At 32.3% G+C, this 72,089-nt stretch overlaps 2 protein-coding genes across 3 annotated transcripts; both read right to left on the bottom strand.

The window, feature by feature from the left end:
* Nucleotides 1-53,253: 53,253 nt before the first annotated feature.
* Nucleotides 53,254-61,554, bottom strand: LOC132748312 (capsular polysaccharide phosphotransferase SacB-like). The gene is made up of 8 exons (XM_060737885.1): nucleotides 61,540-61,554; nucleotides 60,976-61,046; nucleotides 60,203-60,322; nucleotides 58,810-58,981; nucleotides 56,453-56,623; nucleotides 55,521-55,822; nucleotides 53,996-54,106; nucleotides 53,254-53,359 (listed from the first exon to the last, which is right to left on the bottom strand). Exons 1-8 carry the CDS (start codon nucleotides 61,552-61,554, stop codon nucleotides 53,254-53,256), a joined length of 1,068 nt encoding a protein of 355 aa, XP_060593868.1.
* Nucleotides 61,555-66,228: 4,674 nt separating this feature from the next.
* On the bottom strand, nucleotides 66,229-69,948 carry LOC132748303 (uncharacterized). Of its 2 annotated transcripts, XM_060737876.1 has the most exons (4): nucleotides 69,849-69,948; nucleotides 68,819-69,480; nucleotides 67,775-67,912; nucleotides 66,229-66,991 (listed from the first exon to the last, which is right to left on the bottom strand). In XM_060737876.1, the coding sequence occupies exons 2-4, from the start codon at nucleotides 69,297-69,299 to the stop codon at nucleotides 66,771-66,773; spliced, it is 840 nt and encodes a 279-aa protein (XP_060593859.1). In that variant the 5' UTR covers nucleotides 69,300-69,480; nucleotides 69,849-69,948; the 3' UTR covers nucleotides 66,229-66,770. The 2 variants fall into 2 exon arrangements, with proteins under 2 accessions (XP_060593859.1, XP_060593858.1); XM_060737875.1 differs by lacking the exon at nucleotides 69,849-69,948 and having other exon boundaries at nucleotides 68,819-69,787.
* Between the last annotated feature and the right edge of the window lie 2,141 nt (nucleotides 69,949-72,089).

The raw sequence follows: 72,089 nt of genomic DNA, 5'->3' as shown, positions 1-72,089 counted from the left end.
CCCAAATAAAGAAAAACGTATATACTCATTAGACTAAGATAAACTTGATTAAATATTAGTCTAATATCATTTTTGTCTTGCAAACATAACTTCAACGGACCTTATTCTGAATCAGCTTCAACCAATTGCAAACATAACTTCAACGGACCTTATTCTGAATCAGCTTCAACCAAATTTTATATTTACCTCGAAAAGACCATCCTAATAAACTTACAAAGTTGTATTATCAAACTTCCCTCATCCAATCCTCGTTTAAGATAAAAATAAAAAATACCTTCATACTTTGAAGTTACCTGAATCTATCCAGTTCAATATTTTACAGACTTGATTTATCGGACTTTCGTTTCAAACAACAAACTTCTTATATACTTCTGAAATGTCCCTTAAAATCCCTCCAACACATTACTTACTAATGATACTAGTACTTTCTTTTTCTTTTGTTTTCCTAACTCTGTGCTTTTTATCAGTCTCTTATCCACATTTCTTTTTAGTTGTCCATCGCTCTGCATACATAATGCTTTTCTGTCACTTGTACATACATGTTGGCTTTGCAAAAGTCTTTACTCGCTATAATAGCTAATTCATAAGTCTTATATGAAACGAAACATTTGCGAAGCCTTCATGAAATCATACAAAATATATAGGTCACTTCATTTTCCAATCACTTCTCATGTTTTGCTTTTGGTATTTGTCTGTAGTATCCCATTGTTTGTGTTTTCAATGCATTATTGGCTATCCTCAAATAAACTGTTAACCGTCAGATTCTCTTCAAAAAAGTAATGACATTCACCACTAGAGTTTATAAACATACAATCTGCAAGTAATACTTTAGCTATTGGTGTAATATTCCTGGCTAGCAGTACTCTTGCATGAATCTGGAGACATTCATCAGAATCCTTGTCAAATCTCAGCTACTTCTTCAATTTCATCCATGACCTCTACTCCATCAGAAATTAGTCATGTTCAAAATCATCTTTCTTTCGTACATTTAAATGTTAAGAGTTTTGAACATAAACTCGATATCTTTTTTTCAGAACTCTGCGATTTTGTTATTCTTGCTTTCTCCGAAACTTGGGACAAAAGTTTTGTATCAACAGAGGGCTTATTACTGTCATCGTATCATTCCCATGAACGCAAATATCGCATTTGGGATTCTCATGGTGGTGTTATTTTGTACATTAAGACAATATACACTACAAAGGTAAAACAGATCAAAAATTTAACAGGTTAGAATGTATTTGGATCAAGTTGATTCTTTGTAACAATCGACATATTCTTTTTAGTATCTTCTATCGCCCGCCCAACTCAGATGTCATATTGAAGATTCTATTGGTCTAGCCATTGACACTAATATACCTGACATCATCATTACGGGTAATATCAATCTGAAAGTAAACTGTTATTCATCAAACCGCAAAATTACATCCATCACTCAACAATTCAATCTAGATTAACTAATTGATGAACCATCACATTACACTGAATATTCAAATTCTCCTAACTAGCTAATTAACTAACTAATTAACTTACTAACTAACTAACTAACTTACTTACTAACTAACTAACTAACTAACTAATAATCATACTTTGAATTATTTTACATGCCGTAAAATAAATATTTTATTACGGTGGAAAAGGTAGAAATTATTGAAGAGTAGATTGATTTCGTAAGCATGAGGTATATTAGAAAGTATCATAAATTAATGCATATTTTAAATGAACAAAAACGTTTTACTCTTTCTTAGTTACTGTACTGCAGTAGCACAAAGGCGCTGAAAATTGTTTCCTTGAACGGCTTTCAGCGTTATACAATCTTGCTTTCGATGCTGTCATTAAAAAGAGGCGAACGGCTGATTACGTTACTACAATTTTGATTACACTCAAATTTTAACAGAAAAACATTTTTGAAGGTATGGTTTGGAATATTTAACGACTAAATTTTGACGTTTATGAATCGAATGCTAAAAGGATTTATTATCATGAGAAAATATAGTTTTTGTGACTTTAAAAAAATGACGCATCTCATCGGTTATTTTCAGTCAAAATTCACGTGAAGTAAAACTTGCACAGGGCCAGAAATTAATTTGTTAGCAGGCTCCTTTGGATGTTGACATTGATTTTACGCGAACACAGTTAGTATAAGTTAAAAATATGTGAATACTTACCGTCCGTCAAGTGTGTTTTCTACGCCGTAATGTATATACTGGTACAGCTGTCGACGATTGAACTGCTGTCTGTCCATTTGATTGTACAGTGTGAAGCTAGATTGAACTGATTTACACAGGTATTATATACACTACCATTTATGTATAACATGTACATAGTTCGTTCAAAACGCGGTTAAATGCGAGATATTGGCCTAGTTGCATTAATATTTGAACACAATACAAAAAAATGAACAAGTAAAATTTCTGTCTTTTACAGGCATTTTGCTATGTAAAATGGAAAACAAATATCGATACATTAAGAGGAAAAAAGTGTTCATATATAGAATATATTAACATTTTATTTTAAATTTATTTTTAGCTTTTAAACTGGACAGACCTCGGGCAGCCTATAAAAAGTGACAATTATTAAATTTTAAGTACACTAGACATACACATTAAGTGTGGAAATACTTCAACTCTGGTTGAACTCCGCGTCTTAAAATGCAAGCATGATCTATCACAAGGTTTGAACGGACAAACATATATTAAACGATTTCTTCAGGCACTGAAATAACACTAGTGCATGGGGTATTAAATTGTCATGTTTCCAATACATATAGCTAATTTCCATGAAATATGATTCTCTATATCTTAATAACTTTAAGAGAATCAATTTATTGGAAAAGTAATAGTTCAATTTATTAATATTTTTTGTATATGTAAATGGATGAATGATGTTGAAGACGAATACCAAGTTTATTCTAGTCTTTGGAATATCAATATGTTTGCTGTCAATGATAACCTTAATGAAGGTAAGAGAATCATTCTTTATTATTTATAAACTATCGAAATAGAAATAATTTGAATAATAGTTTGAAAGATTTTATACAAATTGTTGACAAACGCGCTAATCGCGAGTGAAAATTATAAAAAAAAAACCTTTAATTAAAAAAAAGTGAAAGTTATCATGGGTACTTTGTACGGTTTAAAGTGAATTAACAACCTCAGAAACAGTTTGTTGGTTATTTGTTGCTTTCTGTTTTTATTCTTACTTTTGATAAAACTAGATGAGTGAGTTTAAGAGCTCCACTAAGGTTAAAAAGCCGAATAACATAGAATCTGAAATTTTTATACAGATCAAAAGAAGCACTTGATATAGTAATTAAATTTATAAAGACATATATTCATACTTCTTGACATATTTGAAAATCGATTTTTGTCTAATTTTTTAAACCGAATTGAGTAAAAGATGTTGCAATGTATTTCATTTTTGGGTCATTTTGCACAATAAAATGAATTTTTCTGGTAAAAGGGGGTGAGCGAATGATCTGTAAATCTAAGCACAAGTTATTGATCCAGACCAACATCAAATGATACAAGTACAAAAAACTCGGAAAGATATTTCCAGTTTCATTATATCGAAATATTTCAATGGAGTCCTGTTAAAGAATATTTTTTCAGAGCTTTAAGTTCTTTCAAATGTTCCGTATATATTGAAAAAAGTTAAAAATTCTACAAAACAACAATTTTTCTACAAATGTATATGTCAGGCCATGTTTAAACATAGAAAAACGCGATTTTAGTTAATTTCAGGTATTTTCATCATTTTCTGTTAACCAATTACTAGTACACGATATACACGCACTTTAATGCCTTTTTCACCCCCTTATTTGTTTCTCAAATGGTGGAAAAATGCCTTATTTAGGCCGCCAACACTTGTTTTTGTTTGAGAAATGTTGTTCAAAAAAGTGAGCACTTTTACAGCGATTCCCTATCCAAAAGATACATCAGGGGGTTGCCAGAAGGGGGATGTGCCCCCTTCTGTTTTGGGGGTTTGAAGGGACGGTTGTCCCCCTCATCGCCAAGAAAATGTTGGACTTGTGAGAGGCTTAACATGACCCAAGATCGATCATAAGGTAACGTGTAACCAACGCTGAAAAGCCTTTGACTCTATATCAATCCATTGAGAAGTTGCAGCACTTTGAAATCAATTTTGATGAAAAAAAATCAACACAAAATAGTGATTTTTTGCAAATTTGAGATGTCCCCTCGTTGCCATGGTAACAGGAAATCAAGGACTGAACACGTTGTTAAAAAGTCCATGATCCAGTCAACAATTTGGCAAGTTTGATTAGTATTGAAGCAGTTTTTATAGTTTTATAGCAATTTGAACTTGTAACGGAAGACATTTTAATGAAAACAGCCATTTTTCACAAAATGCTCATGAAGTAATGGGTCAAATATACATCTGATAAATTTTGAATTTTCCATCACTACCCTTTCCAAGGTAAGTAAAACGCAATATATCATTTTAACCTGATTTTATACTTTCAGCATTGTATTTCTTCTTCACAAGTAGATCAGCTTAGAGTTAGTGAGACCATGCCAGGTTGGCAGTACAAGTAACTGTTTATTAACTTTTCAAATATTTTGTTCTTGAAGGAAAAAAAACTATTTAGTTTGAATATCATATATGACTTTTCAAAAGTTGATGAAGGGATAATTTAACGAAGATAGACCTGGTCACATGTTACTGGCTAGAAATTAATTAACAGAAATAGCCTGATGTGATATTAGCATTATTCGAGGTGATACCTGATTTTATGGTGTATGATTATTTATAATTCGAAACGCAAGGTCATCTAACATTAGTAATTCTGCCAGTCCCTTCTGTCGCTCTTGTATGACATGCTATATAACTGATTTGATTGGTGGTTTTGGTGTTGGTAGTTTTAATTCCTCTTCAAGGCAGTAAGCCACATTTTTACCAGAGCACAATTCAGGCACCACATCGTTCTTGGGCAGCTGCCATGCAGTTTACCAGTACTAGTTGCCTTCACTTCATACCAGAGCAAAGTTACAGTGCATTGAGCGTAGAAAGGATTTTATGATCAATCACAATGAAAATGACCTTCACCTTACAGGACGGTTATTGATTTGTCTTGTATTTATAATGTTATATTGAGACGAGGAGGGAAGAGCTTAAGTCTACAAATGAAGATCTTGTCTATTCTTTGTTATACAAGAACATATGATCAATGTCAAACAGTTATGAATTTATCATAAAAGGTTAATAATAAAATTTAAGGTCAGTTTTAGCATTATAATGTTTTTCTTGTTTGCCAGTTCAACTTTCCCTGTCGATGTAGTTTATACATGGGTGAACGGTTCCGACCCGGACCACAGGGACACGCTAGCACGATTGAGGGCAGAACTCTCACGATTAAACTTACTCACAGCAGCCAGGTTTGTATACGTATTTGTATAATGTGCATGGCAAGGAATCACACCTGAATCCATCATTTTGTAAACCAAAGCGGTCATCTTTAAGCAAATAGTATACTCATTTTCAATACATTATGAAGACACTCCTCATTTTTCAGCCTTAGTTGGTATAATTAATGAGAAATTTGGAAAGGCCCATTAATGAATACATGGTCAAGTTTTGAAGAAGTCCAGCAGGCCATGTAAAAATATTCAGGTATTTAAATACTAGGCCTTTTTGATTGTAATATTACGAACATTAAAGGTTTTCCTTTGCAAGTCTATACATTAGCAAGTTATAGCCAGTTCGTTTCCAAGTAACACGCTGTACTAAAGTCACATTATGCCTCAGAATTCAATTGTTATTCTTCTTTAGAAATGTCAAAATGTGCTTTATAATGTTTACTAATGGATTTTGAGCTTTAAGATGTTTAACAACTGGATAAAATAGCGCTGAACATGCAGTTATATGTCATTAAGGTAGCAAAATGAAAGCAAAGTAGTATTTTAACGTCGTTCAAAATACTTTTTCAATATAATTATACCAAATGTCAACAGAGTAACAGAAACAAACATAGTTCATCTATATGGCAAATGATTACATGTAAGTGTTTGGAAACTTTTACAAGATACAAAAAATAGTTTTGAGAAATAAAAATGATTGCATTTGTGATGCATAATGGGCCTTTAGATTACAATTCGGAAAAATATGGTCAACATGCCAAGGTCCAATATAGGCAGTGCTCCACAAATTGCCTTTTTTCTCCGATACATTTGGATACAACATGTGTCTTTTGTCTTGTTTGATGTACACTTTTTATAGAAACATTAAATATAACTTTTTATTACCAGAATGGCAATATTTCTTTCAATTTTCGTTTTATTTTCTTTAATAAACATTTCATCCGGACAATATCTTTTTTCCACGTTATACTCGTATATTACGTATATTGATGTAATTGGATCAATTTTTCGCTCTTATTACACATTTCGTCTATTTTAATGAAGTGTTATTTTGATTTGCATCCAGTACTATCTAATGTATAGGCTTAAGGTAGTTTATATACTTAACATCATTTTTTACGGTGACCATGATAAATGCTTTAAAATATTTGTCTTAAGATCTATATTCAAATTTATGTAGCTAAGAAACAATCTTTCAAAATCATCTGTATTGTGCAAATGATTAAATATATACTATACCGAAGAAAAACTTGTTTTAACAACAACAACAACAACAACAGCAACAGCAGCAACAACAACATCATCACCATCAAACTGGTTTTACAACAACAATACATGTAACAACAACAGCAGCAGCAACATCAACAACAGCATCACCATCATCATCATCAACAACAACAACATTAACAAAAACAACAAGAAATTCTCAAGAATTATGTTGCGTTTTATTTTACACTTTCTAGTGGCAGACAATAAAAATTTCATTTTACAGGGCTGAAAACATTAAATATCAACGCTTTGCTGATAATGGCGGCTTGAGATATTCACTTCGGTCTTTGGAAAAGTACGCAAATTGGATACGTCACGTGTTTATAGTAACTAACGGTCAGGTACCATATTGGTTGGATTTAAGGAACCCGAGAGTAACTATAGTAACACATAAAGTAAGTGACTTCAATATGAAAGACTAGTGGTGACATTTAACTTTTTAAATCTGGCGTTCGTCATTACGAATTCACAATTTCGACTTCATGACTTCCCGATTTCAATCAACAAAATTCACGAATTTACGATTTCAGCTTCGTGAATTAACGTTTTCAGCTTCATGAATTCAAGATTTCAACTTCGTGGAGATAAAATCTTGAATTCGTGCAGTTAAAATTGTGAAAAACGTGAAACATGAAAACATGAATTAATGAAACTGTAATCGTGATGTTGAAATCTTGAATTCGTGTTGTTGCAATATTGAGTTCGTGAAGTTGAAATTGTGAGAACACGAAGCTGAAATTGTAAAATTTACCAAGCTGAAATAGTGATCTAAAAACTTTGAATTCGTAAAGTTGAATTTCTGACGTTGAAATTGTGAATTCATGAAGTTGAAATCGTGAATTCGAGAATTCTGAATGTTTAAATTGTGAATTCACGAAGAAGAAATCGGGAATTCATGAAGTTGAAATGTCCCCACCGGTATTTCGTACTTTAATCACACACGTTGCTTACACTCATCAGTATGGAACAAACCAATTCTTAAAAATCATTACATAGTCGTTTTCTAGCCGGAGGCATTTAAAAACCAGTTTCAGGTCTTGTAAAATTGCATAGAAAAGCTGAATATAAGAAGTATTTTCATCGGTTATTTTAAAATTACAAACTGAAATCTGAGAATCTCATTGACCATTCTGAAATAAAATTCAAAGGATGGTTTTAGAATAAAATGTATAGGGTAGTTCTTTACAATTCTTATTAATTTGCACAGACATTTAGGTTCTGTTTTACCATACTTTGTAAGCTGCCTTAAGATCTAAATACATTTTCTAGTGAACAGTTTATTTTATAGAAGAAATGGAGTGTCAAGGTTACAGAAAATGCTAACCGTTTAAAATGTTATAACCGTATTAAACGTTTAACAGTACATACTAATAAAATCCTAAGATTATCCACATTTTCTTTGTTTCTTTATGATAAGATTTGCCATTTTGTTCATTTTTTCTTGTTCGCTAAATGATTACAATACAGATCCGAATATGCAGTAACTTTTTCCACTAGGGTCGTACCGTATTCGATCAGATCGAAAAAAATTACATTGTGGAGTACAACTAAAATGCAAACAATTGTAATATTATAAAAAAAAACTATATACATATTTAGAATCAATTTTAAACTTTTTCGCCCTTTTGTAAAATATTAACATCGATTATCGGATATTGAATTTTCTAACCGGTTTTTAGCAAAAAACCGACCGTACCCGTTTAACACCCCACCCCTATCAATAAATGTGAAATATTTAATATGATCATTGATGTGTTCAAGTGATATAATGTATCTTGTTTACATATTAATTAAATATTTATAAATACATTTGTTTACCGACTGCGTAGATGTTGGTATTGGAAATTGTTTTCAAACCGAAACACGACAGATTTTTTTGGAACACATACAAATTGCAGTGTTTCATTTTCAAGTTTAATAACCCTACAAGAAATTATCATGTCATTGTTATGCAAGTACTGCTAACATTTCTAACATGTATGGAAAACAGAAATAACATATACTCGTACGGTTGAGTGTTTTGTTTTGTTTTAAAAAAGATATTCTTGTTTTAACTAGTATTGTTTCAGTTGAAATTAGGATGAGAACGATTGTTTCATCATGACATTTGATAAACACCCACATAAGGAAAATGTCACAATGTGAACACAATAAAGTTTCTTTATAGTCATTTTGCAAAACATTATTATCAACTTTTATGTGACACTTTGATATATACATAACACATAGGTTTGTGTATAACAGTAACAATATCATCACGAGGAAAATACTGTTACCCCAGGCGTACTAGAGGGTAACAGTATTTTTACGAGGGGTGTTATTCTTACTGTTACTCACAAACCCATGTGTTATTTATCTTATTACCCCGAACAAAAATACTGCGATGATCTGAAATTGTCAGGTAAATCTAAACGTAACAAAAATAAACCAAGAGTAACAATAACTAAACTGTTCATTACCTTAAAGTTTTAAGTGTACTTTAGGCATACTTAGTTTTCTTTTTCTTTTATTCTTTAAACAAGTGATGATATCTACTAGCCATAAACATACAATAAACTGTGTTTCATTTAGAAGACAAAACACTTACCCATTTATATGGTTATGGTCTGTGAAATCTGATCCTTCTGTTGCGCATGGTTTTTGATATCCTATGTCTGTCCATCATGTTGATTAAATGTGTTAAATAATCCTTTGTTGCATGCTAAGAATATCTTTCAGAGGCCTATGGAAAATGAAATTAATAATTACGAAAAAAAGTGAGGGGTAATAATATGAACTATTATATACCGGTTATTAATATTTCAGTTGCACATTTTCCATAAGGATTGATAAAAAGGAGAAATGTATCATTTCTGTATTCCTATTAAATATTGTTTTCTTTAAAAATGTTGATAAAGTTCTAAGTGATTTACTCGTAGTATGATCATTTATATGATGAATGATCATATTTGTTTCAGAACATTGTATTATCTACCAAATAGATATAGTAATATTGGACCATGGACTTGCGACCAACATCAAAAATACATACAATATAAATAGTTCGTTATTTGTTGTATTTTTATTATGCCTGATACTGTACTTATTTGTTGTATATTACAGACAATTGCACTTTGAATTTCAGGAAATTTTTGATAATATCGATTACCTTCCAACGTTTTCCTCCACCGCTATAGAGCATAATTTACATAAAATCCCGGGACTTTCCGAGAAGTTTATTTACTTGAATGATGACATTTTCTTTGGGCTTCACACCTCTCTTGATGACTTTTATACAGAAGAGAAAGGAACAAAGGTAACTTTGGCGCCAAAAATAGAAAATATAATTCAGTCTTCAGTACATTTTTTTTTTATTTCGAAACACAATTGTCTGATATGGGTCTTCTCCTTCAATATTATAATTACTTTTTCATTATGTAATGCATTGTTGTTGAACGCATATTTTCTTTCTTATTAACGTCTTAATATGAATAAAGGGTTTGAAATTATTTTTGTTCAATAGGATTTCAGTATTTTAAATAAATTGTAACATATTTACTTGAGTTAATCGGTAAACTGCTAATCAGTCTAGCAAATAATTAATAGTTATTAGTGTTTGAAATGGCGGAGCTACAGGGATACTGGTTTTTTGTTTAAATTCGTGCGATGCACAAAAGAACAATAAGTTTAGACACTCGTCTTATAATATCTTGGACATTTTTTCATAAAAATACATATGGTTAAAGAGAAGGTAGTCGTGAAAACAAACATATTTATTGACTCACATTTTCTCTCCAGTAACAAACAATATATGTTATAGATGGTGAAAAGTTTTTTTAATCCGAGTTTTGAATCTGAACGTTTTAACTGAAAACATTACTGGTTTCCTAGAAGTCTTCCGGCCCTTCATCGTTTCGTCCAGTACAGTCTATTTTACCTGAAGGGCATCTATATTACTTCATCAAATCAGAGAGACATTTGTTTTCTATGCAATACAGCACTTAAAATAGTACAGCGATTTATATTCAATTCAATTCAATATCTTATTTGGCATTAAACTACATATAGCATATAGTCATTATTACATAATATAGGTAAAGTGTAAGACATTTTACAATAAATTGTTCATAAATCAGTACAAAATGTTTTCAAAGAAGTTATTAACAATATATCTTCATGAGATTTAGCAATTAACAATATGAGATATATACTTAACATTGAAATAAATTGTTATTGTTGTCCATATGAATATATATGTATACAAATACAGTAATATAATATGTTTTCAGATATGTTATTTACGGTATGTCTTTATTTAGATCTAACAATATACAAGTTAATCAGATTTTCTTACTTTAAGTGAAAAATATAAATATCTTGACAAATTATTAAGTTCTTTTTCATTTTTAGATGACATTAAAGTTTCCATTTTTTGAAGTGTAGGCCAACGGCAAAAATATGGTTTTAAAATTTTCTTACGAAGGTTATAATATTTTGGACAAACGAGTAAAAAATGGAATTCGTTTTCAATGACATGCATATTGTATTGTTGACATAGTCTATTTTCTCTTGCAACTCCGTTGTGCCTATCAATTTCAATTTCTACATTATGTGATGATAGCCGAAATTGCGTCAGTTATTTATATTTACACAATTTAAGTATTTTTCAAATTCGAAGTCGTACTTATACATACTGTATGTTTGTAATTTACTTGAATTATTTATTTCTGAATACCAAGTTTGTTTATATATATCTAATATTCTATTCTTTATAATTTGAAATGATATATTAATTTCGTTTTGCTGTAGCCATAGAAAAGAAAAACCTATTTCGTCAAGTATTCTTTTTATTTGATATGCCTAATTATTTCCGTTCCATGATAATTATGTTATTATTGACATCTTCTTTCATTACATTATACATTTTTCTCATTAATGAATTATTTTCTGAGCTCAAAATTTTTAACCAATATTTAATCATAATAATTTTGCGGTGTATTCTCATCGGATACTGTCCCAGTTCTCCGTAAAGACCAGCTAGATTCGTTGATTTTTAACGCTAAGTGTCTTTCGTAAAACTTTACAATGCATACGCTCAATATCTTTACCCTCGTAATTTCCTATTATTTCGGCGCCATAATTTAGGATTGATCCCACCAAAAATCAAATAGTTTACATTTTTCTTGTGTAGATAGGTCTATTTGATTAAAAACAATAAATAAATTATGTAAAGCAAATAAAAAATGTAGAGCAAGCTTCTTTTGTGTACGATGCATGTGACCGTTTATGAATAAAGTAATTCCTAGATATTTGAATGATGTCACTGCTTCGAGTGGGATACTATTAAAAAGAAAAGTGTATGCAGTATGACGACCTTGTTCGGAAATAATGGCTTTTGTTTTGTTAGTGTTAACATTTAAATTCCAACTAATGCAATAATTTTGAAGATCATTAAGTAATGACTGTAGCGCTTCCGGCGAATATGCAAAAAGTACGGCATCATCGGCAAAAAGAAGTATGAACAGCTTTCATTCATCGAAAGTAAAAATGTCGCCAATATTATCGTCGATACTGTTTAATATATCATTTACAAAGAATAAAAATGATAGACTGGAGCTCGGATCTCCCGGTTTTGCGCCGATGTTTGATTCAAAAAAGGGTGAAACGCATTTATTATATCTTACAGCTGCTTTAACAGTACTATACATACATTGGATAGCTTTAATGAATTTAGAACCCGCCCTTTCGTTAACAAGTTTTTGAAATATAAATGACCTTTCTCATTTGTCAAAGCATTTTTCAAAATCTATGAATGCACAGTATAGCTTTTTACGAGAGCTTAATGATTTATTAATACTAGCTTGTAGAAGAAAAATACAGTCGACTGTTGATTTTCCCTTCTGGAATCCATATTGATTATCGATGATTTTGCTATATTTGGTAGACCATTTTGTAAGACGATTTAGTAAGACTTGAGAATATATTTTTGCAATGATATTTATAAGTGTTATCCCTCTGTAATTTTTTGCTTCATTAATGCCCCCTTCCTTAAAAATTGATACTATGATTCCTGACCCCCAGGATTTTGGGTATTCTCCAGATTCAAAAATTCTGTTAAATAATTCTAGAATTATCTGTGAAATAAATGGAAATGAGTGTTTGTATATTTCCGCGATAAGTGTATCAGGACCACTACTTTTATTATCATTTTGTGAATAGATCGCTTCTTTTTTTCTGACATAGTTATTTTACAATCAAGGTCTTCATCATAATTACCACTGAGTTCCTCATCGATCAAATGTGTATTATCTGAACAATATAAACTTTTGAAAAAATTATATAAGTCGTCAATGTCAAGATTTTCTGCTGTTGGCTGAGATTTAGAGTATTGTTCTTTAATTTTTTCCAAAATTGACGAGGCTGAGATTTGCTTAAAATATTAAGATTGTTTTTTTCTTTTAAATTATACTTATACTTTTGTACAAGTTTGATCTTGTTATAATTGTTTTTTGCATTCACAAACTCTTGTCTATAGTTTATATTAGATTTGTTTTTAACAAAAACATTCCTTGCTTTTTTAAATTCTTTTCTTGCGGTGAAACAGTCCGAGTTGAACCATGGTTTTTTATTATAATTGTTTGTTTTAGTTTTATATGTACTTCCAAAAACTTTGTGAGAACAGTCATTCAATACCTGAGTGAAAGAATTTACAAGTGAATTAATATTATCGGATTTACATCTATTTAAAATATCAAGAAAATCACATTGCTTTGTGTTAAGAATTGAGTGAAATTCGTTTATTTTGGTTGCATCCCATCGGATAAATGTGTGATTATCTGACAAATGATTATGACTTTCTCTATTTTGCGTTTTCTGTAAAATATTTATTGATAAACCTGAGTGATCCGAAAATTCATCAGGCTGAAGCATACAAAAATCAGATATTACACAAAAATCCACAGACGCTTGGGGTTATGTGCGTGGCTCCCCTTCTTGATCCGCACTTGTATACACCATGCCTATTTTTATCGTGCAAACCGTACGTCAAAATATTTTTGCATATTATTACGACCTGGTCACATGTCTTGAACATAAAACATGTTTTCCGCTATTTTAACCACGTTTAAAAAAGTCCCTAGAATATCATAATTTCATGAAGATAACAACGTACGCTTTCCTTTGATGTGAGATGACTGGAATGAGTTTCGGCACTGTTTTGCGCTTTCATTTTCATGCCGAGAACCAAAACCCCGCAGCGGTTACTTCCCCTAATCAGTACAGAAACCAAATCAAGAAGACTGACGGACAGAGCCGAGTAGTTGCGATTGAATTTCTTTTTTCCAGCGATTTTTCCGCTGTAATTTACGGAAACTTTCCAGTCGTCATGAATTCGTAAAGAAGCATGTGACTCAGTTATGAAAATATTATTAAATGTGCAAAGCCTGGAAGAAAGGTACGATCTGATAATAACATGCAGTTATTCATTAAAGGAATATATGCATCGACTGATTTACACCAGAAATAAATGGCATGCAAAAACATAAATACCTGAAATATATGTAGGTCAGTTGTGTTTACATTTCGAAGCTTGGTATCTTCAGGAAATTGAAGCGTTGGAAAAAAATTGACTTTTTAAAAACGTTATGAAATTCTATTCAAACTTGTTCATGTGTTAGACACTTAACCGTCTCATACTAATATAAGCACAAATTTAAAACTTATTCTTGTAATAAACAATACTTTTAGTTTTTAATATTCAGGGGCGGAGAAGGGCGGGGTCCATACTCCAAGTGTCTGTGCAAAAATCTTCAATATTCAGTAAAAAATAATCTACCACACTTGATCCGTGAAATGAATGGTATGTATACTATCACCGTGTAAACGACCGTTACCTCGATTGACAGAGTTCAATCAAGCGTCTACCTTGTGTATCGATCACGTGATCCTTTGAAGCACATGGCGGTATGTTTACAAAATTTGACAGGTAGCTGTCATTATCAATATATCTGTCATAGTCCAAAAAATCAGAAATATTTGACGTGCGGCTATTTAAATCTCCAATTACAAAGCATTTTCCTAATAATTTATACCTTTCTAAATCTGATTCTATTTTATCGAAAAAATCAAAATTTTCTGTATCAATTACCGTAGAGCTAACAGGCGTAATATAAGCGCAGCAAATATATACATCTTCATTAAATTCACAAAGATTCTTACTTAGTTTAACCCAAATTATCCCGTTTTGGTGTTTTTCTATTACTTTAATGTAATTTTGAAGAGATTGTTTATAATAAAAACAAATTCCGCCGCTATATCTGCCTCTACGAACGTTTCATATTTCCATACAAATGTTCACTTTGATAATCACATATGTCAAGATTAATATTATGATGTTTTGAAATCCACGTTTCTGATAAAAATAAAATATCATAAAGTTTTAAGTTCTTACAAAATCAGAGTCACAGTAATTTCCGAGTTAGTCCGTTCACATTCCAAGATAATAATTTTAGTTCCTTCTCTTGACACCCCTATTTGTCACTATGTTTGTAATCATAAACATTTCCATTGTTGTATGTCTTTGTTATTTTATTGTTTACATACAATTTATTGCCGACGATTCGTGTCCTGTTACCGCTGGTTTCTTCTCGTTTGCCGTGTTCGAATAGTGCTTTCCTTGCCTCCCTGTATTGTTGTGGTGATTGTATTCCTACGCCTAGGTTTGAATCTTTGAGCAACGTTTTTATAGGGTCTTCGTATGACTTTTGGCGCACTGCTTCGCGATCTGCATATCTGTGAAATTTACCACAATGGGACGTGGTTTTTGAGCCCTCTGCCCCCCTAATCTGTGTGCTCTATCAAAACTCATACAAGATGCGTCGATGCCTAATTTTGTAGTTATCAAATTTTTTACTAAGGATTCGCAGTTTACCATTCCACTCGGCTCCTCTGCTAATCCGTAAAATATGAGGTTTTCTCTCATTGACCTTGCTTCAAGATCTAAAAGTTTTTCATTTGCTAATTCCTCTCGTTTTTTACTATCATCGATTTCTCTGTCAATTTTTTCACATTGTTTCTTAAGTCTTTCCAGGTCTTCTTTTGATTGTATAAGCTCACATTTTTGTGTTTCATACAATTCATTTATAAATGAGACTGATTTGTCTATATATCTTATCTTGTTTTCCATTGTTGTGACTTTAATGTCCATGTCTGAGAATTTACTGTTCAATCTGTTAACTGACTTTTCAATTAAATCAACTTTTAGCTCAATTTTTGGTATTGCCACTTGTTGTTGGTGTTTTTTATGGATTTTACATCGTCAATCAATGCTAAAGCCCAACTGGGTGGGACTGACGTACCTGTTGGTTGTTGAACTGGCTGCGGTGTTTGAAAACCATACGCATTTTGTTGTTCAAGATTCATTGTTGGCGATGTTTTATTATTCATAACTGAACGTACATAATCGTCACTTATTTCAGCTCAGTGTTTGTTACGTTTGGTGAATCCACGTTACACGAGGACGTGTTATGGACGCCATTTTCCGTGCTTGGTGATCCACTCGCTTTACGTTTTTCTGCTTGTCTTCGCCTTTTTCTTTGACTTTTAGTTAAATTGTTTATATCATGAAGATATATAGTTTAGTTCATTTACACTAAGTAATAATCCATTATTTTGATGTTTAATGTTATTAAATCCGAAATTTACATCACTGAAAAAATCGTGCTTTACACTTTACATGAGCACGTGGAATGATATGAAGTTGTGCATGTTGTTTGAAATGGGGTCTCAGTTATTGCACATGGGCATTTAAGCTAAAATTTCCCAGATGTTCTAAATGGCACAAGTTTCTAAGGTAACTTTAAACAACATGCAAAACTTCAAACCATAAAAATCGCTGTACTATTTTAACTGCTGTATTGCATAGGAAACAAATGTCTCACCGATTTGATGAAGTAATATAGATGCCGTTCAGGTAAAATAGACTGTATTGGACAAAAACGATGAAGGGCCGGAAGACTGCTAGGGTCCGGAAACTGCTAGGAAACCAGTAATGTTTTCAGTTAAAACGTTCAGATTAAAAACTCGGATTAAAAAACTGTTCACCACCAGTTACACATATTTTTTTGTTTCTGTAGAGAAAAGGTGAGTAAATAAATATGTTTGTTTTCACGGCTACCTTCTCTTTAATCTTATGTATTTTTATGAAATTGCCTACGATATAAGAAGACGAGTGTTATTATCTTGTGTATCAAAATAACCAATATCCCTGTAGCTCCTCCTCCAAGGTACACATGCGGAATAGCGTTGGTTAATCAGTCCATTCGATTTACCTGGTTAGTAGCACTGGTTGTTTAAAGCTGATTTAATAAAATGAATTCTTTCAGAATTTGAAAAATACTTCCATGTCATTGGGCAAACAATAATTTCAAACACTAAGCCGGTTAAAATTTGTCAGTACAATTTTGATAGAACGTATTTACAAAATTAAATTGATCAGAGGCGGCGCAGAAGTTATCCTCTGAAAACAGTGATAGGTTGGTGATAAATGTATAAATATACGTTTCGTTTTTATATTTTTGTTTATATTACAAAGATATATCAAGGAGAACTTTCGCCAATTAAATGCAGCGACACCTGTAGTATCCAGATGATAAGAAACGATGTGTGTGATTGGGCCTGTAATTTTGATCGCTGTGCCTGGGATGGCGGCGACTGTGACGTCACTGAAGAACGTTCTCGACCAAAAGATACAGACGACCCCAAAAAAGACAATTTCATATCCATATTTTATACAAATGCAGTTTTCAACAAAGCATTTGGATACAAACAAAGACGATATAATCTACACGCGCCTTTGCTCATTGAAAAAAGTATAAACCGACGGATGTTGAACAGGTACAGTTTAATCTAGATTATTTACAAGTTAAATTTCAAACTTTTTAAATCTCACCTTGACCTGCATTTATTTTTCTAACTTTGATAATAATAATATGAAAGTAAGCAAAGCCTTTGCTCCGGGAAGTCATGTAAAAAGTTTAATTTTACATTTTTCGTTATCGAAACACCTCAACGATTATTCTTAAGCCGAAAGGTTGCGACGGTACTGTGATCGAAATACCACGCCGATTATCCTCTGTTTACATTAAAGATAGCGGCGCAAAACAAGGATTGACACTGAACATTTCACTGACTATATAATTATTTCTATTTTTATTTTTTTTATTTGATTCCTTTTTAAAAATACATGTTTAGTCAGAAGCCGGACAAGTCAAAGCCCGGGTCCGCTTTGCAGTTCCCCGTGTAAATGTTACAAGAAAGATGGAACCATTTCAGCTTACGACTGATATTTACAACAGATTAATCCGTTTTTGGGGAGACTATGCCGACCCAATGTTAATAACCGTCCGTCAAATCTTACTGCCGCGGTAATCAGGTCAAAAAATAGTACCTTGATTTTTTCTAAGCTGACTCATCACTCATCACAGACATTTACAATATGAAAATATTTTCATTCTTTTATTTCATATCTGCAATTTGTAAAGATACTAATTCTCTGAAAAATTCTTGATTTTTGTTTGTTATTTTTTTCAAAATCACTACTCCGTGACGTCATACTGTTGCGGTAATCAGGTTTAGGCATACGTACGTTGGTAATAAATAGTTCTGGTATGAAAACCCTTCTATATAATAACTTTATCAATACCGGGGTATTTCTTAAACAAAAAGCATAAATGAAAATTTTGGTAAATGCTTTAATTAGGTGGCAAAAATTCTTTATTATTTTTGATAACAATTTTCCAATTACTACGCAGCGACCAACTGTTTATGACGGGTCATTAACTAGAACGTTGCAACACCGTAGTGTTCTTTTGTTGTTATAAAGCATAAATAGTCCTTAATATTTTTTAAAAGACAAATAATGGTAAACAGTCGCTTACATCAGAGACATGGATCATGCTTGCGTGATAACTAAGGAAAACTAACTTATAAGTACACCTTAGGAGGCTGTACGCGGAAAACGCTCATAAACCGCTATATCATATAGCTGTAAGTAAATATTTTGTATACATTTAACTAAAAATTCACTAATGGTGATGAGCATATAGTTTGAAAACATTATGTTCTTAAACCATGTATCGCCGAAAAAAAACTATTTAACTACAAAATCCGTAAGGACCCTCCGACAAAATTTCACCACAAGATTACATTTAATATTAGCAAAATAAAAAAAAAGCAATACTTATATTTTCATCTTACATAATTCATTAATCAAGCTTTTAACATAAAAGTATCTTTTAAAAATATGTCTGGCAATTGACAGATCCCTACTGTGATCTTTTATTTGTAAAGGAATAAATTTAAACATGTGCTCTTTTGTTTAGGAATATTTTGTAGTGAAAGTCTTAATATATCCACTAATCTCATAATTAGAATTAGACAGGTCAGGGATTTATACAACCAGCAGTTTAGTTATCTACGCTCATTTTAATCCCAATAGAATTATTCAAATATTTGGGGTAAAAAACATGACCAAAGTACCTAGTAGTCGTTTACCCGGTGGTGATCCCATTAAACTGATTATAGATTCGAATAGAAAACACAAATAGAAACATGTGTTTCGGTACAACAAAATTCGGAAGTAAAGTGAACAGTTAAATGACAGAAATATGTGGTCAAATATGTTTTAACAAGGAAATAATTATTTCAGACAAAGACGCAAAGATCAGTCTTCAATCAAATGAATGACCCAGTATTGTGTAATTAGAAAGTTTATTCAATTCTAGGGCAACGAATCATAATTTGATAGTTCATGTGTGATAAAAATTTCAATACAGATTATGAGATACATAAAAATATTAAAGAATAAGAAACTTTAAAAAACAAAACATAAAAAACGCATATATATATACGAATGACTTACAGTCGAGGATGGGAAATTCATCAACATACCTTACGAAATTTCAATTTGAAAATGATATTTGCGCGCGCTGAAGTGATTAATGTTTATTTGAATAAATCAAATAAAACGAACTTATATGTTTGTGTTCGAAAAAGAATAGGCGGCATAAGACGAATTTCGTTTTCATTTTACAACACTTGAAACATTACTACAGAAACTATGTTGTTGCTTTTATTGTTTTGTTTTCAACAAGAGTGTGTGTTTTAAGTTCATTCATTCTCGGCACCGGAATAACCATATGTCCGAGATTATAGCATCGGGGACGTCTTTCTCAAGAGAATCTTCCTGGTAGCCCATTCTTCGTTCGTTAGTGGTAAAGGAGACGACAGTACTGTCAAGGCATCAACTTCCTGACTGACGACAACAAAAACGGCATTCATTAGCGTCAAACCTCCAGAGTAAGTTATGACAGGTCAACCAATCACCTCTGGTACTTGAGATGACTTGACCTTGACCTTCCGTGTGCCTTCTCGGCGACGTGCATACCTCTGGAGGGATTTGGAGAAGTTTCAACAAAAACCTCCAAAACATGCTATTTATAACTGACGCTTCGATGTTCTCATCTATTTGCGGGAAATGGTCGACAAGGAAAACCCTACGTAATTACCGCACACTCTGTTAACAACAGATTTTCCGCAGTATATATTTCAAGCTAGTGAGGTTTCAAATCCATAAGTTGGTTCAGTGTTGGCGGTAAAAAAAGAAGATAAAAAAAAGATATAACTTCCTGATGAATTTTCACTTAGGTTGATTCAATTTTGAATAAGCTTTGCAGATATGTATTTTTTCAAGAAATATTTAGATTTAATATTATCCGAAGCCGTCAAAGTCAGGGACGAGTAATGAAATGGGAATAATTTTCAGAAACGTGATTTTATTCGAGATTTGCTTCGGGAGAAGACAACTTTCTGTCCGTAGAGCATGAATATTAATACTCATCACAAGACAGTGTCTTATTGATCTCAATTATGGTACATGTAAATATGTATAATTTTTATGTTCAATTAAAATGTTGCTTAACTTGCAGTTGTTATTATCATTCAATGATATTAAAATGACATAAAGTATTTATTTTGATAAGGAACCGTCAGTTGTAAAATGGTATTATATGATCTTATAATGAACAATCGTCATACCTGCTAGTATGTCATTTATAAATGGTTTTTAGGTTTTTCAAAATTTGCATGATTAACAATCCGAATGTACACCTCAATGAAATGTTCTAGAATAGTAACAAAATGAGTCAACCATTTTAACCATTTATATGAATGGCTGAACGATAAATGGCGCAATGTGCATATCTTCTTATTTAACAGCACATTTTAAGCAAAAAGAAAAGAAACTATAAGTCTGAAACATTCTGTCATAGCCTCCCCATCAGTACATTCAGTGCTTTGATTATTTTTACAAATTCTGTAAAGCACTTAAACCCGCAAAAGAATACTGCAGTCAACTTGTCCCCCGCACTAGTAATCTGGTAAATGCTTTTCTTCTTACAATGAAAGAGTGATATCCTTATTTCTTACAAACTGTTTCTATTAGTATATTTGGCTTGCATTCTTAGAAACTACGCTTAGTGCAGAAGTAAGGGCCTTTTGAATATTTATTTCTGCAAAATTAGATTATCTATGAGTTATTTCTCTGTCGGACATTGTAATTGTATTATATAAAGTTTAGTTATTTACATTTTCAAAAAGTAACGTAGTAACATTAACGTTTATTATTACAGATTTCCTACAGAAATCAAACAGACATGCAGACAAGCAGTTCGAAGTCCGTTTGATTTACAATTTGGATTTTCCTACATGAATTTTCTGATGGAGGCTCATAATCACTCAAGGTAAACCTTAAAAGGAAGATTATCCTTCAGAAACAAATAAACCTTTACTTCTTTAGAAAGGACAAACATGAATTTTATAATGTTTAAATAATGGTTCTAGAGCATGTTAGATACTTTTATTCTGAAGAAAATTTCGATAAATGTGAAATCATTTGTAATACAAGTAGCAAAACGTAAACATAGTACATGTAGTATTTTCACTTCCATACAGAATCACCATAACTGTACTAATTGCCAAAAAAACGCAATAGATGAAAAAGATGGTTCACGTAATTTTCAGATGATTAACATTATTGAATCTATTAATATACACTAAACACCCTAAGTTTAAGACCGCCATCGGGACTGGTCCAAAGTGGTCTTAATTGCTTGGTGGTCTTAATTGTGAATAATTTATTGCTAACATACTTTCAGATCATGGTTTATTTTAGTGATATTGTATGAACGAACAATATGTATCTTACAATCTAAAAGTATGTTATATTTAATCTGATTATTGGTAAATATATTTCCGAACAAATTTAACATTAGATTCTCTTTGGTCTGATTTCAATATTTATTATCATATGATGTACATAATTCACATATCGAATAAGAAATTCATTCTTCACAAAATAAATGTGCTGAAAGCAACATTAAACAACTCTAAAATTTCCTTTCCCGCATTATTACGAACAATAACCCAATAACAACAGTTTTTGACACCTTGTGAAATAAAGCGCCATGCCTAAAAGCATTCAAGCAGAGATAAAAATCAGGTAGTTGTTGACATTAATATCAGTTGTCAAATAAAGAATAAAACGATGGACTGGGACTGTATCTGGTGGTATCAAACGTGGATAGGTTGGGTGGTCTTAATCATGGAATGGTCTTATGTGACGATTCTACTGTACACCAAAAAAAAAAAACTTTTGAGAAATAATAATAAAAACATTTCTGAGGTATAATGGGCCTTTAAGACTGTGTGTCAAGATGGGGAAAAACATTCGTTGAGCTGGGTTGAAAACTATAAAGAGTTCAAGTTCCGGACCAGATTTGTTTTTCATTTTTCTTGAGGATTTGGTTTTTATTTCATTGCAGAAGTGTTAAGTGTAGTAATAATTTTTTGACAAACCAAGGAAATAAATAATTTCAAACATATAGATTTTTAGATTTATAATTTTTTTTCAGATATGAAACGTATGTAAAAACTAAAACAGCTGCGTTCGTGGCAATAACTAGCAATGAATTAAGGACTAAAGTAGACCTATCATTGCTCAAAAGGATTAAAACGTAAGTATCTATTTGTAAAATGGCCTTTAATTTCACTTATGTCCATTCTTAAAATCATTTTACCGACTTCACAACAAGGAGAATGAACATACATGTATTTAAGGTAAGGTCATCAATCCTTTATAAAATGGTTTGATAATTCCAGAAAAATTCTACTTTCTAAAGCAGTAGGTAATAAATATATAAAGTATATTCTAAATCATTTTAAACCGCTAGAAACGAATGAACGAACAACAAACAAAAAAACGAACAGGCAATTATTAACGGAAATATCTCGTCTTTAATTTATTTTTCAGTAAGTTTTATTGCCTTAACGACGACATTGAATACAGCCGTCCTACTGCAAAAAAGATTGTCAATATGTTGGATGATTTCTACAAGTCGAAATTTCCTTGTCCATCTTCGTTCGAAAGATGACATAATGTAACATTTAAACTACAAGTTAAATGTTGATGCTGCCCATCAAAGTTGCCGCCAAATGATATGAACAGTCACTGGTATTGTAAAAAATCGGCATTGACAATAATTGTTTTCTTTTACAGTTATAATATCCGAAGCACTTATCAATTTATCTCCATGTTCTTGGTATTTGCCCGTTATTTAATAATTAAGTTGCATTTTTTTGTGAAAAAAAAGAAGAAAAAAGAACCCAATGTATAAATTCACAAAGTAATATGCCATGTCTGAAATTCTGAAATGTTTGTCTGTTGTGACAAAGATTGAAAGGCCTGGTGGAAGAAAAAAATAGGATAACAAATAAAAATGAAATGATTGATATACTAACTTAAAGGTGATGTTATCAAGTGTCCTAAATATATTAATATTGGGTCGAATTATTGGTACGAATTACAAAATATTTGAATGATATTGGGGGCGAACTGAACTGTTATTTTACAAAATAGCAAAAATATGTCTGTAAATTCAAATAAAATTTATAAATAAATTGTGAAATATAATCAATTCTTAGCTACGTATTGTTTACTTATTTTACTTATATATTAAAGATTAAACTATTTGATTAAACACGAGACGCATATTTCTTTCAAATTCACTTACCGGGTAATTTAGGTATAGAACCACTAAATGTAATAAAAAGAATCTAAAAGTCACAGAATCCTTCCAAACAACCTTTTGCAAATATTTGTGATATATTTTAATAAAAGTCACTTACTTATTCACTCAGTTAATCTGTTTAATAATTAAATGTCAATCATTTTCATGAATAAGCAAACGTTGTGCCTGTTTTGCAAACAAAAATATATCAGTTGCGGTCGTTGCGTCATAAAATCTCCATTGCGTATTAAGTCAAACCTCTTGTTTCCTGTCCATATTTGGTTCCCGTCATTAGAATATAGACTGGGTCATTGACACGTTCTTTATTAGGTAAATAAAAAAGATAAAAATAAAAAGAATACTTATGATATTCAAACATGGCACTGTCACTTCAGTTAAACGTTTATTTTATTTCCTAAAAGCTCGGTGACATGTTGTACATCAGAAAAGCTATTTTTATTTGACAAAGGAAAACAGTCTGAACAAATGTTACATTGAAGGTCAAATATCTTTTCTCCTGGTATTATACAATGCTTTAGAAAACCTTGATATAATGTAACAGTTTCTGGAAGAGGTATGCGATGAAAACACATATTGAGCTTTATATTATTGAGCACATATTGTTTCTTTGTTACTCAGGTAATATTAATATTTTTTACTTACAAAATGATTAAAAAAGTAACCTATCACATGCCTGGCACATTGGCGATTCCTTCTGAAGATTAATAAAGGATCTCATCATGTTCAAAACGTAAATTCAAAGACGTTTGGGGGTCAGATCCTCCCCGAACGTGATTCGCCACTGTAAATAGGAGGATGGTAGTTGCATGGCCGAGTGATTAACGCGTCGGACTAGTAATCTAATGATCGCTAGCCACATGGGGTCAAACCCCGTCAAGAGCAAGTCGTTGTTTCCTTAAGCATGAAACTTTACACTCATTGCTCAGTACTGTTTGATTCCAGGAACAGATTCGGAAGTGTATTTAAGCTTATAGCTTCCTACACAATCAAATTGTCCACATTTGTAGACCTGTGCCTTTTAGGATAAAGGACCATCTTTAACAGGCATGAAAAATCTGTCATCACCTTTCATTAACCTTTCTTTATGTAATAATAAGATAACCTTTGTCAATATTTACACACCTTTAGTCCGTCCGTGAAATAATAGTAAGCCACGTAGTAAAAGCCGTCACAAAAACAACAACAAAAACAAAAACACACACACACATAAAATAACAAAAATCTCTTGTTTACACATGCAACATGTATGATATCCCTCTAAATATCTATTTAATTCAGGTAAATAATAAACAATTTGCGCTATTGGTCAATTTGACAAAAAGGTTTCCTGTCAAAAATACAAGGAAATACCGTTATCAATTGTAATGACAATTAAATAGATACCTTAGGGTACTTTTACATTTATGTTCAAAGTAATTGAATTGTAATTGATAATTAAACTTCTAAAAAAGTCATGTTATAATAATAATAATAATAATAATAATAATAATAATAATAATAATAATAATAATTATAATAATAATAATAATATAATAGATAATGTTAATTAAAATACAATGATGAGGATGATTATGATGAAGATGATGATTATGTATTTACAAGTATTATCGACGCCTAAATTGTAGCGCAGTTCTATATATAATAAATTCAACCGCTTTCAAACAGACAAAATTCGTCTTGATTTAGCAGATTTAATTAATATGATACAACAATAAAACTTGAGTTCAACATAAAATAACATCTTGCGACATTTAACGGTAGTGTTGCGACATCTAACGGTAAGGGAAATTCGTGCGACATTTAAAGTTAACATTGCGACATTTAACGGCAAATGATTTTGCGACATTTAGCGGCGGTTGCGACATTTGGCGGCAATGGTGCGTTTTGCGTCAAGTGTGACATTTAGCGGCATTGCGACATATAACGGTGCCATAACGTGTCTTTTACGTAATGCTTTGACGCTATATTTCGCAAATGATGTTACGTTGCAAAAATTTAAACTGATGTTAATCGTTTTTATAAAATGGCTTAATTACACTTCTGCGCCGTAGTTTATTTAATAAAAACAGTTAAGATACATGTCGGATGAATAATATATATATATAGCTGTCAAATATTATCAACTGCTTAAACAAAAATGGATGTGCTCTCCTAATGTTTAGTTCGGTGCTATACTATGTGTCCTGCCGGTATGACTGCTGTGTCAGGGCTGTGTCCTGTGATGTTCGCCTTATATTTTTGATCTTTGTTCTCATTTTTTTTCTTAGTTAGTGTAGACAAACTTTAAGCCAAACTTTCCCTAGTTACAAGATATATTCTGAGTGCCGTGTGAAATAATTGACATATGTGTAGTCGGACTATATTTACCTAAATGCTGGAATGACATTGTTATATCATTTAAGAATTGATATTAAGAAAAAAAATACACTGAAATGAAAACGAAGACGTAGCTGGTGTTCTGTTAGATATTTCGCAGATAATGTTCAGTCTGTTAGATACATCGCAACAGAACTGAGGGGAAAAAATGAAAAAAAAATCCTCAATTTGCCTACAGACAGTAAAAGAATAAGAAGGAAAGACGCAATATCTTTTGTTTGTCTTAGATAAATCGTCAGTTAAAATAGAAGATAATGATAATACGAGGGATGTTTAAATATGAATGCAACTGGGTCAATTTTCAAGAGTGCTTAAACAACAATGCCAAAATAACGATCTCAAACCTTCAAAATACTCACCGCCATGTGATATACAAAGTTTGAGTCTTTAATGCGTTTTCACAATCTTTTCAGGTATACTGTTCAGACACTTGAAAATAGCCTAATCGAGATTTTTCTCGTTTGATATTTTCTTCCAGCAAGTTGCTTTTGGAGCCTCGGAAATAGGAAAAAGTCATAAAGGACAATTTCTGGCAAATAGGTGGGGGTGTTAAAGGAAGCTCGACAACCTTTTCCTGTTTCAGATATTCTCGTATAATGGGCGCTTTGTGTGACGAAGCATTGTCGTCTGGGAATTGTATGAGCTTCTCCTACAAAGATATCAACGCATTTAGCTATAAACCTAGTTCTACATTTTGCATCAGTATCAATCAAATACTTTACTTTTTTTTAAAAAAATTAGCATTTGCAGTTTTCGGACGGCGTGTATAATGTTCTTTTACAGAATCCACACCACTTTAAAAGTTCTTACACCGTGTGGCAGATGAAAAAGGAAGTTTATTGTTCCTATAAACACGACATATGTATTTCATGAAATACGTCTTTCGTCTTTATACCAAGAAAACAGCGGTTCTTGATATAAGACCGTATTTGGTCAGTAAAAGGATACCTTTTCCAAACCATTTTAGCTTTAGTATACCAGAGTATATAGCGTTAATAGAGCTATTGTCAAAGCTAGACACAGGTATTGTATACACAACCATTTATGCGATACATATGCATAATTCGTTCAAGCGCGGTTTAAAGCGAGATATTGGCCTACTTTCGCCTAGTTACATTTATATTAAAACACCCCTCGTACAATATAAAAAATGAAAAAGTAGAATTTCAGTCTTTTACAGGCATTTTGCTATGTAAAAAGGAAAAGAAATATCGAAACATTAAGACTAAAAATTGTTCATATATGAAATACTAGACTGACCTTGGGCAGCCGCTGTTCAACTTCTGCAGTGACGTTTATTAAACTTTAAATACACTAAATATACGCATGAAGTGTGAAAATACTTCAACACTAGTTAAACTCCGAGTCTTAAAATGCGAGCAAGATCAATCACAAGGTTTGAACTGTCAATCATATATTAAACGACTTCTTCAGGCACTGAAATAACACAAGTGCATGAGGTATTAAATTGTCATGTATCCAATGATAATCACATATTAAAGTCAATTTCCATGAAATATGATTCTCTATATCTTAATAACTTTAAGAGAATCAATTTAGTGGAAAAGTATTAGTTCTTATTTATTAATAATTTTATGTTAATAATGTATGAATGATGTTGAATACGAATATGAAGTTTATTCTAGTCGTTGGAATATTGATATGTTTGCTGTCAATGATGACCCTAATGAAGGTAAGATAATCATTCTTTATTATTTAAAGACTGTCGGAATAAAAGTAATTTGAATAGTAGTTTGAAAGATTTAATACACATTATTAACAAACGCGCTAATCAAGAGTGAAAATTATAAAAAAAACTTAAATTAAAAAGAAAACAAAGTGAAAGTTATCATGGGTACTCTGTATGGTTTCAATTGAATTAAGAACCTTGGAAACAGTTTGTTGGTTATTTGTTGCTTTCGGTTTTTATTCTTACTTTGATAAAACTAGATGAGTGAGTTAAAGGGCTCCACTAAGGTCAAATAGCCGAAAAACATAAAATTTCAAATTTTTACACAGATCAAGATCACTTAAAATAAAAAAGGTTATAAAGACATATACTCAGACTTTATTGGAAATCGATTTTTGTGTGATTGTTAAACCGAAATGAATAAAAGATGGTGCAATGCATTTCATTTTTGGGTCATTTTGAGCAATGAAATTTATTTTCTGGAAAGAGGGGAGTGAGCGAATGATCTGTAAATCTAAGCACAAGTTATTGATCCAGACCAACATCAAATGATACATGTACATTAATCTCGGAAAGATATTTCCAAATTCATTATGTCGAAATATATCAGTGGAGTCCGCTTAAAGAATATTTTTTCAGAGCTTTAAGTTCGTTCAAATGTTCCGTATTTTAATATACATCTAATTAATTTTGAAGTTTCCATCGCTACCCTTTCCAAGGTTAGTAAAACGCGATCTCTCATGTTAACCTGATTTTATACTTTCAGCTTTGTATTTCTTCTTCTTCACACATAGATGAGCTTCGAGTAAAGGAAACCATGACAGGTTGGAAGTACAAGTAAGCGTTTATTAACATTCCAAATATTTTGTTCTTGAAGAGATAAAACTATTTAGTTTGAATATCATTTATGACTTTTCAAAGGGTGATGAAGGGATGATTTATCGAAGATAGACCTGTACACTTGTTCCTGGCTAGAAATTAATTAACAGAATTAGCCTGTTCTGATATTAGCATTATTCGAGGCGATACCTGATTTTACGGTGTAAGATTAGTTATAATTCGAAACGCAAGTTCATATAACATTAGTAATTCAACCGGTCCCTTCCGCCGCTCTTGAACGACATGCTTTATAACTGATTTGATTTGTGGTGTTGGTAGTTTTAATTCCTCATCATGGCAGTAAGCAACATTGAATTTACCAGAGCACAGTTCAGACATCACATCGTTCTTGTGCAGCTGCGATGCATTTTACCAGTACTAGTTGCCTTCACTACATACCAGAGCAAAGTTACAGTGCATTGACCTTAGAAAGGATTTCATGATCAATCACAACGAATAAACGAACCTTATCGGACGTTATTGATTTGTCTTGTATTTATTATGTCATATTTATAAGACGAGGGAAGGGCTGAAGTCTACAAATGAAGATTTTGTTCGATTCTGGTTTATACTAGAACATATATTTCAAACAATTATGACTTTATCATAAAAGCTTTTAATGTCAGTTTTAGCATTATTTGAGATGTCTTATATTTTTGACAGTACAACTTTCCCTGTCGATGTAGTTTATACATGGGTGAATGGTTCCGACCCGGACCACAGGGACACGCTAGCACGATTGAGGGCAGAACTCTCACGATTAAACTTACTCACAGCAGCCAGGTTCGTTTATGTACATGTATTTGTATAATGTGCATGGCAAGGAATCAAACCTGAATCCATGATCTTGTAAACCAAAGCCGTCATCTTTAAGCAAAAAGTATACTTTTTCAATACATTATGGAGACACTCCTCATTTTTCAGCTTTAGTTGGTATAATTTATGTTGAGAAATTTGGAGGGGCCCATAAAAGAATACATGGTCAAGTTTTAAAAAAGTCAAACAGGCCATGTAAAAATGTTCAAGTATATAAATACTATGCCTTTTGGATTGTAAACTTACGAATATTAAAGGTTTTCCTGTGCAAGTCTATATATAAGCAAGTTATAGCAAGTTGGATTCCAAGTAACACGCTGTACTAAAGTCACATTATGCCTCAGAAATAAATCATTTTTCTTCTTTAGAAATGTCAGAATGTGCTTTATGATGTTTAGCTTTTTAGATGTTTAACAACTGGAGAAATTAGCGCTGAACATGCAGTTATATGTCATTAAGGTAGCAAAATGAAAGCAAAGTTGTATTTTAACTTCGTTCAAAATACCAATTCAATATAATTATACCAAATGTCGACAGAGTAACAGAAACAAACATAGTTCATCTATATGGCAAATGATTAAGTGATTGGAAACTGTTACAAGATAAAAAAAAAAAGGTTTTGAGAAATAAAAATGATTGCATTTGTGATGCATAATGGGCGTTTAAATTACAATTCGGAAAATATGGTCAACTTGCCAAGGTCCAATATAAACAATACTTCACAAATTGCCTTTTTTCTCCGACAAAGATGTTACAACAGGTGTCTTCTGTCTTATTTGATGTACACTGTAAAAACATTAAATATATCTATATTTGTCGCTCTTATTACACATTCCGTCTATTTTAATGAAGTTTTATTTTGATTTGCATCCAGTACTATCTAATTAATAGGTTTAAGGTAGATTATATAAATAACATCATTTTGTTACGGTGACATGATAAATGCTTTAAAATATTTGTATTAAGATCTATATTCAAATTTATGTAGAAACAATCTTTCAAAATCATCTGTATTGTGCAAATGATTATATACTATACCGAAGAAAAACAACAACAACATCATCATCAAACTTGTTTCAATAATAACAACAACAACAACAACAGAATTAATAACAACAACATCATCATCATCAACAACAACAACAACATAAACAAAAACAACAAGAAATTCTCAAAAAATTATGTTGCGTTTTATTTTAGATATTCTAGTGGCAGACAATAAAAATTTCACTTTACAGGGCTGAAAACATTGAATATCAACGCTTTGCTGATAATGGCGGCTTGAGATATTCACTTCGGTCCTTGGAAAAGTACGCAAATTGGATACGTCACGTGTTTATAGTAACTAACGGTCAGGTACCATATTGGTTGGATTTAAGGAATCCGAGAGTAACTATAGTAACACATAAAGTAAGTGACTTCAATATGAAAGACCAGTGGTGACAATTTAACTTCTTGAATTCCTGCGTTCATCATTACGAATTTACAATTTCGACTTCATGACTTCCCGATTTCAATGATCAAAATTTACAAATTTACGATTTTAGCTTCATGAATTCAAGATTTCAACTTTGTGGAGATAAAATCTTGAATTCGTGCAGTTGAAATATGAAAAACGTGAAACATGAAAACATGAATTAATGAAACTGAAATCATGATGTTGAAATCTTAAATTCGTGTAGTTGCAACATTGAGTTTGTGAAGTTGAAATCGTTAGATCATGAAGCTGAAATTGTGAAATTCACCAAGTTGAAATCGTGATTTAAAAACCTTGAATTTGTAAAGTTGAATTTCAGAAGCTGAAATTGTGAATTCATGAAGTTGAAATCGTGAATTCGAGAATTCCGAAAGTTGAAATTGTGAATTCACGAAGATGAAATCGGGAATTCATGAAGTTGAAATGTCCCCACAAACAATCACACACGTTGCTTACATTCATCTGTATGGAACAAACCAATTCTAAAAAAATCATTTCATAGTCGTTTTCGAGCCGGAGGCATTTTAAAACCAGTTTCAGTTCTTGTAAAATTACATAGAATAGCTGAATATAAGAAGTATTTACATTGGTCATTTTAAAATTACAAACTGAAATCTGGCAATCTCATTGACCATTCTTAAATAAAATTCAAAGGATGGTTTTAGAATCAAATGTATAGGGTAGTTCTTTTCATTTCTAATTAATTTGCACAGACATTTAGATTCTGTTTAACCATATTTCTGCCCTCAAAACATTGTAAGCTGCGTTAAGATCTAATTACATTTTCTAGTGAACAATTATTTTACAGAAGAACTGGGGTCACTGTCACGGTTACAGAAAATGCTAACCGTTTAAAAACGTAATAACCATGTTAAACGTTAAACCGAACATACTAATACTAGATTTTCAACATTAGCTTTGTTTCTTTATGACAAGATATGTCATTTTGTTCATATTTTCTTGTACGCAAAATGATTACAATACATATCCGAATATGCAGTAACTTTTTCCACTAGGGTCGTACCGTATTCGATCATATCGAAAAAAAAATACATTGTTGAGTTCAACTAAAATGCAAACAATTGTAATATTATAAAAAACTATATAAATATTTAGAATCAATTTTAAACTTTTTCGCCCCTTTGTAAAATATTAACATCGATTACCGGATATTGAATTTTCCAACCGGTTTTTAGCTAAAAATCGACCGTACCCGTTTAACACCCCTATCAATTAATGTTAAATATTTCATAAGATCAATGATGTGTTGAAGTGATATAATGTTTATAATTTCCATATATTGTTTGCATATTAATCAAGTATTTATCAATAAAATTTGTTTACCGACTGCGTAGATGTTAGTATTGGAAATTGTTTTCAAACCGAAACACGACAGATTTATTTGGAATACATACATATTGCAGTGTTCCATTTTCAAGTTTAATAACCCTTCAAGAAATTATCATGTCATTGGTATGAGAGTACTGCTAACATTTCTATATGTATGGAAAACAGAAATAACATATACTCGTACGGCTGAGTGTTTTTTAAAAGATACTTTTTGTTTTAACTAGTATTGTTTCAGTTGAAATTAGGATGAGAACGATTGGGTCATGACAATTGATATACACCCATATAAGGAAAATGTCACAATATTAACACATTAAAATGACGGCAAAAATAAAGTTTCTTCATAGTTATTTTGCAAAACATTATAATCAACTTTTATGTGACACTTTAATATATACATAACACGTGGGTTTGTGGGGAATAGTAAAAATATCATCCCGAAGAAAATTCTGTTACCCGAGACGTAGTCGAAGGTATTAGTATTTTTACGAGGTATGTTATTTTTACTGTTACTCACAAACCCATGTGTTACTTATCTTATTACCCCGAACAAAAATACTGTGATGATCTGAAATTGTCAAGTTAATCTAAACGTAACAAAAATAAACCAAGAGTAACAATATCTAAACTGTCCTTTAAGTGAACTTTAGGCATACTTGAGAAATTTTCTTTTTATTTTATTCTTTAAACAAGTGATGATATCTACTAGTCATAAACATACAATAAGCTGTGTTTTATTTAAAAAACAAAACAGTAACCCTTTTATAAGGTTATGATCTATGAAATCTTATCCTTCTGTTTCGCATGGGTTTTGATAAAATAACGATGATATCCTATGTCTATCCATCATGTCTGTAACGTTTCACTGATAATAATCCTTTTTTGCATGCTTAAATCGTATGCATGTTCCAGTTTGACACAAAATTATTTACATTGCAATTACTTCCGTTGAAAACGGATGTTTACTTTTTGGCTATTCAACAAAAGATATTTTATACTCGAAAAACACTCCAGGGTGCAAACAACTAAATTTTTGAGAGTAATAGTTACTCCAGAGAAAATGGTGATGTCCTGTCGTGGTGAACGTCGAAAAATTAATTATGGCGGCCATTTTATTTCATTTTATTTAGAAAATAGAACACGTGACCAGATTTTATACTGTTAAAAAGTGCCGTTACCTATGTAACAGTACACAATTCTTAGTCACGTGGTACACATGCATTAAGAGTAAGAATAACTCCCAGAAGCCTAGTGAGGGGTAATAATATGAACTATTATATACCGGTTATTAATATTTCAGTTGCACATTTTCCATAAAAATTGATAAAAATGAGAAATGTATCATTTCTATAGTCCTATTAAATATTGTTTTCTTCAAACTGTTGATAAGTTCTAAGTGATTTAGTATGATCATTTATATGATGAATTATAATATTTGTTCTAGAACATTTTATTATCTACTAAATAGATACAGTAGTATTGGACCATGTATCTCGCACTTGCGACCAACATCAGAAATGCATACAATATAAATTGTTCGTTATTAGTTGTATACAACTATCAACGTACTTATTTATTGTATATTAAGTTCTTCCATTACAGACAATTGCACTTTGAATTTCAGGAAATTTTTGATAATATCGATTACCTTCCAACGTTTTCCTCCACCGCTATAGAGCATAATTTACATAAAATCCCGGGACTTTCCGAAAAGTTTATTTACTTGAATGATGACATTTTCTTTGGGCTTCACACCTCTCTTGATGACTTTTATACAGAGGAGAAAGGAACAAAGGTAATTTTGGCGCCAAACATATGAAAATATAACTTAGTCTTCAGTACATTTTTATTTCGAAACACACTTGTCTGATATGGGTCTGCTCCTTTAATATTATCATTGCTTTTTCATTATATAATACATTGTTGTTGAACATTTATTTTCTTTCTTAATAACGTCTTTATACAAATTAGTGTTTGAAATTATTTTTGTCCAATATGATCTCAGTATTTCAATAAATCGTAACATATTTACTTTAGTAAATAGATAAACTGTCAATCAGTCTAGTAAATGGTAAATAGTTATTAGTGTTTGAAATTATTCTTTGTCCAATGTGATGGCAGTATTTTCCAAATTTTGAAAGAATTTATTTAAGTAACTGAGTTTTTAACAACCAGTGCTACTAACCAGGTAAATCGAATAAACTGATTAACCGACGCTATTCCCATTGTGTGCTTTGGAGGCGGAGCTACAGGGATATTGGTTTTTTTGTTTTAATTCGTGCGATGCACAAGAGAACAGTTAGCTAAGACGCTCGTCTTATAGTATCGTGGACAGTTTTTTTTTAAAGAAATACATAGGATTAAAGAGAAAGTCGTCGTGAAAACAAACATATTTAATAACTCACATTTTCTCTCCACTAATAAAAAATATATGTTATAGATGGTGAACAGTTTTTTTAATCCGAGTTTTTAATCTGAACGTTTTAACTGAAAACATTACTGGTTTCCTAGAAGTCTTCCGGCCCTTCATCGTTTCGTCCAGTACAGTCTATTTTACCTGAAGGGCATCTATATTACTTCATCAAATCAGAGAGTTATTTGTTTTCTATGCAATACAGCAGTTAAAATAGTACAGCGATTTTTATGGTTTGAAGTTTTGCATGTTGTTTAAAGTTACCTTAGAAACTTGTGATATTTAGAACACCTGGGGAATTTTAGCTTGAATGTCCATGTGCAATAACTGAGACCCCATTTCAGGTGAATCAATAATTTGAACAATGTATTTTCAGACAACATGGAAAAGGTTGGAAAGTTGTGTGTGTTTTTTTGGACAAAATTAATATTTTTTACTGGCACTGAATTATATTCACAATAAAAAGGTCCGAAAAGCTGCTACGGTTAAAATTTGTTAGTACAAATTTGTAAGTACGTATTTACAAAATTTAATTGGTCATAGGTGGCGCAGAAGTTATCCTCTTTGCGAAATTTACTAAAACGGCACCCTCGTTGCACATGCACACGTCACTCTGCTAAAAGCATTTGAACCGCTCGCACTATGCACGTGATACGGACATGTAATATTGTTTCATGCATGACTCTGGTTAGTCAATAATACATTATTGATTAAATATCAACCAACTATTCCATGCGATATAAGACAATTACCACATAATTGATTAGTTATGTATAAATATACGTTTCGTTATTATATTTTTGTTTATATTACAAAGATATATCTAGGAGATCTTACGACAGTGAAATGCAGCGACACCTGTAGAATCCAGATGATAAGAAACGATGTGTGTGATTCGGCTTGTAATTTTGATCACTGTGTCTGGGACGGCGGCGACTGTGACGTCACTGCAGAACGTTCTCGACCAAAAGACGACTCCCACAAAGACACTTACATGTCCATATTTTATACAAATGCCGTTTTCAACAAAGCATTTGGATACAAACAAAGACGACATAATCTACACGCACCTTTGTTCATTGAAAAAAGTATAAACCGACGGATGTTGAACAGGTACAGTTTAATGTAGATTATTTACAATTTAAATTTCAAACTTTTTAAATCTCACCTTGACATGCATTGATTTTTCTAACTTTAATAATAATAATATGAAAGTTGGCAAAGCCTACGCTCCGGGAAGTCATGTAAACAAGTTTAATTTTACATTTTTCGTTATCGAAACACCTCAACGATTATTCTTAATTCGAAAAGTTGCGATTGTACATTAAAGATAGCGGCGCCAAGCTAGAAATGACACTGAACATCTCACTGATAAATACGGAATTCTTTCTATTTTTATTTTTTTTTATTTGATTCCTTTTTTAAAAATACATGTTTAGTTTAAAGTAGAACAAGTCAGGGCCCGAGCCCGCTTCGCGGTTCCCCGTATAAATGTTACAAAAAAGATGGAATCATTTCAGCTTACGACCGATATTAACATCAGATTAATCCGTCTTTATTTTGTACAAATTGTGTATAGCACTTAAACCCGCAAACGAATACTGCAGTCAACTTGCCCCACCACCCCCCCCCCCCTATGCTTTTCTTCTTACAATGAAAGAGTGATATCCTTTTTTCTTATAAACTGTTTATATTAGTATATGGCTTTGCATTCTTTGAACTTAACCTTATTGCAGAAGTACTGTCCTTTTGAATATTAATTTCTGCAAATTAGATTATTTATGAGTTATTTCTCTGTCGGACATTGTAATTGTATTATATAACGTTTAGTTTTTTACATTTTCAAAACGTAACGTAGTTACATTAACGTTTATTATTACAGATTTCCTAGTGAAATCAAACAGACATGCAAACAAGCAGTTCGAAGTCCGTTTGATTTACAATTTGGATTTTCCTACATGAATTTTCTGATGGAGGCTCATAATCACTCAAGGTAAACCTTAAAAGGCAGATTATCCTTCAGAAACAAATAAATCTTTACTTCTTTAGAAAGGACAAACATGCATTTGATTATGTTTAAATAATGGTTCTAGAGCATGTTAGATGCTTGTATTCTGAAGAAAATATCGATAAATGTGAAATCATTTGTAATACAAGTAGCAAAACGTAAACAAAGTAATTTTCACTTTCATACAAAATCAACAAAACTGTACTTATTGCCAAAAACACAACAGATGAAAAAGATGGTTCACGTAATTGGCAGATGATTAACATTAAAAAATTGGATCTATTAAAATACACTAAAACCCTAAATTAAGACCACCTTCGGGACTGGTCCAAAATGGTCTTACTTGCGGGTGGTCTTAATTGTGAATAATTTATTGCTAACATACTTTAAGACCATGGTTTATTTTAGTCATGTTGTATGAACAAACAATATGTATCTTACAATCTAAATGTATGTTATATTTAATCTGATGAGAGGTAAATATTAAAAAAGAAATTTAACATTAAATTCTCTTTGGTCTGATTTCAATATTTATTATTATATGATGTACATAATTCACATATTGAATAAGAAATTAATTCTTCACAAAATAAATGTGCTGAAAGCAACATTAAACTTCTCTAAAATTTCCTTTCCCACCTTATGACATACAATAACCCAATAACAACAGTTTTTGACACCTTGCGAAATAAAGCGCCATGTCTAAAAGCATTTAAGCAGAGATAAGAATCAGGTAGTAGTTGGCTTTAATATCAGTGGTCAAATAAAGAATAAAACGATGGACTGGGACTGAATCTTGTGGTATTAAACGTGGATAAGTGGGGTGGTCTTAATTATGGGGTGGTCTTAAGTAGGGATTCTACTGTACATCAAAAACAAAAACTTTTGAGAAATAATAATAAAACCGTTTCTGAGGCATAATGGGCCTTTAAGACTTTGTGTCAAGATGGGAAAAACCTTTCGTTGAGCTGGGTTGAAAACTATGAAGAGTTCAAGTTCCGGACCAGATTTGTTTTTCATTTTTCTTGAAGATTTGGTTTTTATTTCATTGCAGAAGTGTTAAGTGTAGATAGTATTTTTTTTTAAAAATCAAGGAAATAAATAATTTTAAACATATAGATTTTTAGATTTATAACTTTTTTATGTTTCTTTTTCAGATATGAAACGTTTGTAAAAACTAAAACAGCTACGTTCGTGCCAATAACTAGCAATGAATTAAGGACTAAAGTAGACCTTTTATTGCTCAAAAGGATTAAAACGTAAATATTTATTTGTAAAATGTCCTTTAATTTAACTTATGTCCGTTCTTAAAATCATTTTACCGACTTCACATCAAGGAGAATGAACATACATGTATTTAAGGTAAGGTCATCAATTCTTTATAAATTGAGTTGATAATTCCAGAAGAATTTACTTTCTAAAGCTGTAGGTAATAAATATATAAAGTATATACTAAATGATTTTTAAACCCCTAGAAACGAATGAACGAATAACAAACAAAGAAACGAACGGGCAAATTATTAAATGAAATATCTCGTCTTCTTTTTTCAGTAAGTTTTATTGCCTTAACGACGACATTGAATACAACCGACCTTCTGCAAAAAAGATTATCAATATGTTGGATGATTTCTACAAGTGGAAATTTCCTTTTCCATCTTCATTCGAAAGATGACATAATATAACATGTAAACTACAAGTTAAATGTTGATACTGCCCATCAAAGTTGCCGCCAAATGATGTGAACAGTCACTGGTATTGTAAAGGATCTGCCTTGACAATTATTGTTCTCTTACACAGTTGAATATCCGAAGCACTAATCAATTTATATCAATGTTCTTAGTATATGCCCGTTATTTAATAATGAAGTTGCATATTTTTGTGAAAAAAAGAAGAAAAAAAAGAACCCAATGTATAAATTCACAAAGTAATGCCATGTCTGAAAGTCTGAAATGTTTGTCTGTCGTGACAAAGATTGAAAGGTCTGGTGGAAGCAAAAAAATGAAAAAACAAATAAAAATGAAATGATTGATATACTTATTTAAAGGTGATGAAATCAGGCGTCCTAAAGATATTAATATTGGGTCGAATTATTGGTACGAATTACAAAATGTTCAGAATTTTGTGGGCGAACTGAAATGTTATTTTACAAATAGCAAAATATGTCTGTAAATTCAAATAAAATTTATAAATAAATTGTGAAATATAATCAATTACGTATTGTTTACTTATTTTTCTTATATATTAAAGATTAAACTATTTGATTAAACACAAGATCGCATATTTCTTTCAAATTCACTTACCGGGATATCTAGGTATAGAAACACTAAATGTATTAAAGAATCTAAAATTCACAGACTCCTTCCAAACAACCTTTTGCAAATATTTGTGATACATTTTAATAAAACTCACTTACTTTTTCACTCAGTTTATCTGTTTTATAACTTAAATGTATCATTTTCATGAATAAGCAAACGTTGTGCCTGTTTTGCAAAAAAAATATGTCAGTTGCGGTCGTTGCGCCAAAAAATCTCCATTGCATATTTAGTCATACCTCTTGTTCCCTGTCCATATTTGGTTCCCGTCATTAGAATATAGACTGGCTCATTGACACGTTATTTATTAGGTAAATAAAAAAGATAAAAATAAAAAGAATAATTATGATATTCAAACATGGCACTGTCACTTCAGTTAAACGTTTATTTTAATTCCTTAAAGCTCAGTGACATGTTGTATATCAGAAAAGCTTTTTTATTAGAGAATAGGAAAACAGTGTGATGTTTTGTTAAAAGAAATTAAAAAAAAATACAAAACAAAATAAATAAAATAAATAAAAAATAAAAGTAGACAAAGCAAAACTAAATTTTTTCCCATTAATGGTTAGACGAAAGCATATTTACTCGCCGCCGATTGCATGCGGCGTCTAACAAATTTTACATTGATAATAATATCTTTTATTTCTCCAATATTGAAGAGCATAATACATGTAACAAATTTATAATATTTTACAGACAGTAATAACTAGAAATATATGTACAAATCAATCAGATTCAAAATAACAAATGCGTCCTTAAGAATCTCACAGTTGTCTTAACGAAGAAATGAAGATCGAAAATGTCAGACAAAAGCGTTATTCACAGTAACAATTATTAAGTATAAACAACTGACAAAAACAATGTCCACTGGTTCAAAATTAACAAGATACGAAACCAAAAGGCTAGTCAATTTAAATTGGAATTTGTACCTGCATACTTAGGTATAATTAAGTTATTAAGCAAATAAATAGGAATAATATTTCAAAAACTGTGACGAAAATACATAGCTACATTGCATATGTAATTTGAATATTTCAAAGTATCTGACATAAAATGCGTTTGTTCTATATCACACTATTCGAACATTTTGCAAACACATATAGTATAATGTATATGTTTAAACATGTCCTCATAAATTGTAACAGCTAACCTTAGCAAATACTCACACTGTTCAGACGGTGTTAACAGAAAGAATGACATGTAATCACAGTGACCATTAATTTCTATCATCATATTCCACAAACGTTCACGTATATGTGAATTAACCTCACAATAACATATCAAATGTTGTACAATGTCTTCAGTCAACCGATCACACTTAAAGTATTTACAAATGTTTGTTTTTTCTGGACAAGTACCGCGCTAAAATATTTATCAGTTTGAAACATAGGCGCAATAATCGTGGTTTTCTTTTCAATAGAGTCTATATAATACAAGGTTGCGCCCTCTGTTGTAATAACGACATCAAGGGTATGGCATTCAAACTGACATTGACCATTCCTAGGCTTAAAACTTGTTGATTAAGAATCCGCTCCCATGCTATTTTGGACGGAAATGTACCTTCCCTTATGTATGTATTAATAACATCATATAATCCGTACTTTAGTAGAATTGCACATATAGTAGGAAATAATCCAGAAGTCTTCTTATCATAATTAAGGTAACAAACAAGGCGACTGTTTAAAATATGTTTAGCAAGATATACATCAGAAAGTCTACATAATTGTCCAAGTAATTTCAATTTTCTATGTTCAACGATAATGTCAATAGGAACGGCGTCTAATGCACTCAATGCAAATTCAGTTGATGTACCATTTGGAAATGACAGCATGTTTTTAATACAAAACCTATGAGACCTTTCGAGTTGCATAATATCCGTATGAGTGATAGAAGACAACAACTCGCTACCGTAAAGCGCTATTGGGATAATTGTTGCATAGTATATTTTCTTTAAGGTAATAGGGTTTAAGCACTGTGGGCTGATTCCACTATTAATTATACTGAGGTAGGTACCTCTAAGTTTAGTACATGCGTCCTCAACCATTTTTCTTGTTGACAGAAATGGATCACAGTTTACATAGTTTGATGTTTCACAGATTTTTGTATACCAAGATAGAAGTATGTCACGACTATTATTTGTTCGTTCATTTAAAACCATTAAAGCGCATTTTTCTGCATTATAACTATAGCGCCACCACTTTGAGTATTCACTACATATATCAAGCATACCATTAAGTCCATTTACAGAATAAGACACTAAAAGTATATCGTCTGCTACGGTAGGGGAGCTAACTCTAACATTATAAACACAGATACCAAATCCACTTTTCGGGGATGTTTTACCCCCTTGTCTTGTGCCTTGTAGTACTATGAAACATTCAGAGACTTTACCCTGATATTTTACACAACTCAGCATATTGGTATACATAGACTTGAACGCTAAAAATGTAGCTGAATCAATACTAGATTCAGTTAAAAGTTTATATAACATTCCTTCATGCCAGACTGTATCAAAGGCTTTGCGACCATCCATAAAGCATACATATGCTTTTGAGTCGAATCCCCTCGAGAAGTAAATACATTCACGTAATATGAATGACGTCATGAGGCAAGATAACCGTCCTGAAAACCACCTTGTTGCCTGATTAATGTAGGAATGACATGTAACTTTGATCGAGTCAATAACACTGATTCAAATAACTTCAAAATAACTGATGTTAGAGTTATGGCTCGATAATTGTCCGGGAGATACTTTCGTTTGTTCAATCCTTTATGAAGAGTAACAATTACTCCGCGTTTCATACAGTCTGGGACATAACCCATTCGTAGAATACTAGTAAAAATGTTGGCTAAAACTGGAGAAAACGTTTCCTTAGCATATATTAAGTGTTCGTATTGGACGTTGTCGACTCCCGCTGACTTTTGTCTAGGACATTGCTCGATAGCGGCCTTCACTACTTCCGGTAAGACTATAACGTCATAACCTGGACGTAGATTCTGTACTATCGAGTTTAAATCTTGTTCTGATTCATTTTTCCATTCTTCATAATAGTTTTGGTCTTCGTCAGTCGTATATAATTTCCTAAAATAATCACACCAACCCTCAGTTATATGATCTCGATCTCTTACAGTTGAACCATTAAAATTTATTCCTGTACTGGCCAAAGAACGTTTATTTTTCCTTTTAGCGTTGACCATTTTCCAGAACTTACAAGCATCAACTTCTACCAAACTGTCAAGCTTATGATTCAGCTGTTTTAAATATCGGTTTACACAAAATCTATGTAGCCGTTGAAAATAACAAGAATAAAGATTAACAAGGCAAAGGCAACGTTCACAGGACGCTGCCCCCGGACACACCAAAGCTGGCCCAGAAGGCACCAAACAAAAACCTAGAGTGGACACAAGGGCGAAAGGAGTGGGACACGAATGTGAAATAATATAAACAAAAACGGGCCCATAAGGGAATTAAAGGGAAAAGGGCTGTACGGGTGAAAAGGTGGGGGGGGGGTTAAAATGGAAGAGGGGGGGGGAAGAGAAAATACCTACCGTCAACGACAATCCAAAAAGACAGACATCACAAAACATGTAAACATCCATCCAAAAACAAGTAACAATACAGACAAGAAAAACACGTGAAGGAACACAAAGGGGTACCGCCTTGGAACGGTCAGTGGTAGTTAAACCACTGGGGAGTTTAAACCGGTTTTAGGCGCGCCAAACCTCACTCTTAGCCCCAATATGTCCCTGAATGACACGATAATGTATATAAAATTAATTCCCGCCAAGTGAAATGCTTACAAAGGTCATGGTTACATTAGACGAAATAAATACAACACATACAAAATTATGTAAATATGTAGAAAAGTTACAGCCTAATGACCATTACCAAAGTACTCGATGCGTTAAAGGAAGGCAGAGCAACAAGAAAATCACCTACAAGGGCCCGACGAAGCAAGGCAGAAGACGAACAATAAGACAATTTAGTCCCAAAAGGCTTTAAGAACTTTAAGAAAAATCACATTTTGCTTTCTTGTACATTTGATAGACTCTATCAATCACACTTCCGGACTGCCATGACGACACTAGTTCTGTCTTGCAGATTTCATGACGTATGGGCGGCTGTTAAGTTCGCATGCCAATAGGGTTTCAAAAATTTACAAAATTTCTTTTTTGGGAAAGTTTTGTTAGCATAAGACACGACCTTTTCCACCACAGTTGTTTATGCACAATCTAGGTTCTCAGTAGTTAATTGACCGATTGATATCTGCTTTATATCATAATCTGCGCTTTAGAGGTTATTATATTGATTAATATGTTCATCATTACATTTACGCCAGTCAACAGACAGTACATCACTAAAGTCTGACATGTATTTCGAGTTGAAACCCCCAAGGAAAATGACAGTACCACTGTTCACACTAGTATATCATATACATGTAATTTATCAATATACAGTCTATAATATTCTGTTGTATAATTTACACAAGGCATATACACCTGGAAAATACATAAATACTGATTTGGTGCCACCTGAAATTGAATACCAATTAATCTATCATCGTCAACAGTCAATGGAACAACACCGTTTTAATATCGTTTATGCCACATTAGAGCCACAGCCCCTTTCCCGACTCTCCATGTACCCGGATATGATAAATCTCTGTCACAAGTAACGAGTACATGATTTGAATTTAAGTTCTCTATAAAGTGGGACATTTTGTGGATATAAATAATGTTCAGAAATGCCACAAATATTTATGTCATATTTCTCTAGAGTATTGCACAAATATGATGAGCTGGATATTAAACCAGTTGCATTCCAAGTCATAAATTTTATAGTCATAAACAACTGTATTAATACTATAACAAGCGTCTTAATACACTATAAATACCGCGTTAATTATTGGCGATTAAAAAGTCATATTTCCTCGTATTACCTTGAGACCATAATGTAGCCAGGCAATATTTTGTTTTATGTTTATAATCAACCTAATATTATGCTAATATGTAATTTAATAACATATTTTGGTTTTATGGAAAGCTGAGGGGGATAGACTAAAATTAGTTTTGGTCTGCTTCTTCAGCTTCTCAAAGCAATATCACTTAGGTGTAAAATCCTTTAATGTAAAAACTTAAAAGCTGGTTAAATGCACATGTAATAAACATGTGTTAATGTTATATTAATTATAATAAACAAATTAAAAATAAAAAATATATTATTTAATTGAATAAATTTAAAAAGGGGGCAAATACTTTGGTTTGAATAAAATTTTAAACATACAAATTTGGGGGGAAAGTTAGGTCAGTTTAGGTTTAAGTCTAGGTTAAAAAGGTTAAAATAAGAAAAAAAATACATTAAGTAAAAAAATTAAAAGTAAATAAAAAAATTTAATTTAATATTGTAATAAATAATAGTTAATTAATAATAAGGTAAACTGGTGTAAAAAATTTAGCAAATCATATGAAATAAAAAAAACTAAATGTAAACATTAAACTTTGTTGTTATATAAATTTCAAAAGCAATTGTAAAGTTAAAATTTAAAGCTAATTCCCCAAGTGGTCAAACATAAAAAGGGCGTCTGGCCGACCATTCGCGCGTTTGATTAACACGTCTACTCCTCCCACACATGCGTGGGGGTTCATCACGTGACCATTGTGAAACGCGACGTTTGCTTTGACGTTCCTTCCAGAGGGCATCGCGAGACATCCATGGTTTACATACAATGCCACTTGGCCAGAAGCCATCATTTAATACTCGGTCTGCCTTTTCGTTTCCTTCCACGTTCAATCTAAATATCACATTATTTGGAGATCGGCGTACCGGGAACGTGCGAATATTTGTAACAGATAGCCCTTTATTATTCACAAAACTGGCTATTTCTTCCGCCGACACAGAACTAGCATAACCGCTAACAAAATACTTTTTTGTCTTTCGCCGTGTATGAGTTTTAAACCCTTCTTCTTCTGTATTTTTATTATGACGAGTGATAATAACGGGAATCGAGTATATTTCCGGTGTAATTGCAGTACAGTCATTTTCTGAGACACATGGATTGATTCCATCTAATCGATTATTAGATTCCTTTAACCCACAAAATCTTCCCATATCCTTACATTGATCTTTCGGCCGACTATCATCACTGACTCGTACTCTTTCCGAAGAGATTATATCCTGTTGTATAGTTGATGACAAGTCAGTTTTGGGATACTGTGAGCTTGAAACATGAACACGGGTATCAGTATTGTGAGGGTTAACACTCGGGGAAATATTTTCATGTTCTAGTTTTTGACCACTGAGCAAACTTTCCAGTTTACAAATCCGGTTTGCCATTGTTAAAGTTGACGACTGTACAGTCAATATCACTTGTTGTATGTCTGCTGTCATCTGATGTTGAACAGTACCCATACAGTTAGTAATAGCATTATTACACTGTAGTAGGTCGCCTTTAATAGATTGTACAGCTGAGGAAATAGTTTTAATTTGTTCCACTCTAAGTTTTTCAGCAGCCTTCATCGTCTGCTTGACGTGTAATACATCGGTCTGTACTGACGATATAGAGTCTTTCAATAAAGAAAATTCAGCATCGGTTATAGAACATCCCGGCGCGTTTTTTGTTGCTTTGCCTATTGTGCTTATGGGCGTTTGCGATTGTGAATGTCTAGGTTTACCGTTACTAAGTAGTTCCTTCAAATCATTATAGTCCTCTCCTTCCATCACTGATACCAATCTGTAAATGTCATTTGCAAGCTTTACTTCAAGTTTTTCTCCTCTTCGTGTGGCTACACGCCTTTTCATCTCAGCTTGCAGTCCAAATGGAAAATCATCATACGCCTTAAGAGCGAGAAAGAACATTTGTCTGGTCTCTTCAAGGTCTACTTCTGAAGACGCATACTCTCTTAAGACGCGCGAGACAAACATACCCTCTGGTAAGTCTCTATACCACGTGACTAGCCGGGTATATTCATTCAAAAAAATGTCTTCTTTAACAACTCCCGACTGATTTAAATCGTCTTCTTCGGATTGAATGGTGCTTATGAACGGGATTTTAATCTCTGTTTTGTTCTCTAAAGGGTCATATTCAACTTCAGATAGAGTAGACACATGTCAAATATATTTAGACATAAGTATATTCCACGCCATCTATCCCATCAGCTTAATAAACTGAAATATAAAGAATTAATGACCTGTAACGATTTAACACGTCTCTATAATTTGTGTTATTTTATTCGGCATATCATGAAAAAGATTAGCTAAAACATTTCTATATTTAAATATACGAGTGTAACTGCACAATGAAAATTGTTTAACTTTGTGTTTTAAATTACACAAACGTTTTCCACTACATATTAAACTAGGTTACAATCCAAATAAAATATTTATGTTTACATCTTATAATAAAGTACTGTCGATTCAAATATGATCGAGAATGGGAAATCTTAAATTAAAAAGAACACAGGGGTGCTAGAAAACAGCCATATACGAAAACGCATTAACAGGAAAAAAAGGTAATCAAATATTACCTGGCCTGATAGTGTAGTGGTTATGGTGCTTGTTTTGCATGCGGAAGGTCGTACATTCAAATCCCACAAGGGGGTAATGCTTTTATTAGGACTTTTATATTTTATTTTATTTTTTTTACATTATATTTTATTTATTTTTCTATTTTCATTTTTTACATGAATATATTTTCCATGTCTTTATTATTCACGGGAACGCTATAGCATATATAATCAGTTACAATTCAATAAAATTCAACAATTGAAACAATGCCTTCACTTCTAAGGCACTCTCAGTCGCTCTAACGCTTGCGTGGTCGTCTCCAGTGCCAGGAGAGTACCTCAAGAGGTGGTTACCACGGAAGATTGAATGGCGAGGTTTTCATCAAGTGGCTTAATCAAACGCTTATCCCTAATCTTCTAGCACACAATGTCGTGGTAATAGACAACACACCTTATAACACTATTTGCGATGACCAACGAAATGAAGATGACGTCCTTCTAACAGCACCATAATAACACCTCAACCAAACAACCCAGGACTCGCGTGCTCGCAATAAATAGATGATTTTCGTTGCAAGCCATTATGTCACGAGTAGCATAAAAGCTAAACAAATGTATTTATTAAAAATGGACATGCTGGGATTTGAACCCGCACCTGTATAATTGATAGACTAGCGCGCTACCACTACACCACCATACCTCACTGCAAGTAGGAAGGCAAATACGTATTATAATACTATCCATACACACATGACTTACATTTTCTGAAGTGCACTGATCCATGCTATGTTTACAATGGTTCCGAAATAAATAAACTTCAACAGTAGGTCAGTGTTGAAGTTTATTTATTTCGGAACCGTTGTAAACATAACATGGATCAGTGCACTCCAGGAAAGGTAAGTCATGTGTGTAATAATAGTATTGTAATACTTATTGGGCATACTATTAAATGAAGATTTAGGCAAATTTTTACGTTCTTCTTTCTTAATACTTATCCAATATCATATTTATATCTCTAGAAATGAATACACTAAGCAGTCTCAAACACACAGATTTTCTTCTTGTAAGAAATAAACCGGGTGGTTTCCTAAGGTTAGAAAATTTAGATTTCGCGCTAAAAATCGCTGTGTATTATGAGACCGTTGACGTAGCCGCCACGTGATTGTTTAAGCCTCGTTTCAATATAAAGATGCCCGGACCACCAAGATCAACAACCGAGTCGGCTAAAAAAGACAAAAAGCTGCTCAAGGGAAAAGACAAAGGGAGCGCCAAGTCAATATATGAAAGCAGATTGATGTCTGGAAAAATACAAAAGCAAAACTAAAACGTAAACAGTGACGAGGAGATGGCGAAAAAGCTTCTAGAATGGTATGTATATAGATCGCAGTGGTTTTCACAAGAAAGCCATTTGCTATACAAATATTTTGCGTTATCGTTTTATCAATTACATGTATATTACATCATTATTATTTTATTTTCTTTAATTTACATAGTATTAAACAAACACACGTTCTTCATGTTTTGTGTTTTTGTATACCACAGATATATAAACAATATATATCTTATATTTAGCTCCATGTGTATACAAACGGATTTTTTACGAGCTACCGTCACTGTCTGACATTATCAACTTCTATTTCTATTACCCATGTTAAATGTTTAAAGATGCCGTCATATACAGTGATCATTTACATTCATTTAAATCACTGCAAAACTTAATTCAGTTTGATTTAATTGTACCCCCCCCCGAATTTTAACAAAGCATCACTAAAATTTCATTGGTTTCCATGGGTCATGTTCCCAAAATCATTGAAAACGCCTTGATGTACTAATATACACAACTGTATTTCATTAGTTTTATATTCCACGAATTTGAACATTGCTTTCTATACATTTATAGTATCTTTTAGATTGGATGGTTTTGAAACATTTTTACAAAGGTAAAGTGTCAACTCGAAAGTTTAAGAATACATAAATCTTTATTCATACTTTGCAACGTTATTGTTATTTTACTACTTGTAAGACTCTTTTGATTCAAATGCTAAACACGAAACGGTTGAAATTCTACATTAAATTTTGATTTGTTCATTAGAAATTTCTTGTTAGTAATATTGCTCTTTATATTGTTTTTTAGTTATAAAGACCAACAGGTGGTGAAAAGAAAAAGAAGAAAGGTGACATCAACCCCAGCACCAGCTCATGGCAGTGAGGGATCTGGGTGGTCAAGTGTTGGCTTATCATCTGTGAAGTCTGTCGGGTAATATTATTTAACATAATTATAAAGCATTTAAATAATTTGCAAATACCAAGATTGTTTGCATGTCATCTGTAAGTGTTAGGGAGCTCTTGGTATATGTGTATGTGTAAGCCAGGTTATTATACTTTAGATGTTTATGTTTAGGATAAAATTGTAACAAGGTGAGGAAAAAAGAGCAGACTGATCAGTACTTGAACCCAAGTGTCTTTGACTACCATTCAGCAGCCTTTCATAGCAACTGAGCTATTTGGCCGCTAACACATTTTAAACCCTGACAAATACCCTGTTATATTAGAAATTAATTCTTGAGTTTTCAAAGATACAAAGCAATGTAAATGAAATTATTAAAATTTACAATGTGCTGTTAAATCTACACTGTTCAGTCGGGGTCCTTATTAGGTTCCAAAATGGCTTAGTCTGTGTTAGAAAAAATGTGCAGCCTGCATGGAACTTGAAAAATAGACCCTTGAACTACTGATCTATTGTTGTAACGATTGAGTTATTCAGAATATTTCAACTGTGAATAATCAAACTGATTTCTTTACATTTGCATTCTCCCTTTTATACTTACAAGTATAATTTTTATGAGTATTTTTTCATGTTTATCAATACAGTTCTGGCATGATGTCTGGTGTTGAACCAATGACAGACTCCTCTGAATCATCACCATCCCGTCGAACAAAAAGGTAATTAATTTTAACTCAACTTTTTAAGATTAGGGAAAGCAGACATGTAGTCAACTAAAAGTCTTCCAATGGATCACATTTATCCTGAATTCTTTACAGCTGGCCCCTTGTTCACAAAAATTTAAGGATCAGGATCAAATTTAAAAACTCTAATATTCTTTATTGTTTATCTTCATAGATTAAATATACTGATTTGATAAAACTTGACTTGCAATAGCATGTGTATGAAATTTTAGAATAAATTAAATGTTATTTGGCATTTTACAGTTGATCAAAATTGTTCCTTATTATCCCCTGCCAAAAAGGCGGCGGGGGATATAGAAATAGTCTCCGTCCGTCCAGACTTTCGTCCGTCCGTCCTCCCGTCCGACATTTTTGTCCGGAGCATATCTCAAAAAATATTTGAGGTATCAACTTGAAACTTCAGAGGTAAATAGACCTCATGAAGGAGGAGTGCAGTGCACAAGAATGATAACTCTACCCTGCATAGTTTTTAGTAATTGCCCTTTGTTATTTTTCAAAATTAATTTTTGTCCAGAACATAACTCAAAAAGCCTTTGAGATATCAACATGAAACTTCATAGGTGCATAGATCTCACTCAGGAAGTGTGCAGTGCACAAGAATGATAATTCTAACTTCAATAATTTCTGAGTTATTGCCCTTTGTTATTTTTCATACTTAATTTTTTACCTGAGTGGAGCATAACTCAAAAGTGTGTGAGATGTCAACATGAAATGTCATAGGTGGATAGATCTTGTTGAGGAGAAATGCTGTGCGCAATTATAATGATAACTCTTCGCTATATAATTTTTGAGTGATTGCTCTTTGTTCTTTTTCATACTATTTTGTCCGGAGCTGATCTCATAAAGTATTTGAGGTATTAATTTGAAACTTAAAGGGTGGACGGATCTCATAGAGGAGGAGTGCAGTGCGCAAGAATGATAACTCTTCTCTATATAATGTTTGATTTATTGCCCTTTGCTATTTTTCAAAATTAATTTTATGTTGTTTGGAAGGATTCTGTGAATTTTGATTTTTTTATTACATTTTAATCATTCAAACATTTTGTAATTTTACCAATAATTCAATATCAATATCTTAAGGACGCTTGATTTCATCACCTTTAAGTAAGTATACCAATCACTTCATTTTTATTTGTTATCCTATTTTTTAATTTGTTTTATGAATTCATGAAGTTGAAATCGTGAATATACGAAGATGAATTCGTGAAGTTGAAATCGTGAATTCATGAAGTTAAAATCGTGTATTCGTGAAGTTGAAATAGTGAATTCGTGAAGTTACAATCGTGAATTCATGAAGTTGAAATCGTAAATTCGTAAATTGAAATCATGAATTCATGAAGCTGAAATCGTGAATTCATGAATTCCGTATGTTGAAAACGTGAATTCACGAAGTTAAATATGTGAATTCATGAAGATGTAATAGGGAATTCATGAAGTCGAAATGACCTTACCGGTCTTTCGTATATAAATGAAGAACTTTCTTATATCAATATTACTGTACAAAAAATGAGCAATAATATAAGAAAATAGCATTTAGTTTAATACAGAATTCATTTTGATTTGATTGTGCTGGAAGCTTCAGTTTATTCAAACACTGTCGAATCCGTTCTCGGAACCAACTAGGATCTAAGGTTATAAAGAAATTCTCTGATCTCAAACTCAGATCTCAAATATTTGATTAGTCAGCAACTTCAAAAATCCTGAGATGAGATACAGAACTCAGAAAAGAAAACAAAACAACAGTTTTATGACATCAAGGCTAACAATGACAGGTTGGTGATTTGAAACAGATCACGATATCACTGTAAGACATAGAAGGATGTTAAAATACACAGAGACACTTGAAGGTTAGGACCTGCCCCCCACCCATCCCTCTTCATACATGATGCGCCCCTATAAATATTCTATCAAAAATCTTATATTTAAACACAAATATACATCTGTTGCAACGATAAAACTGCTTTTTAAACAATTTTTTGGATTATTTTCCCATAATATAAAAAATACCTTTAAACATCGAATCTTAATTAAGTAAAAATTGCAGACTCCAAAAAGTGTTTAAGATAGAATATTTACAGGAGCGTATCACATTGGGCAGCATCTGATCCCCGAACGTCTTTGAATATACGTACTAAATAGATGAGATACTTTTTTAATCTTCAGAAGGAATCGCCCATGTGCCAGTCAAATGAAAGGTTACTTTTTATCATTTTTGTTATTAATAAAAAAATTACTACATGAGTAACAAAGCAAGAAGCTCAATAAAGTGTTTTCATCGCATACCTCTTTCATAAACTGTTACATTATTTCAAGGTTTTCTGAAACATTTTATAATACTAGAAACGATATATCCTTTATTTTTTAACCTTCAATTAAACCTTTGTTAGACGCCACCGGCACGCGGCGGCTAGTAAATATGCATACGTCTATTCAGCGATGGGGAAATTTTAATCTTTTATTTTTTTTAACACTGTTTTCATATTACCTAGTAAAAATAGCTTTTCTGATGAACAACATGTCACCGAGCTTTAAGAAATCAAAAATAAACGATTAACTGAAGCGATAGTGGCATGTTTAAATATCATATTCTTTTTATTTTTATCTTTTTTATTTACCTGATAAATAACGTGTCGTTGAGCCAGTCATTATTCTAATGACGGGAACCAAATACGGACAAGGGAACAAGCAATCGGAACGTCCTCGGCTATTATCTATAATAACCTTGGAAAGTAGTTATACCACGTGGTTTCAGATGTAAAAAAACAGAGTTTGCAATGTAAAACGAATGTCTTTACTTGACATTCAAAGGAAATAATATGTTTCGGCACAATTATGATTGAAAATATGTCTAACAACACCTTTTAACTAAAAATGCCCACTGATGTACAATTTTAAACAAATTCCGACTTAATGTCAACATATATAAATATATCACCTTTAAGTAAGCATACCAATCATTTCATTTTTATTTGTTTTTTCATTTTTATTTATTAATTATTTTTTTTGCTTCCACCAGACCTTTCAATCTTTGTGACAACAGACAAACATTTCAGAATTTCAAACATGGCATTACTTTGTGAATTTATACATTGGATTCTATTTTTTTCCACAAAAGTATGCAACTTTATTATTAAAAAACGGGCATACACCAAGAACATGGAGATAAATTGATTAGTGCTTCGGATATTCAACTGTGAAAGAGAACAATAATTGTCAAGGCAGATCCTTTACAATACCAGTGACTGTTCACATCATTGGGTGGCAACTTTGATGGGCAGTATCAACATTTAACTTGTAGTTTAACTGTAATATTATGTCATCTTTCGAATGAAGATGGAAAAGGAAATTTCGACTTGTAGAAATCATCCAACATTTTGATAATCTTTTTTGCAGAAGGACGGTTGTGCTCGATGTCGTCGTTAAAGCAATAAAACTTACTGAAAAATAAATTAAAGAAGACATATTTCCGTTAATAATTTGCCTGTTTGTTTCTTTAAAAGAAAATGCATCATGTTCTTGGAATATTTATTTCCTACTGCTTAAGAAACTTAATTATATTTGATTGTCAACTCATTCCATAAACAGGAGATGAATTTACCAGAGACATGCATGTTCATTCGCCTTGTTTTGTAGTCGGTAAAATTATTTACAGCACGAACATGAGTAAAATTAAAGTAAATTTTACAAATTTACATTTACCTTTTAAGACTTTTAAGCGATAAGAATTCTTCTCTAGTCTTTCTTACATCGCTAGTTATTGCCACGAACGTAATTGCTTCATGGTTTACAAACGTTTCATATCTAAAAAAAAAAAACATAAAAAAGATAAAAATCTAAAAATCTATATGTTTAAAATTATTTATTTTCTTGGTTTGTGAAAAAAAAACAAAAAAAACAACAACTTACTATACTTTAGACTTCTGCAATGAAATAAAAGCCAAATCCTCAAGGAAAATGAAAAAGAAATCTGGTCCGAAACTTGAGCTCTTCATATTTTTTAACCAAGCTCACCGAATGAATTTTCCCATCTTGACAAAAAGTCTTAAAGTATGTTAGCAATTAATTATTCACAATTACGACCATCCCGCAATTTTGACCAATCCCGATGGTGGTCTTAATTGAGTATTTTTAGTGTATTTTAATAGATCTAATAATGTTAATCATCTGCCAATTACGTGAACCATCTTTTTCATCTGTTGCGTTTTTGGCAATAAGTACAGTTATGGTGATTCTGTATGGAAGTGAAAATACTACTTTGTTTACGTTTTGCTACTTGTATTACTCATGATTTCACATTTATCGATATTTTCTTCAGAATACAAGCATCTAACATGCTCTAGAACCATTATTTAAAACATTATAAAATTCATGTTTGTCCTTTCTAAAGAAGTAAAAATTTATTTGTTTCTGAAGGATAATCTGCCTTTAAAGGTTTACCTTGAGTGATTATGAGCCTCCATCAGAAAATTCATGTAGGAAAATCCAATTTGTAAATCAAACGGATTTCGAACTGCTTGTCTGCATGTCTGTTTGATTTCAGTAGGAAATCTGTAATAATAAACGTTAATGTAACTACGTTACTTTTTAGCTCGACTATTCGATAAGAATAAGTAGAGCTATTGCAGTCACCCGAGCGTCGGCGTCGGCGTCGCCGTCCGCGTCGGCGTCGGCGTCGGCGTAACGACATATGTTAAAGTTTTTGTAATAGTTCAAATATTTTCAAAGTCCATAGACATATGGCTTTGAAACTTTGCACACTTGTTCACCATCATGACCCCAACCTGTAAACAGGAGGAGGTAACTGTATCAAGCATTTTTTTTACTATCAAGCACTAAGAATAGTCGAGCGTTGCTGTCCTACCGACAGCTCTTGTTGAAAATGTAAATAACTCTATCAAGGTAACTCTATCAAGCATTTTGACAGAATTATGCCCCTTTTTCGACTTAGAATTTACGTTAAAGTTTTTGTAATAGTTCAAATATTTTCAAAGTCCATTAACATATGGCTTTGAAACTTTGCACACTTGTTCACCATTATGACCCCAACCTGTAGACAAAAGGAGGTAACTCTATCAAGCATTTTGACAGAATTATGCCCCTTTTTCGACTTAGAATTTACGTTAAAGTTTTTGTAATAGTTCAAATATTTTCAAAGTCCATTGACATATGGCTTTGAAACTTTGCACACTTGTTCAACATCATGACCCCAACCTGTAAACAGGAGGAGGTAACTGTATCAAGCATTTTTTTTTACTATCAAGCACTAAGAATAGTCGAGCGTTGCTGTCCTACCGACAGCTCTTGTTGAAAATGTAAATAACTAAACTTTATATAATACAATTACAATGTTCGACAGAGAAATAACTCATAAATAATCTTAATTTGCAGAAATAAATATTCAAAAGGACAGTACTTCTGCAATAAGGTTAAGTTCAAAGAATGCAAAGCCATATACTAATATAAACAGTTTAAGTGCTATACACAATTTGTAAAAAATAAAGACGGACTAATCTATTGTAAATATGGTCGCAAGCTGAAATGATTCTATCTTTCTTGTAACATTTAAACTGGAACCGCGAAGCCGGCCCGGGCTTTGATTTGTCTGGCTTTAGACTAAACGTTATTTTTTAAAAAGGAATCAAATAAAAAAAGCAATTAAAAGTATAAAGAATTCTATATTTATCAGTGAAATGTTAATTGTCATTTCTAGTTTGGCGCCGCTATCTTTAATGTAATCCGAGGATAATCAGCGTAATATTCCGATAACAGAACAATCTGAAGAATAATCGTTGAGGTGTTTCGATAACGAAACATGTAAAATTTAACTTTTTTATATGACTTCCCCGAGCACAGGCTTTGTCTACTTTCATATTATTATCAAAGTTATAAAAATCAATGCATGTCAAGGTGAGATTTAAAAAGTATAAAATTTAAATTGTAAATAATCTAGATTAAACTGTACCTGTTTAACATCCGTAGGTTTATACTTTTTTCAATGAACAAAGGTGCGTGTAGATTATATCGTCTTTGTTTGTATCCAAATGCTTTGTTGAAAACGGCATTTGTATAAAATATGGATATGTCATGGTCGCTGTGGGCGTCGTCTGTATCTTTTGGTCGAGAACGTTCTGCTGTGACGTCACAGTCGCCGCCGTCCCAGACACAGTGATCAAAATTACAAGCCCAATCACACACATCGTTTCTTATCATCTGGATACTACATGTGGCGCTGCATTTCAATGGCGTAAGCTCTCCTTGATATATCTTTGTAATATAAACAAAAATATAATAACGAAACATATATTTATACATAAATAATCAATTATGTGGTAATTGTCTTATATCACATGAAATAGTTGGCTGATATTTAATCACAAAATTTAATGTATTATTGACTAACCAGAGTCATGCATTAAAAAATATTATATGTCCGTATCACGTGAAATTTACGTGCAGGCAAACTTACTTTAGTGCGATCGGACGTGTACACGTGTAAAGAGGTGCCGTTTTAGTAAATTTCGCAAAGAGGATAACTTCTGCGCCGGGTATGACAAATTTAATTTTGTAAATACGTACTAACAAATTTTAACCGGCTAAGTGTTTTAAATTGATTTTGTTAACTATTAACTTTTTACCAGAATGATTAACAGTGAAGAAAATGTGTTACGATTCACTTGAAATACTGAAATCCTATTGGACAAAAAATAATTTCAAACACTAATTCATATAAAGACGTTATTAAGAAAAAAAAATAAACGTTCAACAACAATGTATTACATAATGAAAAAGCAATTATAATATTAAAGGAGAAGACCCATATCAGATAAGTGTGTTTCGAAATAAAAATGTACTGAAGACTAAATTATATTTTCATATTTTTGGCGCCAAAATTACCTTTGTTCCTTTCTCCTCTGTATAAAAGTCATCAAGAGAGGTGTGAAGCCCAAAGAAAATGTCATCATTCAAGTAAATAAACTTCTCGGAAAGTCCCGCGATTTTATGTAAATTATGCTCTATAGCGGTGGAGGAAAACGTTGGAAGGTAATCGATATTATCAAAAATTTCCTGAAATTCAAAGTGCAATGGTCTGTAATGGAAGAACTTAAATACAACAAATAAGTACGTTGATAGTTGTATAGTATCGGACATAATAAGAATACAACTAATAACGAACTATTTATATTGTATGCATTTCTGATGTTGGTCGCAAGTGCGAGATACATGGTCCAATATTACTGTATCTATTTTGTAGATAATAAAATGTTCTAGAACAAATATTATAATTCATCATATAAATGATCATACTAAATCACTTAGAACTTATCAACAGTTTAAAGAAAACAATATTTAATAGGATAATAGAAATGATACATTTCTCCTTTTTATCAATTTTTATGGAAAATGTGCAACTGAAATATTATTACAGGTATATTATTGTTCATATTAAAGTGTCACATAAAAGTTGATAATAACATTTTTCAAAATCACTATAAAGAAACTTCATTTTTGCCGTCATTTTTAATGTGTTCATATTGTGGCACTCCCCTTAAATGGGTGTATATCGTCATGACCAAATAGTTCCCATCCTAATTTCAACTGAAACAATACTAGTTAAAACAAGTAGTATCTTTAAAAAAAAACGCTCAGCCGTACGAGTATATGTTATTTCTGTTTTCCATACATATATAAATGTTAGCAGTACTTGCATAACAACGACATGATAATTTCTTGTAGGGTTATTAAACTTGAAAATGGAACACTACAATATGTATGTGTTCTAAAAGGAATCTGTCGTGTTTTGGTTTGAAAAAAATTTCTAATACCAACATATGCAGTCGGTTAACAATTGTATTTATTAATACTTGATTAATATGCAAACAATATATGAAAATTATAAACATTATATCACTTGAACACATCAATGATCATATGAAATATTTATCATTTATTGATAGCGGTGTTAAACGGGTACGGTCAATTTTTAGCTAAAAACCGGTTAGAAAATTCAATATCCGGTAATCGATGTTAATATTTTACAAAGGAGCGAAAAAGTTTAAAATTGATTCTAAATATTTATATAGTTTTTTTTATAATATGACAATTGTTTGCATTTTAGATTTACTCAACAATGAATTTTTTTCCGATCTGATCGAATACGGTACGACCCTACTGCATATTCGGATATGTATTGTAATCATTTTGCGTACAAGAAAATATGAACAAAATGGCATATCTTGTCATAAAGAAACAAAGTTAATGTTGAAAATCTTAGGAATTTATTAGTATGTACGGTTAAACGTTTAATACGGTTATTACGTTTTTAGACGGTTGGCATTTTCTGTAACCGTGACACTCCAGTTCTTCTATAAAATAAACTGTTTACTAGAAAATGTAATTAGATCTAAACGCAGCTTACAATGTTATGCGGGAAGAAGTATGGTTAAACAGAACCTAAATGTCTGTGCAAATTAGATACCTTATACATTTTATTCTAAAACCAACCTTTGAATTTTATTTTAGAATGGTCAATGAGATTCCCAGATTTCAGTTTGTAATTTTAAAATGACCAATGAAAATACTTCTTATATTCAGCTATTCTATGTAATTTTACAAGAACTGACACTGGTTTTAAAATGCCTCCGGCTTGAAAACGACAAGGTAATGATTTTTAAGAATTGGTTTGTTCCATACTGATGAATGTAAGGAACGTGTGTGTGATTTAAGTACGAAAGACCAGTGGGGACATTTCAACTTCATAAATTCCCGATTTCATCTTCGTGAATTCACAATTTCAACATTCGAAATTCTCGAATACACGATTTCAACTTCATGAATTCACAATTTCAACTTCAGAAATTCAACTTTACGAATTCAAGGTTTTTAGTTCACCATTTCAGCTCGGTGAATTTCAGCTTTGTGATCTCACGATTTCAACTTCACGAACTCAATATTGCAACTACACGAATTCAAGATTTCAACATCATGATTATAGTTTCATTAATTCATGTTTTCATGTTTCACGTTTTTCACGATTTCAACTGCACGAATTCAAGATTTCATCTCCACGAAGTTGAAATCTTGAATTCTTGAAGCTGAAAACGTTAATTCACGAAGCTGAAATCGTAAATTCGTGAATTTTGTTGATTGAAATTGGGAAGTCATGAAGTCGAAATTGTGAATCCGTAATGATTAACGCCAGAATTCAAGAAGTTAAAATGTCACCACTTGTCTTTCAATTTGAAGTCACTTACCTTATGTGTTACTACAGTTACTCTCGGATTCCTTAAATCCAACCAATTCGGTACCTGACCGTTAGTTACTATAAACACGTGACGTATCCAATTTGCATACTTTTCCAAGGACCGAAGTGAATATCTCAAGCCGCCATTATCAGCAAAGCGCTGATATTTAATGTTTCTAGCCCTGTAAAGTGAAATTTTTATTGTCTGCCACTAGAAAGTCTAAAAAAACGCAACATTATATTTGAGAATTTCTTGTTGTTTTTGATAATGTAGTTGTTGATGATGATGTTGTTGTTGTTGTTTATGATGATGATGATGATGATGATATTGATGCTGTTGTTGTTGCTGTTGTTGTTGTTGTTGTTGTTGTTGTTGTTGTTTAAAAAACGTTGATGATTATGATTATGATGATGATGACGATGATGACGATGACGACGATGATGATGATGATGATGAAAATAAAGCTTCATTTAAATAGACGAAATGTGTAATAAGAGCAAAAAATGGATTCCATTTTATTAATGTACAGAATATATGACATCCGGATTGAAAGAAATCATTTCTATTATTGTCATTCTGGTAATTAAAGAATAGATATATGTAAACAAACCTCCTTGTCGGAGAAATAAGGCAATTTGTGAAGCATTACCTATATTGGACCTTGACAAGTCGACCAAATTGTTTTCCGAATTGTAATTTAAAGACCCATTATGCATCACAATTGCAATCATTTTTATTTCTCAAAACCATTTTTTTTAATCGTGTAACAGTTTCCAAAATACTTAATCATTTTCCATATAGATGCACTATGTTTGTTTCTGTTACTCTGTTACTCTGACAATATTTGGTATAATTATATTGAATTTTATAAGTATTTTGAACGAAGTTAAAATACAATATTGCTTTCATTTTACTACCTTTATGACACATAACTGCATGTTCAGCGCTATTTTCTCGTGTTGTTTAACATCTAAAAAGCTCAAAATCCATAAGTTAAACATAATAAAGAACATTTTGACATTTCTAAAGAAAAATATTAATGTGGCTTTAGTACAGCGTGTTACTTGGAATCCAACTGGCTGATCACTTGCTTATATATAGACTTGCACAGGAAAACCTTTAATATCCGTAATGTTACAATCCAAAAGGCGTAGTATTTAAAAATTTGAATATTCTTACATAGCCTGTTGGACTTCTTTAAAACTTGACCATGTATTCATTAATGGGCCCCTCCAAATTTCTCTACATAAATTATACCAACTAAAGCTGAAAAATGAGGAGTGTCTCCATAATGTATTGAAAAAAAAATACTATTTGCTTAAAGATGACCGCTTTGATTTACAAAGTGATGGATTCAGGTTTGATTCCTTGCCATGCACATTATACAAATACGTATACAAACCTGGCTGCTGTGAGTAAGTTTAATCGTGACAGTTCTGCCCTCAATCGTGCTAGCGTGTCCCTGTGGTCCGTGTCGGAACCATTCACCCATGTATAAACTACATCGACAGGGAAAGTTGTACTGGCAAACAACCAAAACATCATAATGCTAAAACTGACCTTTAAAGCTTTTATAATAAATTCATAATTGTTTGACCTTAAATATATGTTCTTGTATAGAACAGAATAGAAGAAAATCTTCATTTGTAGACTTGAGCTCTTATCGTCCGGTAAGGTGCAGGTCACTTTCGTAGTGATTGATCATGAAATCCTTTCTACGGTTAATGCACTGTATCTTTGCTGTAGTGAAGGCAACTAGTACTGGTAAACTGCATCACAACTGCCCAAGAACAATGCGGTGCCTGAACTGTGCTCTGGTAAATTCAATGTGGCTTACTGCCATGATGAGGAATAAAAACTACCAACACCATCACCACAAGTCAGGTCAGTTATATAGCATGTTTACATGAGCGACGGAAGGGACGGACTGAATTATCAATGTTAAAGAACTTGCGTTTCGAATTATAACTTATCTTACACCGTAAAATCAAGTCGAATAATGCTAATATCACATCAGGCTATTTCCGTTAATTAATTTCTAGCCAGGAACGGGTGTACAGGTCTTTCTTCGTTAAATCATCCCTTCATTAACCTTTGAAAAGTCATATATTATATTCAAACTAAATAGTTTTATCTCTTCAACAACAAATATTTGAAAAGTTAATAAACACTTACTTGTACTTCCAACCTGGCATGGTCTCACTAACTCTTAGCTGATCTACTTGTGAAGAAGAAGAAATACAATGCTGAAAGTATAAAATTAGGTTAACATGAGATATCGCGTTTTATTAACCTTGGAAAATACATCATCTATCAGATGTATATCTTAATACGGAAAATTTGAAAGAACTTAAATATCTGCAAGAATATTTTTAATAGGACTCCACTGATATGTTTCGACATAATAAACCTGGAAATATCGTTCCGAGAGTTGTGTACATGTGTCATTTGATGTCGGTCTGGATCAATAACTTGTGCTTAGATTTACAGATCATTCGCTCACCCCCTTTTACCAGAAAAATTCATTTTATTGTTCAAAATGACCCAAAAATGAAATGCATTGCAACATCTATTACTCAATTCGCACAAAATTCGATTTTCAATTAAGTCTTTAAGTCTTTTTATAATTTTCACTCGTGATTAACGAGTTTGTTAATAATGTGTATTAAATCTTTCAAACTATTATTCAGATTACTTTTATTTCGATAGCTTTTAAATAATAAAGAATGATTCTCTTACCTTCATTAAGGTCATCATTGTCAGCAAACATATCAATATTCCAACGACTAGAATAAACTTGTTATTCGTCTTCAACATCATTCATACATTATATACATAAAATTATTATTAAATAATAACTATTACTTTTCCACTAAATTGATTCTCTTAAAGTTATAAAGATGTAGAGAATCATATTTCATGGAAATTGACTTTAATATGTGACTATCATTGGATTCATGACTATTTAATACCTCATGCACTTGTGTATTTCAGTGCCTGAAGAAATCGTTTAATATATGATTGTCCGTTTAAACCTTGTGAGTGATCTTGCTCGCATTTTAAGACGCGAAGTTTAACTAGTGTTGAAGTATTTTCACACTTCATGCGCATGTCTAGTGTATTTAAAATGTAATAAACGTCACTGTATAAGTTGTACAGCGGCTGCCCGAGGTCAGTCCAGTTTAATAGCAAATAAAATGCTAATATATTTCATAAATAACCACTTTTTTTTCTTAATGTATCGACACGATATTTCTTTTCCTTCAACATAGCAAAATGCCTATAAAAGAATGAAATTCTACTTTTTCATTTTTTTATATTGTACGAGGGGTGTTCAAATATAAATGCAACTAGGCCAATATCTCGCTTTTTAACCACGTTTTGCACGAACTATGTACATGTATCGCATAAATTGTGGTGTATACAATACCTGTGTAAATCAGTTCAGTAGCTTTGACCATAGCTCGATATACTCGGGTATACTAAAGCTAAAATGGTTTGGAAAAGGTATCCTTTTACTGACCAAATACGGTCTTATATCAAGAACCGCTGTTTTCTTGGTATAAAGACGAAAGACGTATTTTATGAAATACATTATGTCGTGTTTATAGGAACAATAAACTTCCTTTTTCATCTGTCACACGGTGTAAGAACTTTTAAAGTGATGTGGATTCAGTGAAAGAACACCTCATACACGCCGTCCGAAAACTGCAAATGCTAAAAGTTTTAAAAAAAAAGTATTTGATTGCTACTGGTGCAAAATTTAGAACTAGGTTTATAGCTAAATGCGTTGATATCTTTGTAGGAGAAGCTCATACAATTCTCAGACGACAATGCTACGTCACACAAAGCGCCCATTGTACGAGAATATCTGAAACAGGAAAAGGTTGTCGAGCTTCCTTACCCCCCCCCCCCCCACCCTCTTATTTGCCAGAAATTGCCCTTTGTGACTTTTTTCTATTTCCAAGGCTCAAAAAAGAAAAAATCAAACACGAAAAATCTCGGTGTGGTTATTTTCCAGTGTCTGAACAGTATACCTGAAAAGATTGTGAAAACGCATTAAAGACTAAAACTTTGTATATCACATGGCGGCGAGTATTTTGAAGGTTTGACGTAATTATTTTGGCACTATTTGTTAAGCTTTTTTGAAATTGACCCATTTGCATTCATATTTGAACACCTCTCGTATTATAATTACCTTCTATTTTAACTGACGATTTATCTAAGACACACAAAAGATATGGCGTCTTTCCTTCTTATTCTTTTCCTGTCTGTAGGCAAATTCAGGATTTTTTTTCATTTTTTTCCTCAGTTCTGTTTCGATTTATCTCACAGACTGAACATTATCTGCGAAATATCTAACAGAACACCAGCTACGATATATCTTAGTCATCGTTTAAATTCCAGTGTATTTTTATATTAATATCAATTCTTAAAATATATAACAATGTCATTCCAGCATTTAGGTAGATATAGTCCGGCTACACATATGTCAATTATTTCACACGTCACTCAGAATATATCTTGTAACTAGAGAAAGTTTGGCTGAAAGTTTGTCTACACTAACTGAGAAGAAAATGAGAACAAGATCAAACATATAATGCACAGCCCTGACACAGCAGTCATACCGGCAAGACACACAGTATAGCACCGAACCAAACATAAGAAGATCACATCCATTTTTGTTTAAGCAGTTGGTTATATTTGACAGCTATATATATATTATTCATTAACTGTATTTATGAAATAAACTACGGCGCAGAAGTGTAATTAAGCCATTTTATGAAAACGGTATAACAGCAGTGTAATATCTTTGCAGCGTGACATCATTTGCGTAATAGCATAAAGAAAAAAGTTTTAGAACTGTAGACATTGATGAAACGAAAAGTTTTGTCGAGCAGAATAAAGCTATGGCCACTGTCTACAAAAGCTTTAACTCTGTCTGAATGTGTCCGTTTGATAAGATAAGAAGATAAGACTCTCATTACAATTTGCATGTTTGGAAAATTCGATGTTTCATGTTATCTAGTTATGTACATTAACCCCGGCCTAGCTAAATATCTTAAATGAATTTACAGAAATTAACCATATATCATTTAGTTTGGGAAATTTTAAAATACTTAATGACTGAATAGCAAACAGTCTAGACAATGATAATGGTTGGGTAGATTCAGATGCCGACAACGGGGTAAAGATTATGATCAATTATAATTTGGTGACTTTACTATTGAAAACGTGCCACAGTTAAATCGTATATAAATATGCACAGTGCGTTTCAAAACTGGAATGCAGGTGTCTCTGGGGTTTACTTATTTTGATGACAGGGAAAGAGATAACGATACAAAAGTCATATTCAGATGCTCGTACATTGATTACTTCTTTCTGCGGCAACATGGAATGTGTTTTTATGTTGAACTATAATACAAAATACACGGAAAAGAAACAAAAACAATCGGCAAACTTAATTAAAGACCATGGGGCTATGACCCCTCGTACAAATCAGATAGCCTCGTGTTTTGATGCTCTATCAATTACCTTATTAATCGTCATGTAAAGCTTATCATTCGATCGTAAAGATTTCATTACTTTAAACATGGTCCATTTTCATAATCCAGTTTTGATAGAAATTAATAAGATATTTCAGTTTGAATGCTTGTTATTTACACATGAATATTGAGATCATGATATGAAAGGTTAAGATGTCACTAAACAATTTATACAAGCATTAATCTACATGTACATATTTTTTTAGCATTATATTATTATGTTATACCAACACAAGTTTATTTTCCTACTTTACATAAGTGTTTCAGGGTTTAAAATAAATAATTTCTATAACTCTAAATATTTTTCTTCTTATGTTAATATATTTCTTTTCATTTATTCTTATTTTTTTTATTCTTATTTTTTTTTAAACTGTAACAAGATACCAAAAATTAAAAAGGCTTTGAGAAATAAAAAGGATAGCATACATCTATTGATAAACACCTTGCTATCAATAAAAAATATCAAAGACACATCAAGGGTTTATTTAGGAAAAAACACCTTTAAAAAACAAATACAAAAATTACAAGTAAACAAAGAAATCTATGATAGCTCGTTTAGTGTCCCCATTGATTTACAGCTTCCAAACACGCCTTAAAAATATCCCCCTTAATACACTGCTGATTTTAACACCCACTTTCCTTCTTGCATCAACGGTATCACCGCTAGCGCTAATGGTAGTAGTATCAAATAATATTTGAATACAAAACATAATTTAAAAGTTTTCGGGGGCCCGTTTCCCAAACACGCTTCAGATTCCAGGAGTATTTTTTTTAATTTGAATCTTCAAGGGAAAGACAGAACAATAAACCTGAAATGAAAGTCCACATATAACTTAGATCTATTAAAATTTCATATCAAATCATATTGATAAATTCGTTAATATTCTGTAGAATACCCGTCTATAAACCATGTCTGGAAAATATTTTTGATGTCCTCACCTGAAGAGGCTGTGAACTATGCCTAAGAATTTGGCTATATCAATGGTTATTATGCTAGATATGGGGTCATTATTTATAATAATGTAAATTAAGTTCTCAAATGCTGATTGGTTGAAACACTTATACTATGAAGAACCAATACCAATGTATTTCTACATCATAGACGGTTTACTTCATGTGGGCATAGAATATTTTATTTATGGTATATTTTTCGATTCAAATGCCATTACTTTTTAGAAATAGTTGTAAGTTACACCGCAATGATAACTTTATTACTTGGATTACAATTATTGCGCATCGTTAGCGTAGTCGTGGATTGCGTGCGTCTTTATTGAAAAAGGTATGTCAAAATTAGAATCAATGAATACAGAAATGAAATGAGCCGCGTCACGACAAAACCAACATAATGCGTTTGCGGTAAGCATGGATCAAGACCAGCCTGCGCATCCGCGCAGTCTGATCAGGATCCATGCTGTTCGCTTACAAACACTATAACAAATAGAGAAACTGATATCGAACAGCATGGATCCTGATCAGACTGTGCAGATGCGCAGGCTGGCCTGGATCCATGCTGGTCGCAAACCCATTATGTTGGTTTTGTCATGGCGCGCCTCAAATGTGAATAAAACCGCATCCGCATAAATGCTGTAAATACGTCAATCAAACAAAAATTTGACGATGTAGAAAATTCGTGTCAAAGCATGGGTGACTTCTGTGATGAATTCCAATGTTTTTAAAAGTTCATGCAAACTGACACCAAAACAGTTATAATCAAGGTCTGCGTAAGAACCTATTCTCTGATATTATCAGAGAATAGGTTCTTACGCAGACCTTGACTATATCAGATAATCTAATTCCGAAATGTATGATCATTTCACAGAACAGAGATGTAATTCATTTACAAACGATTTAATTTTTACTTGCATCACAGAAACAAATCCATCACTAACGGAAAACTGTATAGACGCCATCAACAGTTTTATCAAGAAAAATATTGAAAATGATTGGTGGTATAGTTCATTGTGTTAGAGAAGCATTAGGTCCATAGAAGCATAATGATATTTATATCAAGTTTTGTGACATGACGGGACTGAGAATAATTTCTCGAAATCAGTGTTCCATTTGTTGAGATCTATATGCATGTGTATAACATTTTAATGTTAATACTTGGTTGTTAACTAACTCCTTCGTTTCCGTACAGTATTCCAGCATGACTTCATTACTTCGCCAGTGTTTAAAAATACATCACCATTCTCGTTAAATCTCTTCAATTCCGACTCACTCTTTCTATTCTTTCTATTTTGGGAACGTGCATTTTATTTAACTTCATCCCAGCTCTATCTGCCGTCCTCGGCAAAACAGCATAAGCATTGAGTGTGTCAACTTTGTCTTTGATGCTTACCATTTTGTCTCTTGGCTTCATACTTTTTATTGACAGTCGTTTTTAAGCACCGCTATCTATTTATTGGTTAAAATACTTAAGCGTCATATATTTCTTGCGCTTCTTTCAAACCAGTTTTGCACAGAAGTTTTATTATACCCTTCCCAAGTTCTCCAAACTGAAAACACTGCCATCAAAGTCATATAATCAGCAAGTAGTGTCAATATTAACATGAAAGGTGCACGGAATGTTACAATATCAGACATACTGAATGCCTGAAATAACGATAATGATGCCACAACGACGCCAGTTAGTGAAACGAAAGCTGAAATGACAACGAAAATTGGAAAATGTGAATAGAATATCAGAATAAAGTATGAGAAAATTGTAAAATTACTTTAATGATTTTTAAATGATAGCAGAATACCCAGAATTAAAACAATTACGGTATATTAAAAAGTAAAAGAATAGAGCATGTGTGAAGCACTGTCCGGTAAACTCATTAGGTAGAGCGTTAAAAAAATTGCCGGACGGTACAGGTCACTTTCGTCACTTTATTGTACCTCTGCTCTTTTATGCACTGAAGTGTCAGTTCCTTGCGAAAGAAGGCTACTTGTATTCATCTGGTAAACTGTTTGACAGCCTGCACAGTAATGATACGGCGGCTGAACTGTGCTCTAGTGAATTTTGCTAAAGCAGATAAATATTTTATTCTGTAAACGTACACTATTCATGTATAAAACTGATATCTTAATAGCAATTATGCATAAATTGCATGCCACTAGATGTGCTCGAATCCATTAAAGTTCTTCTTTTATTTAAAATAGTAAATGTTAAAAAAATGAGACAAAAATGTATCAGAATATATTTAAGTAATTAAACGTATTATGCGTTATTGTTGAAGACATAAGTTTTTACAGCTAAAATATAAAGAGCCAAGCTTCATGAAAAATAACAGTCTTGAGATATTTCTCACGCAGCCTGTATGGTCATGAAAATAATGTTTAAAAATGATCTCAAGTAAACTTTTATTGGCTTTATTGATGAATTTTGCTTTATTGCAAAAATTATGGATTATTTGTTTACGAAAGCAATGCTTTATACTTACCAGAGGCAAGTCCACCCACGGATAAGATTACAGAAGTGGTCGACATTGATACCGTAAAGTTGAATGTCGCAAAAAATGTCGTGATCACCGCAATAACTGTTGATAGCAGGAAAAACTGTCGTGCCGAAATAATTTCTTCTGAAAATATATTAAGCCAAACATTTGGTCAAGGAATAGGAATTCTGGTTGCACATTCATTAACTCAATAAATAGAAGAAAGAAAAACGGACTCCCTAAAATACGCTCGTAACGACAACATTGAAAATGTTGCAGACTCGGTTTGATTGAGCCTGATCATGGGCGGGAGTGGTAAATTTAAGCTACCGTTCACGCCCCCTTGCACCGGCTTAATCAGAATTATATATTCAATATATAAACATGAATATGGCAGAATTTTGAATTTGGAAAAGTCTGCAGATGTGGTCATACGGCGGTTATCACAGAGCCTTCCATGTAAAACGTGAATGCCATTCCATGTCAAGCGGTGAGTGTTCCCCAAGTAAAAGAATACGTTTGACTAACCGAGAAAAGTCAGTTGAAGATTTAAAAAGTTATAAATCCCATAACATTATATAACAATAACAAAGTATTTTAGTAATGAATGACATTATATGAACAATAACGTACCAAAGTATGTAGAAGTAAAGAGAGTTGCAATTTTGTTTATAAGATCCGCGTGTTGGAACAGTTCGGAGATTACAATTTAAATCAAATGATGATTTCTATGATGTTAAATTTGAGCCATGTCATGACAAAACCAACGTTATGCGTTTGCAACTAGCATGGATCCAGTCTGATCAGGATCAATGCTGTTCGCTTACAAGTTTTACAAGTAAAAAAACTGATAGTGAACAAAAAAACTGATAGTGAACAGCATGGATCCTGATCAGACTGCGCGGATGCATAGGCTGGTCTTGATCCATGCTGGTCGCAAACGCATAACGTTAGTTTTGTCATGACGCGGGTCATTTATTTTTTTTAATTTTATTGAAGATAGACCGTGACGTGTGTGCTGAATAATATATATACGAAATTCTTTCTCACCCTGTATTTTACTTAGCAACGGAAGAGGAGCAAATACATTTGGTGCTAGTTCAATGTCAAGGTCAGCACAATAAATGCCATCTTCTGTGCATAGATATGTCTGCCAAAGTCCAACATGCATGTGTATCTCATTTTCAATTCTAAATATAGAATTATAGTCCTCGTATCTTTCCACGTGATCTTTTTCTGTTACACTCCCGTACAAAGAATGTTCTGCTCTTCTATGAATAATATTCATGGAAACGTCGTTGACACTTGCTTTATCATCGAGGGCCCCATATTCTTTCTCAAGCAAAGTTCCTATAGTAAATATGATTTTGCCACAGTTTGAACATTTATTCAGATCTATTTTTAATATATACCATGATTGGCTATTGAGTGAAATGCATTTCATCAACAAAATAACATAAAAACATATTAATGCCAGAAGCGTTGTTTTTAATGATTTTCCTCTTGCGTCCATTATTATGATACCTATCATTGATCGATATATATTGATATACACATACACGTGTTATGCGCTTATTTGAAATGTCGGTATTACTATTTATAGCTATGCTGGACCTGCTGTACCTGCTGGACCGTCTATCAGGAACTTTCCATAACGCTGTTGTAGAAATGACTTAAGTTCAGGCAAATCGATGTCAGCATCCTTCTCTTATCTGTGAAAATAATATATAAAATGAAAAGAACATGTGTGTTGTTTGAACTAAAAGATGTTGTAGTTAAGTTAGAAAATACATTTAAAAATGTATGAAAGAATCTATATATATACACATACACCTGTGTTTGTCATGAATAGTTTAAGCAATGCCGTCAGTAATTTGTAAAATGTCAGATTGGACGAATTTATTTGGAACACAAGCATTTATCAAATCTTTAAATCTCCAAAACTTTTTTTCGTCTGATTAAAACATATAAAGTCCACAACTTTATCATTTCAAACGTACTCCGAACACGCGGGATGTTGCATCAATCGTGATCAAACGGAAGTTATTTAATTATATGAATAGAATTGTGTTTCACATACGTTCATTTATCCACAATATTGATAAGCTTCTTCCCATATCAATTTAACAGCTGTTTCTTTACTGTTACCAATTACACCTGAAATGAATAAGAAACACATTTATAAATGTTTTCTAAGCGCGAAACGTTATATTTATATGTTTCCATATACATTCTTAGCGAAAGGATATTTATTCATGTGTTATTTTGAACAGATGTTTGCTGACGTATTGTTTTATAAAGTCGTTTTCAACCTAGCTTTATTGTTGGCGTGATTACTCCACATTGTGTCTAAAAATGATATACAGTGGCACACATGAGATCAACTGCCACCATAGTTATAAATTTTACAGCTCTTTAAATGTATGGTTGTGGTTCATGCCGCAATATTTCGAAAATAATTTAAGAGGAATAAACTATATTGAACTACAACTGCGCTGGAAAGTCGCCGTTTGAACTCACTTACTGATTGCGGTTTTGAAATTTTTAATGATATTCATGTATAATAAACATGTACTATTCTGTTTTTGTACTGGATTGACAATAAATATTTCAAGTTCACAATAAGAAAAAACCTTAACAACAATAACAAATATTGTCATTGACATACCATAGAAAGAGAAAGTGACCGAGGTCTCAATTCAAGAAATATAATTCCTGAAGCAAGGAAAAATGAAAATTGAAAGTTTCTGTCTAATGAAGATTCATCATGATGCGATAATAGTTTTGTTTATCGAAGTCGACTTGTAACACGGATATATCATAGCCTGCGACAACTTCACACTTGTATACCGAGTTGTTTCTTAAATGCAATCATTTTCTGTACTGAAATATCCTCAATGTCGCCTTTCACCCTCGTCGCGGTATTTCAACTTCAACTGATTGTATACTTTATAGCATTCATAAATCATATCAAAATTAATTTCTATGTTATTTCTAGGGTTGGTCAATATGTAATGCATTATTGTAAATGAATTAAGCAAAAGAGCAAATATTTTACAAAATTTTCTATTTCAACACTTCGAAATAATCTCATCCTACAGAAATACAAAGGTTAAGACAGTTACGAGGGATGATCAAAAATAAACTGGATTTCGACTGTCAATTCATGAATTTTACTCATTGTTATATATCACACTTAATTGGAAAACAATTTCTTGCATATTAGACTGGCGTTTCCGTTAGTTTTACCCATGCCGGAAATTTCATCTGGCATGGGGGGTTCCAGATGAGTCGCGTGCTGTACAATGGCACGATAAAGATGACGTCATTTTACCGTTATGAATGATTTTGTAATTCATACGCTGTTGAATGAAAGTAGTTACGGTTGTAATGATATAAATTTTCATTGAAAATAAAGATAAAGAATTTAAAATATAATGGAATATGGTAGAATATGCAAGAAAAAATATCTGACAGATGTTTGCGGTTCGGATCGTAATATCCGTCCCTCGGTCACCAGCCCATGGGCGGTAACTCGGCAAGCCTCGTTACCGCCCAATGGGCGGGTCACCTCGGGACGGATATTCCGATCCGAACCGCAAAATATGACAGATATTATTAACCTGTAACCTGATAACGCAGATAACTTGTCCGTAACAGCGAATTTATAAACCATAGTAACGCACATCCGGCGAAGTGCATAAATTTACGCTGACATCACGCGCTTTATGATGCGTATATTTTACAAAATGGCACATTTAGATTTCAAAATACACCAAAATGTCATGAGATATATCATTGACCTTGTCAGAAAAAATGACTTCATTTAAACCATATTTATATTTGCAATCACAATTCAAACGTCACTTGTTGTCGGAACGTCTGGAAAATCGGTCAATAAGAAAAGTTTGTCAAAAGTAAGGCGAGAAACTGTTTTAAACGTAAAAAAGATTATAGCTATCAAGCGAAAAGCTCCAGGCCACAGCATAGATTTGATTGGCATAAACCATTAAGAAAGGGTAATAGAGAAATGGAAAAAAAATAAGGAAGATTAAAAAAATGAACTTTTTAAGGACGTTAGTGACGTCAAGTGCCGAGACGTTAAAAAATGACAGTCAATTGATTCCGTACATTGTCAACGATGTTTGACAGTAGCTATGGGACGATTCCATGAACTCTAAGTAAGGATTACATTTGTTCACGCATTAATTACATATATTATACAACATTCTAAGTTTACATTTGTATTAATAATTGAATTATTTTTCGTTAATAGTCTTATAGAAATTGTGCTAAGAATTTAACAGTCACGATTCGAAAT

This window comes from Ruditapes philippinarum, unplaced genomic scaffold (assembly GCF_026571515.1).
Source record: "Ruditapes philippinarum isolate M1 unplaced genomic scaffold, ASM2657151v2 ctg876_1_1_1_1, whole genome shotgun sequence".
NCBI classification, from domain to species: domain Eukaryota; kingdom Metazoa; phylum Mollusca; class Bivalvia; order Venerida; family Veneridae; genus Ruditapes; species Ruditapes philippinarum.
This window is presented reverse-complemented; position numbering and strand designations above follow the sequence as displayed.

Excerpts from the sequence above, each read along its gene's own strand:
- LOC132748312 (XM_060737885.1), bottom strand. Across the intron at positions 60,323-60,975 it reads ATGCCAGGTTGGAAGTACAA|TACAACTTTCCCTGTCGATG; the intron begins GTAAGTGTTTAT and ends GTTGTTTGCCAG. Across the intron at positions 58,982-60,202 it reads AACTTACTCACAGCAGCCAG|GGCTAGAAACATTAAATATC; the intron begins GTTTGTATACGT and ends TTCACTTTACAG.
- LOC132748303 (XM_060737876.1), bottom strand. The coding sequence starts at position 69,299 with ATGATAGGTATCATAATAATGGACGCAAGAGGAAAATCATTAAAAACA. Across the intron at positions 67,913-68,818 it reads GTTGCTAAGTAAAATACAGG|AAGAAATTATTTCGGCACGA; the intron begins GTGAGAAAGAAT and ends ATATATTTTCAG. Across the intron at positions 66,992-67,774 it reads CGTGGGTGGACTTGCCTCTG|CTTTCGTTTCACTAACTGGC; the intron begins GTAAGTATAAAG and ends TTGTCATTTCAG.